The sequence below is a fragment of the Lepidochelys olivacea genome (assembly GCF_965140295.1).
Source record: "Lepidochelys olivacea isolate rLepOli2 genome assembly, chromosome: 26".
Taxonomy (NCBI): Eukaryota; Metazoa; Chordata; order Testudines; family Cheloniidae; genus Lepidochelys; species Lepidochelys olivacea.
Genome location: NC_140436.1, coordinates 15772510 through 15842225, shown reverse-complemented (window position 1 = coordinate 15842225; position 69716 = coordinate 15772510). Strand labels below are relative to the sequence as shown.

Below are 69716 nucleotides of genomic sequence, written 5' to 3'. Positions count from 1 at the left end.
ACTGCTCCTGACTGCCCCCTGGGACCCCTGGCCCCTTATCCAACCCCCTGGCCCCAGCCCCGGCCCCCTTAGCGTGCTGCTCAGAGCAGCATGTCTGGCAGCTGCGCCGCCCGGCTGGAGCTAGACACGCTGCCCCTCTGCTCGGCAGAAGCCCGCGCGGTGGCCTGGCTGCAGGGGGGGACAGCAGGGGAGGGGCTGGGGTCGAGCCTCCCTGCCTGGGAGCTCAAGGGCCGGGCTGGATGGTCCCGTGGGCCGTAGTTTGCCCACCTCTGGGCTAGATAGATAGATAGATAGAGGGGGTGGCTGGGGATAGATAGAGCGGGGGTGTCTGACACTGGATAGATTGCAGGGGGGGTCTGGGGATAGATGGATCTCCTCCTCCATTCGAAGGCTGAGTTGGGTCCCCGGTTTTTTGGTGCCAGGGTGCCCCCTGGTGGTGGATTCCACTGCTGAGTTCAGCTCCCAGGTTCCTTTCCGCTGTGCGTACTGTGCCATGGCGGGCGGGAGGGGGAGGGGGAGGGGGAGGGGGGGAAGGGGCGATTCTGCATGGGGTGTGGCGGGGGGTTTCAGTCTGCACGTGGCCGCGGCCGCCTGGCCCTTTTCTTTGCTCCACAGTTCCATTTCCCCCTTTCTGTTGGTTTTGCCCTTTCACCGCCCCTCCCGCCTGTGCCCCAGGCCGGACCTGGCCTTGACTCCTGCCAAGATCTATGAAGAGTGACTGCAGTGGGGTCGATGCAGTTACACTGAAGTGACCCCCCAGGGCGCTGGGAAGGGGGGCCCCAGGCCATTAGTCTGCTGGCTGCCCTGACCCCCTGGCTATGGCGGACTGCTAGGGTGACTCCAATCCCCACGTTCCACTGTAGGGTATTGCTCATAGGGCCCGCTCAGGATCGGAGCCCCTTGGACCAGTCACCTCCCAGCTGCAGAGTCCAATTCCAACCCAGGGCTCAAGGCATCTGCCCCCACACTTCACTCAGCAGCCAGGGGAAAGCTGGGGTCCTACACCCCCCCACCCCCCACCCCTTTGCTGCCCAGCTCCCTGGGCCTAGAATAGTCCCTGGCCTGATTGGCAGGTGCCCAGGATGGTGGAAGCTGCAAAGCTGGCCTGCCCCGGGAGCTGGGTCTGCCAGCCCCTTCCCCAACCCCCTCTGGGGTTGGGGCTGCCCCCTCCCCTCTGTCTCCCTTCAGTCACTCTGGACAGCTCTGCTAATCCAGCCACCTTCACATACGCCCTGGCTCAGCATGTACCGTGTGATCCCCAGAGCTGTGAGCTTGCTCGGAAGAGTGCCCTGCGAATACTAGCCGCTGAATTGTCTGCTGTGCCGGCAGGAGGCCAGCACAGGGCCTGAGGGAAGGTAGCTGGTACCATAGGGGGGAGGGGACGCCCCACGCCGCCCTCCCTGTGGTGCGGGACAGCTCAGCCCAGCCCCCAGCTCCTGCCCCCAATCCACCTCCCTTGGAATGACTCCTGCATCAGGGTCCCCTCTAGGGGTGGCAGAGAGCCCCCAGTGCCCAGGCATTTCCCGAGGGAAGCACACCAGCCCCACACCCCTCAGTGCAGGCAGAGATCCACCAGCAGAGTGACTCTGCAACCCCCTGTGGATGTTGCAACACAGATGAGCTCAGCTGGGCTCCGGCCCCCTGAGGTCAGGCTGACGTCTGTCTCTCCCCATCCTGCCGGCCTGCCCTTGAATGCCAGAGGTTGCCCTAACCAGGGGGCACAGAGCCACCCAGCAAGGATGCAGGACGCTGACTGTGTGCCAGGGCCCTGCCTCCCTACCAGACAAGTCACCAATAGGGGGAATGGTGGGCAAAGGAGTGGGGTGGCTGGGCCTCAGCTGCAGGACCTTCTCTTCGAGAAGGCTGCAGTTCAATGCAGCACTGCAAGCTTGCCCAGGAGCAGTGGCGCAGTGAGTCTATCATCACTGCAAGCTTGCCCAGGAGCAGTGGGTCTGTCGCAGCGCCAGGGCCACAATGCTGTGAGCTTCCTTCAAGCCCAGCTCTCTGATTCCGAAAGCTGTCAGCTTCTTGGCTCCCAGGAACAGAGCCCAGGAGTCCTGACTCCAGCCCCCCACTAGTCCACCTGTGTAGTAGCCATGTGACCACACAGGTGGTCTGCCTGCTCAGCAGGGCCCCATGGAGAACAGCCTTCACCCACCCCAGGTGCCAGCCAGTGGCTGTGCCCTCCTGGCTGTCCAGACAGCATGTGGGAACTCCTTGGGCCCCTCCCTCCAAGCAGGCTGCAGGCAGTGATGAGCTGCCAAAATCTTAACAACCGGCTCCCTCCTCACCTCACAAGGGGGTCGTGGCCCACCCCCGCCCCCCGGGGACTCCTGCCCCATCCAACCCCCCCGCGTTCCTTGGCGCCCCCCACCCCAGGACCCCTGCTCCATCCACCCCCCTCCCCTGTCCCCTGACTGCCCCCAGAACCAGGCAGGAGGGTCTCGTGGGCCACCGTAGTGGGTGCCCACCCTGCCCCTAAGAGCCAGGGGGACCTGCCGGGGGGCGAGGTGGGGAGTCCCGGTGGTGCTTACCTAGGGCAGCTCCCAGGAAGCATCCGGCAGGTCCCTCTGGCTCCTAGGGGCGGGGGAGCATAGCTGGGGGGGGAGCAGGGGGACCCCCACTGATCAATTCAAAAGTGGCACCTTAGGCGCCGACTCCCTGGGTGCTCCGGGGCTGGAGCCCCCACGGGGAAAATTTGGTGGGTGCAGAGCCCCCCCGGCAGCTCCCCGCCCCGCGCCTGGCCCCAGCTCACCTCCACCTCCTCCCCTGAATGCGCCGCCCCACCCGGCTTCTCCGCCCCCCCCCCGGCTTCCCGTGAATCAGCTGTTCGGCGGGAAGCCGGGAGGGCTGAGAAGCAGGTGGCAGCTTCCCGCTCAGGCCCAGGGAGGCGGAGGGGAGCTGGGGCGGGGGGGCTGTTCCCCTGCAACCCCCCCCGGGTTACCTGCTGCAGCACGGGCGGCCCTCCTCGCCGCCCCCGCTCACCTCCGCCACCCTGGGCCTGAGCCCGAAGCCGCCGCCTGCTTCTCAGCCCTCCCGGCTTCCCGCCGAACAGCTGATTCGCAGGAAGCTGGGGGGGCGGAGAAGCTGGGGGGGGCGGCGCGTTCAGGGGAGGAGGCGGAGGTGAGCTGGGGCCAGGCGCGGGGCGGGGAGCTGCCGGGGGGGCTCTGCACCCACTAAATTTTCCCCGTGGGGGCTCCAGCCCTGGCGCACCCACGGAGTCGGCGCCTAAGGTGCCACTTTTGGCCGGTTACATTTAGAAGCCCTCGCGGGACAACCGGTTCTAAAAGGGCTTCTACATTTAAGAACCGGCTCCAGCTCACCACTGGCTGCAGGGTGCCCAACACCTCCCCTGCGCCAGTCAGGGGCTAAGGCAGCAAGGGGGCGAGCATGAGCTGAGGACCCTCGACCCCTGGAAACGCCTGGTACAGCCACAGAGCACCCGCTTTGAGTGGGGGCAGGCAGGACCTCACCCCCAGCTCCTGGGGCGCAGGACATGAAGTGCCCAATCAGTCTGCTGGATTTAAAGGGGGCTCCGCTGCCCCGCCCAGGACCCCCAGGGCCTGCCATGAGCCAGGAGGGGCGCAGCCCTCCTCCGCTACCCTTCCTCACAGGCCTGAGTTCCAGGGCAGATCCAGGGCCTGGACAGGTACCCAGGGGCCCAGCGCTCTGCCAGGGAGGTTCAGGAAAACCTGGGGCAGTGGGCTGGGTGGGTGCGGGGAGACGTAGCCATCCATTGCGACTGCAGGGCCGCCTTTGGGGTGTGCCGAACAGGCTCCCGCCCAAGGGCGCGCCGGGCAGGGTTTGGATTCCCACCAGACCCGCTGCCCAGTGCCAGCTGGGCTGGCGGAGGCCACAGGCCAGCGGGCGAGCAGCAGCGAGGGGGAGGGGGGAGACCCGAGCTGCAGGGGGCAGGTGGAAGAACAGAGTCCAAGCCGGTGACTCCCTGGACCAGGGGTCACCCCCCGCGGCTCCACGGGCTCAGCCGCTGCGCTTCCCGTCCCCCGCACCCTTCGTCCCTGGAGTCGCTCCTGGGCACTCTGGACTGGGAGCCTCCTCCTGTCTGTTCTGCAGGGGGGGCTGGTGGCGCGGTCCCCCCGTACCCGATTTCTACCGAGCTGGGGTGACGGGACAGGGGGAATCTGTCAGGCTGCTGCCCCTCTGGGGCCTGAACAAGCCTAGCTCAGGCTCCTGACCCTGAGTGCTTTCTTAAAGAGACAGCGCACTCCTATACACGTGCACCACACTCTTCTCAACACAACACCCACCCACACACCCACCTTCACAGTCCCTCCAACACACACACCTGGGCTCCCTGCATCCAGGTCACTTCCCCACCTGGGCTGTGCTGAGGCATCAGGAGCTGCTATTCCCCTCCCCTCCCGTTACACTACCCAGGCAGGGAAGGTGACCTGGCTGCAGGAAGCCCTGACATCGCTCCTTGCTCTCCCCTCACAGCCCCCTAGGGCAGGGTGGCACGGTGCAGGGGTTAGGGGCACAGGGGGGATGTGCAGGGGGTAGGAGTGAAGGGGGTGGAGGGATTGGGGCACAGTGCAGGGGTTAGGGGCACAGGAGGGGGCAGGGATTGGGGGCAGGAGGAAGGTGCAGGGATTGGGGTGAAGGTGGCACAGTGTAGGGATTAGGGCACAGGAGGGGGGCAGTAGTTGGGAGTGAAGGGGGTGTAGGGATTAGGGGAGCTGGAGCAGGCAGGGGAGGTGCAGTGCAGGGCTTGGGGGTGGGGTGGGGTGGGAGGGTGCCACACCCTTGGGGGCCAGGGCACCAAAATGCAAGTTCACCCAGGGTGCCATTTTCCCTAAGGCCAGCCCTGGCGACCGGCCCACGGCCTGCCTTGGGCTCTGTCCTGCCTGGCAGGGAGCCCTGGCCCAGCCCGCCCCAGCTGCTGGCCAGACAAACAGCCGGCCGGCCCTCCCTGGCCTGACTGATAAAGCAGGAGAAAGGCCCGGTGCGGACAGTCCCTTGCTGCTCTGCCCTGATAAGGGCGTCATCACAGCCTGCTGCTGCCTCTTCTCTCCCCCGGGACAGGCTGCAGGGGGAAGCAGGGGCTCCAGGCCCCCCAACCTTATGCACCAAGCCCAGATCAGTGGGGGTGAGGCGGGGGGCAGATGGCGGCCTTGGGGGTGTGGGGGGGCTGTTTTTCTCAGACGCTCTGGAGTTCCCTGTCCTGACACAGGCTGAGCTGCGTGCGGCAGCTGCACGGTTCTGGGCGACACCCTCCAAAAGATTCTGGGTGGGAGAAACAGCCCAGGAATGCCTGTTAAACACCCAGAGGTCAGCTGGCGGGGGCCATGGGCAGCCACGTGGGGTGGGATGGGATCTGTCTCTCATTGGAGCAGCTGAATAATGGATCTGTCGTCCCCCAGGGTGGGGCACGGAGCCAGGGATCAGACAGGGCCTTTCCCTGCTCACTGCTGGAGACAAGCTTCCGGACAGCCCCACCCTGAGCCTATCTCCCCCAAAAGCTCTGCCCTTGGGATTTCTTATCACAGGGCGCGGTCAGTGTAGTGCTGGCGATCAGAAGACCCTGCCCGTGACCTCAGGGCAAGTCACGCCCTGGTGCCGTGCCTCAGTTTACCCAGCTGTCCAGTGTGGCTCCTCCTGACAGCCGTGGGAAGACAGGAGCAGGAGGTGGCGAGGGTAGTGTTCGTTGATGTTTGAAAAGCACTTTGGGATCCCGAGATGGAAGGAGCTAAAGAGAGTGAAGGATGATTATTGGCTATTATTAATAATCATTATATAAGTGTGCAGGGAAAAGATCCTAGGGTCCTCGGTCCCCTAATGTTGAGCATGAGAAAGAAAGAAAGTAGAAGCTAGATGGGGTGTATGGAGCTAGATTCCCCAGTCACCCCCATCCCTCCCTGCTCTAATCCTGTCGGTCATGCCTATCCCAAGCGCTCGGTTGCTGTGTGGTCCTAGCCAATGCGGCTGCTGGTTGTTATCATTGCCTCAGCTGTTTCCTGCTCCACCCACCATCACCTAGAGCACAGAGCTGTCCCAACCCAGCCTCGTCCATGGTTTGCCCCCTTCCAACCTCCCCCACCCCCAACAGGCTCCAGGGAGAAGGGCCAACCCCTCATCCCCATCTCAGCCGCTTCTGTGGGAAGCGTTCAATGCAAGCCCTCAGGATGCTGCTGTGGCTGTCGCATGGGCAAGCCAACACCCCTGATCTCATGCTTGAAAACAGCTGAGCCCTTTTATCTGAAGCTTTTCCAAAAAAATGCATCTGGAGGCTGACACCTGGCCTGAGAAATTTCAGCCCAAACCAGTTCAATTAGGGTAAAGTGACAAGCAACTGAAGACAAGGTCTTATCATAGGACATGTGAGGCAATGCTGACTCCAGGCAGTGCTACCAGTCCTGATGCTCTGGGCCTCAGTTTCCCCCTCTACACAATGGGGAGAATGATATTCAGCTCCTTGGTAAAGTGCGCTGAGATCTACAGATGAAACGTGCTAGGTAAGAGGTAGGAATTATAAGTTCTTATCCCACCCCATCACCATGGTATCTGGGCTCCTTGCAGTCATGCATTAAGCACCTGTCACGTGTGGTTTGTTCTCTCCCAGTAGGAGTGTGTGGGCAGCAGGTGTGTGTTTGATAGGATTGGTTTTAATGCCCACGCTGCTCTGTGTTAATATCAGAGGAGGCCTGATATAGAACCCAGGAGTCCTGACGGCCAGTCCCGCTGCTCTAACCCCCATGCCTCTCCCTGAGCAGACCCCTACAGCTCGTGGTCCCAGCATTGGTGATCCTGTGACAGCTGCTGCCTCCCAGTGATCATGAGCCCAGCCCGCAGGGACAGCCCATTTGTATTCAGCCCCTGCGGCATTTGCGGTGCTGCCGGCCAGGCTCTGAATGAGCTTCCTCTGGGGCCTCAGTTCCCGGGTGAACAGTCCAATGCCCCCCAACCTGCCCTGGCATGGCTCCCGTGAGCAGTGAAAGCACTGAGCTCCCTTCCCAGGGCCAGGCCCTGCGCCCACTGCCCAAGAGGCAGCTTATATAACAGAGCCCACACCAGCTGTTGGGGCCTTGCCATGCTTGGTGCCAGGCGGTGGGGGGGGGAGCCCCCCGCGCTCAACTGGGCCCTGGTGGCCCCCCACCTCCCAAGCCCTTCACCTTCCATAGCTGGCATTTCTGTGGGAGCAGCAGCCTGGCTTTCCCATGGCATCCCATGGGTGGGGAGCTGCAAGGCTGGTCTGGTCACTGCCTTCACCCCATGGTGCCCACGGCTCAGGGCCAGCTTGGACCCTGCACTGCTGCCAAGCTCTGTGGGGGGTGGAGGGGAGGGGGGGGTGAAGTCTTCTAGCCAAGTGTCAGGGCAAGGGCTGCTTCTTCCGGGATTTCATGCTGTGACCGAAACCTGCCGGCTGCCAGCATGTGAGAATAGACCACAAGCTGGAGAGGCAGGCCTCCTGGGTTCTGTTTTCATGGTGTGACCTTAGGGCAGTCCCTTCCCCCGCCTCCTGCCTCAGTTTCCCCCATAACACTGGTCAGTTCAGTCTGTGGGTTTGGGTTTCCTGGCTTCCTTGCTGATGTTCAGCTCTCACAGATGCTGCTTTCACCATCTCCGGCTGCATCCCACCCTGGCAGGCAATGCCCTGGCATTAGTGCTACCAGCCGGTGTCCCCTCCCGCCTGGGCTCCAGCGCTGCCATAAATCTGGGCATGAAGACCTCAGAGAGCTCCAGCGTGCCGAACGCTGCACCACAGGCTCCCGTGAGCTCCCCCCGTCAGCTCCCTGTGAGCAGGTCCTGCTGTCGCCAACCTCAAGAGAGCAAAAAACCTGAGTCAGACCCAAAAACATGAGACTGGCTCCAAAAACATGGGATATTTTTGTTTCTAAAGTACATCTTGTGTTTTATTCTTTCAACTGTTGCTCTCGCCTGGCCCATCCCCAGTGTGCATGGAGGGCAACCAGTGCTGTCCACTCTCCCAAACGGTGCGTCCTTGGGGGCCGGCCCAGCCTGAGACAGTAGGAACATCTGCATTTCTCTTGCCCCAGGGCAGTGGGGTCTAGCGGGGAGAGCACTGCTCAGGAGGCAGGAGAGCTGGGTTCTCTCCCCAGACCTGCTGCTAGGCTGATGTGTGAGCTTCAGTAAGTCGCTTCCTCTCTGTGGCTCTTTCCCCTCCCACCCTTCAACTGTCATGTCTCTGAGTTCTTTGGGACAGGAATTGTGTCTGGGCAGCACCCAGCAAAACGGGGCCCTGATCTGTCGGGGTCTGGGCAGCGCCCGGCACAGCGGGGGGCTGATCTCAGTCGGGGTCTGGGCAGCACCTCCATTCAGCCCTCTGTTCCAGTGTGGATAATGACACTACTTGCTAAAGAAATCACACTTGTGAGCTGTTGCTCTTATTAACAATTTATATTAGCCATTTGAATCCCACAAGGCCCTGAGGCATTTCATATTGCAGCATGAACCTTTCAATTCTCGCTAAAATGCAGCCACCTTTGGGGTGAAGCGTTGCCGTTGTCTACCAGCGTGTAGCAGTGCCACACCACAGCTTCTGGCAAGGGCTAGGACAGGAAGTGCAGGCAAATCCTCTCTCCCGCTGATATCAAAAGGTGAATGCACAGGCCAGAGAGCCCTTGTGTGTGGCCAGCACCCCTTAAATCATGGAAGCACCTGGAAAATTCTTCCAACCCCTGCGCTGGCTTCAGAAGTGATTTTTGCCCTTCCTAGTGCTGAAGTGGCTCCATTTGACCTCACCCAATGCCAATGTCAATAGATTTTGGTCCCGAAACCTGTTGACCTCATTGGTGCCAACAGATTAGCAGAACCCATGATCCTGCCCAGCTCTGCCAACTGGATCCCGGGGGGGTTACACAGTAGTAGTGCAGTGTTTCTTGCACCCAGGAGAATTGCCAGCCTGGGGAGGGAATGTTCCTAGCACCGGGGCAGGGATTTCCCACCCCTGAAGCCAACTGCAGAGCTCAGGGAAACAGGGCAGGGCAGCTGCCCCCATGTCTTGGAGCCTAATCTCAGGCTGCTCCACTTGCCCGTTTGGGATGAGGGCTGGGAATGGGGTGCTAGGGAACGCTCTGAGCTGAGGCAGGAGTGTTGCGTGTATACATCCTGCATGTGTGGACGTGCATCCCGTGTGTGTGTGTATGCATGCATGTGTGCACGTGTGTATCCCATCTCTGTGTGTGTGTGTGTCCTATTTATGTGTTCTGTGTGCCTATCTCATGTATGCCCACATGTATCCCATCTGTATGTGGGTGTGGATCCCGTGTGTATGCACACACATATCCCATCTGTGTGTGTGTATCCTGTGTGTACCCATGGGTTACCCATCTCTGTATGACCTGTGTGTGTGTCTGTGTGCACAGATGTACCCCATCTGTGTGCATGCCATGTGCGTGTATATCCTGTGTGAGTCTGTGTCCCCCCCCCGTGTGCGTGTCTCAGGTAGCCGAGGAGTGTGATCAGGGGGTGACACTCATCTGTTCTCTTTGCAGTGGCTGCTCCCACTCAGCAGGGGGCCCTGGGCCCTTTCCATTTGCATGCAAAGGTCACCTGGAACACCCAGTGAGTCACGGCCCCTGGCAGTGCAGCCTGGGGACGCCCTGTCCTGGCCCCTTGGGAACCAAGCACATGAGAACTGAGTGGGCCAGGCCATTGTGTGGCTGTGCCCCCTAGGCCTACACAGCCCTCCCCCCATCCCCTCACATGCATGGGAACCCCTCCCCCAGCATGCTCCCTGCTCTGGTCCCATGGTCCGTCCCCTCCCCTGACAGATTCACTCCCAGGGGAAGGGCTCAGACCCAGTGGGGTCATGACTGGTCCCCAGGACTCTCCGACCTGGCTGCAGGCTCTCACTCGGGGGGGTGATTCACAGGGCAGAAGATGGGGCTTTAGCTCCAGGGCCATACACAGCTGATCCCACCAGGGCTCCATCCTCCTCCGACCTCTGTGCAGTGACACCTGGGATCCACCCTGCAACTGAACCAGAGGGATCCGAACTGCCCTCTGAAAACTGGGGTGAGGATGGAGGGCACATCTGCTGTGTGTGTGGTGGTTGTGGGGTGCTCAGAGAGTTCCCCCCTCCCTGGAAATAAATACCACTCCTGTCGCATAGATGGGGAAACTGAGGCACGGGTACACACACCATGCAGTGAACCAGTGGAGTGGAGTGGAACCCCAAGAGCTAATTCTCTGGGGCACTCCTCATAGGTGCAGGGCTGCCTCCTGCACGGCAGGAATGGGGTACTGCACAGCTCTGCTTGAGAAGCAGCATCCCTACATGTCCCCCAGGTCCAGTGAGCTCCCAGGGGAGTGTCAGCCACCCCCAGCCTGCAGTACCCAGTCTCTTGCCTTTTACATAAATCTCTGGAGGCCCCTATTTCCTAGCACCACTGGGGCATGGCAGATGCTGTGGGTGGATCAGTCTGGGTGCCCATCCCCTTGGCGTGCGTGGAAGGTGCATGGCAGTGGCTGACAGCAGGGTGGTGCATCTGGCACACTGGGGATTGCAGTGCTGTAGTCTGGCAGAGCAGCACTGGGAGCTGGCGAGAGGGGAGTTGATCTAAATGAGCTGGTGGCATCTGACTGCAACAGCTGCCAGTGACCTTGCACTGACATTGGGCTGGAGCTTGGTGGGAGGTACCCATAGCCAAGCAGCAGGTGGAGGGACCATGGGCTCCTTCTTAGAGGCAGCATAGATCAGGGCTGCTACCCACCCACCCCCAGCCCCACTGTTCTAGGCTGGGTCCCATGCTTCACATTCTTGCAAGCCCTCCTCATAGCAACATGCTAGGTCCCAGCAGCCAGTGTGTGGGAAAGCCCAGAGCTGCTGTAGGCTGAAGAATCACCCACCTCTCCCCTCCCCGTCCCTAATACCAAAACTGGGCCTGGGGTAGCAGTTCAAACCACTCCCTTGTGACACAGGGCATGCTATCAGATCCTCAGAGACTGGAGCACCATGGTCTAGTGGTTAAAGCATAGGAATAGCAGCCACCACTGCTAGATTCTAGCCCTGGCTTTTCTACTGCCTCAGTTTCCTCATCTGTAATCCAGGAAGAATTCTTGTGCCTCCTTGCAAAGCCAAGTGAGTGATGGCAGACAGGCACTGGGGTCAGGGTGGCACCAACCCATCTCCTGAGGGGGCTGACCCTAGTGTGCATGACCCCCTTAGATGGGAGGCACCAGCATTTCCCAGCTGTAGGTGAGGCTAGCAGTCTTTTCCACCCCTCATTCCTCCTATTCTACAGAGCTCATCACAAACCAGAGCAGGCACCAGCTCCTTCCCCCACCCCCAGCATAGCTTTTCTAACAGTATGGTGCAGCCTGGCTCCAAAGCAAGTCTCTGGCTATACTTCCCGCTGCAGGGAGGAACAGTCCCACTCTAACTCTGGTGTATTTGCTATGAGCCCAACTGTTACAATGACAGCATCACCTAGGATTGCCCTGACCCTAGGTGCACTACATGAACATGCAGGTTGTGTTTTAATCCCAAACGGACAGGCAGACTGAGCACTGGATTAGAGGGTGCGCCAAAATCAGGGGTCGGCTTAAACTGAGCATGTGTCTGCTCTGAGAAGCTGCTTTAACAGTACATCAGCTGAGAAAACGAGAGGGTGGACACAGCAACACAGTAGCAAAGGGCAGTTTCTAGTGACTCTGGGGTTAGGCACCTACTGCTTTCCTGAGGCAAAGTGAGAGTGGAGTTTAGACTGCACTGGATTCTCCCCTTATCCCAACTTAAGAAGCAGGAAAGATGAGCTCATTTCTTTGTACATGCTCTTGCTCCTGGCTTACTAGATCAGGGAGGGTCTGGGTTAATCAGGTACCTCACTCAAATCCTGCCAGCTGCTGTAGCTTTGGAAGGGGGTCATATTCCTTCAGCTGTAGCTAGTCATGCTGAGATCATGGGATGGATCACACTGCTTGTGGAATTAGCATGTTAACACTGCTGGATGGAAAATCCCAAAGAAGATTTTTTTTTAAAAATGAAGCTTTTATTCAGTTAGAGGTAGCAATGGGGAGCAGAGTCTTGTAGTGTCAGGGTCACTGGAGACAGCTAGGTTCTTGGCCAGTAGGGGGAGGGAGCAGTGAATGATCTCAACATTTAAATCAACTGGGTTAAGATTTTAGCACATCCTAGATTCAAAACAAAAAAAAACTCCCCCCTGGAGCTCAGGTGCATTTGCACAAAATGAAACCACACAAGACCAGAGCATCATGGTACTGCAGGAGGCAAAGCTGGACATACTACAACCTGCTTCTAGCAAGAACCACTGCCATCTTTCACAGCTCTTGGGGCAGTGGTACCATGTGAGCTGCAGAAGGGTGTGTGTGTGGGGAAATGGTGTGTAATAGGTATTGCTCCACAAGGAGTTAGCAAATAGGTATGTTTAGTTTAAAAGTTTATTTAAAAAAAAATAAGTGGGGCCTCTGGGTATAGTGCCCATTACTGCTACCCTAGAGCAAACATGGCAGTGGAACAGTCACCCCTCCAAGCTCATCACAGACTTTACTGTGCCTGCCAGTTCTAAGATTTAGTGCCAAGGAAAAACAAAATTTAAAATAGGATGCTACTTCAGTGACAAACATAATTGAAGGTAAGCTTGATACAAAAGAAAATACAGAAATATGTACAGTAAGGTCCATTTCCTGTTCAGGCTGTGAATTAATGAGATCAGTCAGGGGCACTGGTTATTTTGCAGCTAATTTAGAGATGAGTCATTCAGCATGAAAGCAGTTACAGCATAAATGCAATATTCCCATCTCCTCCCCAGGCAAGTCACCCTAGCACTGTTCCAGTTGCTCAGAGCAGCAAGATATGATTGATTTCACCCAAGCTGGTCTCACACTCCCAGGATGGCATACTTGAACAGTGCCATGATAGCTGCACTGATGAGGCCAGAAATCGGGACGGTGACAAACCATGCCAGGAAGATGTTACGGAAGAGACGCCAGTCCACAGCCTTCCTGGAACGGAGCCAGCCCACTGAGACCACGGAGCCCACCTATGGAAGATACACCAAGGGACTGATTTAAGGACTAGGAGACCACTATGGTCTCATCTCCTGCACAGCAGGCCAGAGACCACCACCTAGTGCTTCCAGCATCAAGCCCCAACAGCTTCTGGTCAGCTAGAGTATCTTTTAGAAAGACACTGCAATTTTTAGAGACTGAGCAGCAGATACAGGGAAGCAGCTTGTGCACCCCACCCAAATCCCAGCTGCCTAGGGTGGCAGCTCATGCATGCAGTTCCACCCCTACCTGCCTGTGTGCACATGCACCAGGCCTGAAGTCTCTGCAATGGGGCCAGGACCCCTGTGCTGCACAGCTGCCACGCTGATTCCCAGTGAAGCCACAGGGATGAGTTCTCCAAAGCTGTGCAGTTCCTATGGCAGCTGGGTAATGGGGGCCCAGCCTCCTCCCACCCACCCTGCACCAAGGCACTCTAGGGTTAGGTAGGAACCCCAGGGAGTAAGATAGGACTACCTTCAGCTTCCAGATACTGATCTTATTCTGCCTTTGTCTGCTAGAAGCATGCCCCTAGCTCTCAAACTTCACCTCAACCTTCTCTAAATTGAGATTGAGCTTGCTCACTATAAGGCAAGTTTTCTAGACTTCAGGGTCACTTTTAGGTCTTTAGATACCCTTCCCAACCTGTCAGCATCCCAACATGTTGCCCCTCTGCAGGCAAACTCAGTTTCCAATATGGCAGGGTGGCCAACCTGTGGCTCCTTATCTAGGAACCGACTGGGGCTGGAGCTACAGGCACCAACTTTCCAGTGTGCCAGGGGGTGCTCACTGCTCCACCCCTGGCTCTGCCCCCATTTCATCCCTTCCCATGCCCTCCCCTGAGCCTGCTGTGCCCTCGCTCCTCCTCCCAGCCCCCAGAGCCTCCTTCACCCCATGAAACAGCTGATCTGGAGGTGTGGGGAGGGAGAAGGAGGCACTAGGAGCAGGGTGGGAGCTAATGGGGCTGCTGACTTATTACTGTGGCTCTTTGGGAATGTATAGTAGTAAATTCTGGCTCCTTCTCTCACTCAGGTTGGCCACCCCTGCAATATAAATATGGCCTTACTAAGGAGAGCAGCACTGAATAGGTTCAGATACAAGACAAGCCTGAATCCAATGAGAACTGCCCAAAGAAAACCTGAGTCATGTTGAAATGTGGGCCAAGTGCCTTGTTCATGTTTTGGAGGGCAATCTCCCTGCTGGAACTGTAGTGCACAGCCAGAACAGCATGGGGCCAGGCTGCAAGGGACCAGCAGAGAAGAATTTCACAATGAGATTACAGGCATCTTTGATGCACAAGTGCAAGTCTTACAGGAATGAAGCTTCCCATGACGTGAGTGGCCCAGGGAGCTTGGCAGCTTCATAATGGGTCTGTTTGAGTTTTTTGTTCTACCACAGTAGAGTTCCTAAGTACTTTTCCTCAATGCCCATTCTCTTTAGCTTCTCCCTCCACCACTTCTATGTTTACTCTATGTTCATTATCCACAAATGGATAGATCTGCATGCAAATTATAGACCTGTCAAACTCAAGACCAATGCTTGGTGTATTCTGGAAGCTATTCTACTAGAACTCAATCTCAGATCTGGTTAGTAGTGAAGAGGGAAAAAAGAATTAGTACTTTGAGACAACTGGATTCTCACACAGTACACCAGACCATCACTTCTGGTCCCATGCCCTACACCACTAACTCCACCTCTTGAGACATTTCTTGAAGAACTCGGAGGTCACCACAGGAGCCATTTAACATACTGGCAAGCATTTCACTTACTTTGCAGTGCGTTGTACTGATGGGAAGACCAACATTTGATGCAATCACCACAGTCAGTGCAGATGCCAGTTCAATGCTGAAGCCACTGTGTATACAGAAAGATAGTAACTATCACAGGCTGGTATGAGCCACACAATGTCAGCAAGGGATTCCTGCTCAGCAGACAGCCTGTGCAAATGGCAAGTACAGAACTTTGTCTTACAGCCCCTGTTCTATGCATGGTTCCAGGTCTCCCTCATTAACCAGTTTGTTAAGGCATTTGATTTTGTACTCTTCTGCTTTATATGGAGAGTGCATCTGGGGCCTCTTGACAGCTCCTAGCTGGAGGCCATAATCAAGGCTAGAGACCTTTAATCCAGGGCTTTGGAGCTGTGCTCCGGCTCCACTCCGGCTCCAGGCAAAAACCTGCAGCTCCACTGCTCTGGAGCTGCTCTAGGCTCCAGCTCTGGGCTCTGCTCTAATCAGAGCTTCATTTTTCCTTCCATTTCTAGTGGATACATACATCTCTGGGGGAAGTTTAGAAAAAAGCCAATCATCCATAACTCAATGGCACCACCCTTTACACAATGGAAACTGAGCAGATTTCACACTGCCACTCCCTGAGCTCAGTAGTTATTTGCATTCAAAGCAAATGCCTTGAGGAACTGATCTGTAAAGCCCTGATATGATCTAGGACCTGGATATCAGAGATCAGTCCCTTTTGGGACAGCCAACTGGAGATGGTGGCAGGGAATTCAGTGGATGATCTTTGCAGTCCATTTCCCCACCCCCCCCCTCCAGAGGGTGGAGCTATAAGGCACAGTGGAAGGTCCAGCTCTTCTGACTTGACAGAGAGAGCGGTGTGTGTTTAGTACAAGCACCTGATCCCATGCAGTGGCCATGGCCAACTGTTCAAATGTACATATTGGAACCATACTAATGGAAACAACAATGAGGGGTGATATTTGTGCAGTTGTGGTGCGTTACCTTCAGAAAGACATCTTGAATATCAAAGCTATTGTACCTTAGAGCACTAAGAAGTTTGGAATGTGAGCAAACAAGTTGGAAAGAATTCATGAACACTTCAGTAGGCCGCAGACTCTGCATTGTATAATTACATGCTCACCCAGCCTCTGAGTAATACTGTTATGTACACAATGGTGAGTGCAGAAACACCATAAGCATCCTCCTGTGTCCCCCATGAAGCATCTTACCTAGATGGTGTGATGGGTGTCAGATCCTTCCCCATGGTCTGAATGACTCTTCTCCCCCAGACCCACAGGCCAATGCAGATCCCAGCACCTCCATACAGCAGCAGCCAGATGGGAGTTGCCACTTTGGAAGCCACATCACCTGTCTGATAGACTAGGTACAGAGCCACCAGAGGGCCAATGGCATTGCTGGAAGGAAACAAAGATGCATTCCACTCAGACAATTAAGGAATCTTTCCATGCTGCTGGCTTGAGAAGTGATGAACCCTAATCTTGTTATAAACCATAACTTGCTACATTTTCTGGATGACCAGGTTAGTGCTGGCAAATACTTGCTCACAAGAGCCTGTTTTCATACCAGCATGCTAGGCATACATGCTCCAGAGAAGCAGGTGAATATATTGCATGAACATTTGTACTTAGAGTAACCAGCTAAAACCTGTCACATAGATTAAGTCTACTGACCTGACATCATTGCCACCATGAGCAAAGGAACCAAAGCAGGCGGTGAGAATCTGCAGGAACTGGAAGAGCAGGGACACTTCTGGTCTATCCTGATCATGCCACTCCTCCAGCGAGCCAGTGCTGCACTTCCTGTCACCACTGCCCATCTCCACCTTGCCTACATCCATATCCACATCAGCCGCCGGGTGGGTATCTGCCACAGCATTGCAGTAGCTAGTGTAGCTGTCCATACGGATCCTCTTCTTGGTGTCTGCTCCAGGCCAGGTCAGCTTCTCCATCTCCTCCCCCTTGGGCTCGCCCTCTTTGGGACGGAATGAATCCAGTGGCATGCCACAAATGGCCATAGTGTATGAGGTGTAGCTGTTGTTGCGTCTCAGGGGCTTGTCACCAGAGTCCCCCATGCAATCACCCACTTTGGCCAGGTGAAGCTTGTGCAGCAGCTCTTTGTACAGGCCCGAATCCTTGTGCACAGTGTGGTACTGGTAGTGGCCACTGTAACTGATCTGATTGCTGACAGCTTGGTTGAACTGAACAAGGTTGCCACTGGGTAACTGCACAGCTCCTGCAAACAGAAGTGGAGTTTAACCCACATCGACATGGCCAGGTGTGAGAAACATGCCTCAGACAGGAGCCCAACCAAAAGCACTACAGACCTCATGCTTGTGCCACTCTGCCCTGATCTATTTGCTGGTGGAATATGCCTCCACATGGCATGCTTAAGGGTCTCCCACTTCATCTGGACTTGCCAGGGCCATCTGGCAGGCAGGGCAGGCTGCTAACCCCAACTCACCACTATCAATGTTTGTTTCCTTCAGGTCAACACTAGGGAGCCTCTCCTGCTCTGGAGCTTCCTCCACATCTCCCAGATTGAAGGAGACTGTTCTCTCCTCCACAGCTGCCCTGTGGTGCATGGCAGATGCATCAGTGATAGGGCTCTTGTCACCCACACCATTGCCCAGTGGCAGTTTAGACTCATCTTGATCTTCCTTCTGGCTGTTCTTTTTCTCCATCAAGGGGCTCTCAGAAGGACTACACTTGATCTCTCCTGTGGAAAGAATTAATGACTTAGTTCCCTTTCCCAAAGGCTACCACCATTTAAAGCCCATTCAGCCCTTTAGCACCTGATACCAGCCTACTCTGCATCCACTGAGAACTGAGCAATGCTGGCATCTGTCAGAACCCAGATTTATGCATGCTGGATTTCAGTTTACAGCTCAAGTTAGTAACCAAGTAACTACTCATATGCTTATATGTGTTACACAACATGCTGTGCATGGGACATCCAGATCCCCAGACACAAAACTCGCTAGTCTGAACTGTGCTCTTTTGCAATTTCAAACCCCCTCTTGGCACCCAGCATAGGTGCTGTTAGAACTGGCAGAGTGACTAATGGCATAGCAGGGTTCTGCATTTGTTACAACCACTGACTGGTTCTTCAGTCTACACTGAAAATAGTGGTGGGCCACCAGGAACTAACTGACTGGACAGATGGTGCCAATTCTTTGCTTCCAGTTTAGTGTTAGGAAAAGCTGAAGCTACATTCCCAGTATTGCACAAGCAGCAGCACAGGGAAGTTACATGGTTGAGAGCTGGCCCATGATATGGCCAAGACATGTACCACATTACAATGGTGCAAGAAAGCTTATTTTGATTACAAGTGAAGATTTTTAAAATATAGTGACAGAGCCACTCTTCTTGGGAGCAGTGTTAAGCAGCAAATCCTCACCAGGGTATCATTAGTGAAGTGCTGCAATTTGCACCTTGTGATGCAAGAGCCACAGGGGTATACAGGTGACTCATCTGTGCCTTTCGCAGCGTCAAAGCATGTGACAATACAGAGACTGCGCTGGGCAGGAAGGTACCTTTTCACATGGTGATGAGCCATGACAACACTAGGGTTTCACTACAAGGAGTTTGGAAAAATGCACCAAACTTGACTTTAAAGTTTATACAACTTTAACATCTAGAGTAGAGGCAGGCAAAAAAATTCAGCAAACAAGAAAAAAGTAATGGGGAAAGTTAGTGTTGTAGCTGTGTTGGTCTAAGATATTAGAGACAAGGTGGGTGAGGTATTTTTTATTGGACCAACTTCTGTTGGTGAAAGGAAGGTTTCAAACTTACACAGAGCTTGTCTCAGCTCTGTGTAAGCTTGAAACCTGGTCTCTCACCAACAGAAGTTGGTCCAATAAAACAGTGCTTCTCAGCAACCCATCTGTGGACCAATGCTGGTCCCTGAAATCTCCCTGATAGTTTTAGGAAGGCAGCAAGCTGGTCACTGGTATCAAAAAGGTTGAGAAACACTGCAATAAGATTACCTCATCCACCTTCTCTCAAGTTGAAATGGCTCATTTTGGCCATTGCAAAACAAAGTGTTTCATGTCATAATTCTAAATGTTTTGACTTTCAAAATGGTGATTTGTTTTGAAATTTTGCTATGAAAACCGAAGTGAAATCACCTAAACAACCAAAAACCAAGACAATTTATCTGGGCCAAACAAAACCCCATAAAAAAGGTTCTGTTTGGCCCCCCAAACCAAAAGATTTATTGTTCACTCAGCTCTAATCTAGAGCCTTGATGGTGGGACTTTAGCTTTCCAACATGAAAGAAACACTACTAGTTAGGGTAGAACTGGGATTCTGGAGTGATCCTGCCCCTGAGTGCATGACCTAGGCCTAAATTCACTTTTGGCTGCCTAAGCAAGCACCTAAATACAAGTTGCATTTTCCAGAGGATCTGAACATAGCTCTCCAAGGAGTCTCAAAGGAGCTGTGGGTTCTCAGTTCTCTGAAAAAGCATGGCCTGTTATTTAAAGAGCCTAACCAGGCCCACAGGACTGTCCTGCCTGGCTCCATAGCTCCCGGCCAGAGAGGCTAGCCCCGGCCCCTCCCCCACAGTCACATGGGCAGCACAGCTTGTGCCTGCCTCCCAGGCTTTCCAATAAGCCTGTTCTGCTGCTCTGAGCAGCATGGTAAGGGGGTGGGAGGGGTCAGGGGACAAGGAATGGGGGGATTGGATGGGACAGGGGGTCCTGGGGGCCTGTCAGGGGAGGGTGGGGCTGGATAGGGATTGGGGTCCTGGGGGCGGTTAGGGGGTGGGGAGTCCCAGGCTGTTTGCAGAGGCACAGCCTTCCCTACCATTTTGCAACCCTGATGTGGCCCTCAGGCCACACACACAAAAAGAAAAAGTTTGCCCACCGCTTGCCTAACCAGATGCCAGGTCTGAAAATTGGCTAACATCTGCCTGTTTCCCCAGGCCATAAAATGGAAAAAACTTCTACCTTACAGGAGGGAGGGCAAAGCTAACAAATGCTTGAAATCTTCAGAGCAAGAACACTAGCGGTCAATTAAAAGCTTCCCAATCTGTACTATATTAAAGCAGAGACAGGATTTCAGAGCTCATTAGCTTACTACAAGCACTTGGTCAGAACTTTTTAGTATCTGACCTGATCAGCCAGACTTAATAGCATGAAACCTCTGTAGTTTAGTTCTGATGCAGTGCTATGTTGGGCTGCTCACACTACGGCAGTGTGTGTGTCACTGGGGATGTTTAGGAATAGGCTATGCTGAAACCAACAGCTGCAAACAGATTTGCCAAGTCACACTAGTGATAGGGAAAATTTGAATTACTGTCAAGAGTATCAGAGTAGCAGCCGTGTTAGTCTGTATTCGCAAAAAGAACAGGAGGACCTGTGGCACCTTAGAGACTAACCAATTTATTAGAGCATGAGCTTTCGTGAGCTACAGCTCACTTCATCGGATGCATATCGTGGAAACTGCAGCAGGCTCCACGATATGCCTGCTGCAGTTTCCACGATATGCATCTGAGGAAGTGAGCTGTAGCTCACGAAAGCTTATGCTCTAATAAATGGGTTAGTCTCTAAGGTGCCACAAGTACTCCTTTTCTTGTCAAGAGTATGAAGCTCCTTTAACAGTTGGAAGGATGAGCTATCTAGACAAATTTCAAAGGCAACCAGAAAGTATCTACCAAGCTGTTAGTCATGTACCACTTATGCAAACCTGACAATCGTACTTGTGAATAGCTATTTTCTCTTACCTACTGCTTAGGATGCCTCTCCCAAGTCTCACGAGTAATTTATAGGTGAAACAGTGCTCAACTCTATGAGCCCCACAGAACATTAGGAAAGTAAAGCTGCAGAATGCTATTTGAGTGCCTTTCAACAGGTATTCTTTGCTACAGGGCAGGGATTTTATGAGATCACCTACTTAAAACTAATCTGCATCAGCAAGGTCAGATTGCTCACTGGGGGTGAGATTTGTAAGACACTTCTTCCCCTCCCCGCAAGATGAACCAAAACAGGATATTTAAGTAACTCATTAAGGAGAGCATGCGATTTTATGTCATTCTAAAGCTTTACTTACGTTCTATTTTCTTCTTCATTCTTGGACACACAAAGAACCAGACGACGAGAGCACAGACAACAGCACTCCCCGCTGAAGTTAGAAGGATACCCCAAATAGGAAGTTTGTCAAAGCCAAGCACTAGGAAATAAAACAATGAATCTTGAAAACCCAAGGGCAAGAGCCCCTTCAATGTAGGACCACCTTCTTCACAGGAGATCTGTTCATAACTGGATCAAGGGGTGCTTGGCACACGACATTCACTGCTGCCTCCCAGGAGTCTGCAGTGCCCTGCACCAGCTTTGCTATGTTAGCACCAAATCTGAGTAGAATACTAACCACACAAAAATGAGTGCTTAACCCACATGGGAGCCCCCACCAGGTTACACTCTCCCCATCTAATCTTTCACATGTTCAGAGACTCTGACCTCTTCCCCTCCCCAGGGAAAACTGGATTACTGAGAGCATTGTACATTCTAGCAACTGACTAGACATTCTCCATCCTCCCCTCAGTTTAGTTGTCAACATAGTACACAGAGGCTTATGTCCTGACTTGCTGCAATGTCAAAGAAAAAAAAGCAAGCCTGCAGCTGCAGCAGACAGCGCTACTCCCCTGGCATGCCAGTCTGCTCAGAGCCAGGGGAGAAGAGCTGTACCCACTTGAGATCTCCAACAGATTTACAGTAACATGGCATTTTAGGTTTGTGATGGGATAGGACTTTTCCAGCCACATGGTGCAACAATGGCTTCTGCATCTCACTCCAGAACACTTATTTTTAAATTAGAACCAAATCTACATCTTTTGAAACAGGAGAGGCTTTAAGGTGTTAATGACCTAGTTACACAAGCATTTACAAATGAGTGGCTAGATTTTTATTCTTCCCATAACTAAGCTAAGGTATCAAATATTTGCTAAATGGCCATCAAAAATGCTTCTGCAGTTTCTGCTGCAGCCAAGAACACTCCCAGTACATAGAAGACAAAGGAACTGCATAGGTCAAGTGCACAATATCACACACCTATTTTGTATGGCTTAGTTAACATGCAACACTAATAGCAGCTTACAATAGTCTGGCAAACCCCCCCAACTAAAGTGGAACAAAGTTTAACTGAAACTTGTCCACAGATTGTAAATTCAACATGAATCTGGCTAGTAAAGTGCAAACTTGTAAACTGAATCACATGGTGCAATGTTTATGCTTTAACTGGTTACAATTCCTACCTCACAGGACAATGCCATATTCACAGGCATAAAGAACACTTTGGCTGAACTCTATTAGTCCTGCAACATGTATTAGAATTTCAGGACCATAAAGTGCATTTGAATGAACCAATGTATGAAGGGAAAGCTGGAGTCATTACTTCATAGTGACACACTAAATCTATTTCAGTATTTAGTAGTGAAATAGCCTGAACTGTCCAGTATGACTGAATACCTGCCACTGTCAGCCTCTACCTAGCTCTAGTTCCTTAATGACCTGTTTAAGACATCACAGAAGAAAGCCCCAGCTGAAGCTGCCATCACAGTCCAGGGTAGCAGGCCCTGAATAAGGTAGCTCAGTATCCAGAGTTTTGAAATTGACTGTTAAGTTAGCTGTGACTGATATTTTCTACAGCTTGCCTTGTAACTCTGCAGGTCTCCAGGCCCTTCTGTGCCAAACTACTTTGGATTATGATAGCAGCTGCCTGGTTCCATCCATCAGTTGCGTTCCCCTGCCCGCAACATAAAGAAACATTTTGATCTGGAGCTCCCAAAAGATTTCAACTCTGTAGCATGAGTTCCTCTTCGGAGTACTTGTGCTGGCTAGGACATGCCAGTTCTTCTTGGTCAGGAAGTATCAGGGCAGTTAATATATTCTTGGGGATGAAAAGCAAGCAAGCTCTCATGCTGGAAAGGCCAAACTGAGCAAATCCAATACAAGACTCCAGTGCTGACTAGCCTTACTGGAGAATAGAAAAAGCTTAAGGAGACTCTTCAGCAGCTGGGTTCCTGAGCTCTAGCATAAGTAGGAGAGAGGAAAGGGGAAGTCATGTTATCGGCCATTCCTGTGAAGATTAAGGAGAAAGCTCTGTAGTAATTTAGATTTGAGCAGGCCTCTTTGGTTGGGTAACTATCTAGGTTAGAACTCAGCACACGCTAGCCTGCAGCCTTCTGTAGCCAGCACAGGCCAGCAGCCTTCTAGGAGATTTCAGCCCTGTAAAGCAAAAAGGGGTAAATCATGCATTTAATGGAGGTTTTTGTAAAGAATTCTAAAAGTAGCACTGAAGTATTTTGACATGTACTTACAAGGTGCACCACTGTACATGATGGAAAAGAGGTTGATCCCAATTGTACAGGCATAGAAGACTGGCAAAGCTCGCAACCCATTGGGAACTGGATCTGCCTGTAAAACAGATTAGTTTTGATACTATACAAATCCAGATCCCAGATTCTAAACACAACAGCAAAGCAGACACTTAAAGTACACTTCTACATGGAAGAGTGTCTAAAAATGCTAACTTCTTACAAAGATCTGTTCTGTGCACTTCACAGACTTAAGTTTATTACTTCCCTCCTACTAGCCCAGCAGAGGCAGCTCCAGAAGAGGGGGATGGAGTCTCTTGTGCATCAAACAGAATTGTTTGCTAAATGCCAATTACAGACTAATCCATTACAGTTGTGAAAACTGTCAGTGGGGATGTATAGGAGTCAGCAAGGAGAGAATTGGGTCTGAAGAACCCTTAGAACTCATACATCATGAGTTATGAACCCTGCATATCCAGTGGGTTTTTAGGGTTGCCAGTTAGTGCTCTGCTTACAAGTAAAAAGACTTCTGATATTGAAGACAGAAATGTGCCTCCCCCAACTGTCCATGCCATTGCTGTTTCAAAGCAGAAATGCACACTCCCCAAAACAGCAATGTAGCCTTTTGAACAGCCCATCCCACAGAAAGAGTGGATTGAACCTGATGCTTGAGAACTCTTCACTTAAGAGTATTTTACTTTTAAGTTTTAGACAAAGTAGCCATGTCCCAAGACTTTTGTTTCCTCTCTGTAAGGCTCTGAATTTTGCCTTCTCAGGGATTCAATAGTCTACCCATCAGAACAAGACTAAGACTGACAGTTTTAACGAACAGCACTTTCTAAAAGTCTTTGCTTCAATTCACTAAAGCAATTTTCTTTTGGAAAAAAGCCCATTTCCCCAGGTGAGTCAGGCCAATTGTTAAAGTCATTTAACTGATTCAGAGGGATTATTCACAAATGCATTCCTATGTATTAAAAGCAACACCTCATCTAGGCAGTGGAATTGTTTGAGACTGCTGACCAGGAGCCAAATTCTAGTGTTCTGATGCTCAATGTTCAGTGAAATTTAATGTATTGAAAAGCATGTTTGCTCTGTCCTATTACAAAAGCATCTGAACAAGTGTTCAGTAGTGAGTACAACTTTGAAAGGCCAGTTATAAAATATTAATCTGACAGCTGTGCTAAGTTAACTGTCAGGTTGTAAAAACGAACATGGAAGGATAGGGGGAACCAACAAAATTACTGCATTTTTCAAAGCAGAAACCACAGGAGTTAGATTTGAGATCTGAAGTTACATTTTAAGCTACTCTAACATCCTCAAAATATACTTGGTAACCCCAGAGCTAATTTTATGTTTTATATTTGTAAACTGTTTACACACGAGTCCTGGACACTAGACTATATATAATTACAGCATCTGTTTGACCAGCAGTTTAGTCTGTACGCTACCAGCATGCTTAGTGTTAATTCATGTTTAGATTACGGATCTACTCAGCATGCTGAACAGCAGGAGTATAGAGAGTGGCTTGTGTTAAATCATTCAAACAAGTTTAGTTTCATTCTCCCATTTCCAACTGCTACTTTTGTTCCACTTACTAAAACAGTATTTGTAAAGAGTTCCAAACCAAGGAGCCTCACAACAGAAAGCATTTGTCTGGCTGAGTAGACACGAGCTCCAGATCCAGGAGAGCTTGCTTACGTCAAGAAAATTAGCAAAACTAAATTGCTGTAGTTATTCCATATAACTGCCCATGTGGACACATTCAAGTACATGGGGCGCTATGGCAGAGATCGATATCAGTCAGTTCTGCTGCTAAGGGCATGTCTTCACTGGCAGTGTTAAAGCACTGCTGCAAACTTTGCTGAGACTACACAAGCCACACTGTAATACTGGGAGAGAGCTCTCCCAGTGCTCTAGAAAACCACCTCCACAACAGCAATAGCTCCCAGTGCTGGTGCACTGTTTATACTGGCACTTTACAGATGTGAAACTTGCAGTGCTCAGGGGAGTGTTTTTTCACACCCGAGTGACAAAGTTGCAGTGCTGTAAAGTGCCAGTTTAGACAAGCCCTAAATTTCCCTGTGAAGACAACCTGCCAGTTCAGTCATGCATAGAAGCAGAGTTTCCATCACAAGGGCAGAGTTCTCCCAGGCATTTTAATGCTAGGCAGGTCATTCAAGTTATAACTAGCTCTAACTGCACTATAAGGTGGGTAGAAAGTTGGCTAGATTGTCAGGCTCAACGGGTAGTGATCAATGGCTCCATGTCTAGTTGGCAGCCGGTGTCAAGTGGAGTGCCCCAGGGGTCAGTCCTGGGGTCAGTTTTGTTCAGTATCTTCATAAATGATCTGGAGGATGGTGTGGATTGCACTCAGCAAATTTGCTGATACTAGACTGGGAGGAGTGGTAGATACGCTGGAGGGGAGAGATAGGATACAGAGAGACCTAGACAAATTGGAGGATTGGGCCAAAAGAAATCTGATGAGGTTCAACAAGGACAAGTGCAGAGGCCTGCACTTAGGACGGAAGAATCCCATGCACCGCTACAGACTAGGGACCGAATGGCTTGGCAGCAGTTCCGCAGAAAAGGACCTAGGAGTTACGGTGGACGAGAAGTTGGATTTGAGTCAGCAGTGTGCCCTTGTTGCCAAGAAGGCCAATGGCATTTTGGGATGTATAAGTAGGGGCATAGAAAGCAGATTGAGGGACATGATCATCCCCCTCTATTTGACATTGGTGAGGCCTCATCTGGAGTACTGTGTCCAGTTTTGGGCCCCACACGACAAGAAGGATGTGGATAAATTGGAGAGAGTCCAGCGAAGGGCAACAAAAATGATTAGAGGTCTGGAACACATGACTTATGAGGAGAGGCTGAGGGAACTGGGATTGTTTAGTCTGCGGAAGAGAATATGAGGGGGGATTTGATAGCTGCTTTCAACTACCTGAGAGGTGGTTCCAGAGAGGATGGTTCTAGACTATTCTCAGTGGTGGAAGAGGACAGGACAAGGAGTAATGGTCTCAAGTTGCAGTGGGGGAGGTTTAGGTTGGATATTAGGAAAAACTTTCACACTAGGAGGGTGGTGAAACACTGGAATGCGTTGCCTAGGGAGGTGGTGGAATCTCCTTCCTTAGAAGTTTTGAAGGTCAGGCTTGACAAAGCCCTGGCTGGGATGATTTAATGGGGATGGGTCCTGCTTTTGAGCAGGGGGTTGGACTAGATGACCTCCTGAGGTCCCTTCCAACCCTGATATTCTATGATTCTAACTGGCACTTCCACACACTTCTCTTTACCACCAATCCTAACAGCTACAACACTGCATAGCATAAGCTTTTTTTGGGGGGGGAGACAGGACTTGGATAGTCTAAGCGAGAGGTAGACACTATGGTATTAACATGAAATGATTGAGGATAAGGCATTTCAAAACTTATTTGGTCTACTCAGCTAGCCTTCCCTTGGAACTCAGGACATGGCTACACTGGAGACTTCAAAGCGGTGTCAAGGGAGTGCTTTGAAGTGTGAGTGTGGTCTCATGCCAGCACTGGGAGAGAGCTCCTGGTAATCCACCTTCATGAGGGGATTAGCTCTGAGCACAGCTCCCAGCACTCTGAGCTGTTTACACTAGCACTTTAAAGCGCTCTGACTTGCTGCACTCAGGGGGTGATTTCTCACACCCCTGAGCCAGCAAGTTAGAGCGCTATAAAATGTAAGTGTAGCCAAGCCTCTAGGTGCATAAGCCAGTGTCTACAGAATTTATGTTTTATTAAAGAGAAGTCTCTAGCCCTCTAGTTGCAGTGATGCTTTCCAGTTTGCAGCCAGAATTAACTCTGCTACTAGGTAATAAGCTGCAACACGAAGCCAAAATGACACTAGTCTTTTTTTGCAGCCCACAAGGCAGGGGTGGCCAACCTGTGGCTCCGGAGCCACATGCAGCTCTTCAGAAGTTAATATGCAGCTCCTTGTATAGGTGCCAACTCTGGAAAGTTGGTGTCTGTAGCTCCAGCCCCAATGTGCCAGGGGATGCTCATTGCTCAATTTCTGGCTCTGCCACAGGCCCGGCTCCAACTCCACCCCTTCCCCACCCCCTCTGAGCCTGCCATGCCCTCACTCCTCCCTCTTCCCCCCCAGCACACCACAAAACAGCTGATCAGGAGGTGTGGGGAGAGAAAAGGAGACTGATCTGCAGGGCTGTCCCCTGGCAGTGGGCAGGAGGCACTGGGAGCAGGGTGGAAGGGGAGCTGATGATGTATTACTGTGGCTCTGTGGCAATGTACATTGGTAAACTCTGGCTCCTTCTCAGGCTGGCCACCCCTGCCACAAGGCACTGGATAGCAGCACAAGTAGCCAGTGTCTTATCAGTTTCATGCTGCTGCAGCTGGGGAAGCTATGCCTTCTTCTGTTCCCCATCTGGCTGAACATGAGATAAGTGTGGAATATTAATCCCTGAACAAGCAGCTTTGGATGGGAGGGCAAGACGACTCCTGTCGTCAAGCCTCCAGAGTGTTGAGATAACTGCTAGCCAGAGTCAGATATGAAAGATGGAGCACTCAAACAAGGCCTGGAGACACTTGCCAGGTTACTATCCCAGCAACCTCTTCCATGCCCACTGCTGGGGACAGGGCTGCTCAGAACATTGCACTGGATCTCTACGCTCCCTTCCCTGCAAAAAAAGTTCATATCAGCCTGTGGCAAGTAGGGACCCAGTAATTATGAGGAAGGGCAGCCCAGCAGCTAGGATGCTAGTTCAGGAGATGCGGGGATCAAAACATTAAAGATCATGAATTACTCAGTAATAAGCATTTAAGACAGTCCTGACCGGAAGTGGTTACTCCTATTATCTGCTCATTTCAGTTGCAAAACAGTTTCTGCACAGCAAATGAGCATTGTGGAGCTCTGGCCCCCTTACCTTACGAAGAATGAACATACGGACGAGGAAGAACAGGATAGCAGACATGATGCCAGAAAGCAGGGGGGAGATGAACCAGGACAACACTAGGACAGAAGATAGAGGCAATAAATATCCTGGCTCCTACAAGGTGGCTCTGGGCAGTAAAACCCAGATATACTTTTCATACTAATCCAATGTTGGGGACAAGGCCATAGGTTTATAAATGCCACACTTTGGCATCTGAAAAAGCTAGTGGTTGTATTTTACTTACCAATTTTAAGCAGCTCTGACCACTGGACGCCTTTCTGTCCTTTGGCCACCAGCGAAAAGCCAATTGTTGCTCCAACAATACAATGGGTACCAGAAATGGGAAGTCTCAAGAATGAAGCTGCTAGCTGCCACACAGCTGACCCTAAAGCAACAAAGTTGTCTGAGTGATTAGTCACCACTGAAATACATGGCAGATTTGGGGACACAAGACACTCCAACAAAATAACTTATCCATGTGTATTTAATCACTTTGCTGCTGCAACTACAACATTACTCACCAAACATAGCGCTGATTGAGCCAGCCATGAGTAGCTCTTGTGTAGAGTTGTACATCTCCACATCAACCAACCCCTTCCGGATGGTCTCACTCACTTTAGCACCCAGCAGAACAGAGCCCACGGTTTCAAAGATAGATGCCAGGATACATGCTTGCCGGAGAGTCACCACACCTGACCCCACTGCGGTTCCGAACGAGTTTGCCACATCATTGGCACCCACAGAAAATGCCAAGACAAAGGCAATGATGAAGCCCAATATCAGCATCCAGAGGAAAGCTACCATGGGACCGGATGCCTTACTTCCTATTGTACTGGTTAGCAGATCCAGAGACGTTGTTGATTCAATTGTGGATTCCATGTTATTAATTTTAGTGGTTTAAAATCAACAGGAATTTGCAACTTTGATACGTAAACAAAATACGAGGTATGAAATAATAAATAATGTTACAAAATTAAATAAACTAAACTAAGATATGTTTGGAACCAGCGAGTTACTGCTATACGGTGTGTATGGGAATCTCTTTTCTAAAGTTCCTGTGGCTCTGGAGAATTAGAAGAGCTGAATAAAATTCCATGGTGCAGAAAATAGAGAACACAAGTTCTTCATCCTGAAATGAGAGAGGCAGAACTGAGTCCCCATGGTCCATGGATGCTGGCTAAGTGAGCACAAGGCTACAGCATAGTGAGACTTCCCCCAAAGAGTTAAAGCAAGGTCAAGCTTATAAGCTTACATCTGTTTAGCAGCTAGAAGCCACACTGGTTACCCATTAGGAAACTTAGGCTATGGCTACACTGGCACTTTACAGCACTGCAACTTTCTCACTCAGGGGTGTGAAAAAACACCCCCCTGAGCGCAGCAAGTTACAGCGCTAAAAGCGCCAGTGTAAACAGTACCCCTGCACTGGGAGCTGCGCTCTAAGCTAATCCCCTCATCAGGTGGAGTACCAGAAGCTCCCACGGGAGCACTTTGAAGTTTCAAGTGTAGCCATGCCCTAAGTGACTATCTGCTGCTCCATTAGTGCAATATTCCTGGCCTTCCGCTTATGTTCCACAATGCAGATGGGGGACACAAGATCCCTTGTGATTTCTACCCTCCCACCATCCAAGCTGAATGCCAGCTCCCCCTGCTGGTATGCCTAGAAGAGTACCACCACATTGACAATGCCATCAGGATTTGTAATGGAGCCATATGACCATCAGCTGCTCTCCAGCCTATTGAGAAGAGGATTTAGGCCAGTGATTTTAGAGAGCACTTCAGTGAAGTCTAGTTGTGCAACATGGTAAATAAGATGGCAAGAGAGCCACAGCACGTACCAGATCAATTATTTTAACTTGGGGAGAGATATGGGCTCTGGACATGCTGCCATGTGGAACAGGGCCCTAAAAGCAAGCAGGCTGTAGTAACAGGACCCTACCTTAAATCTATTAGGTCAAACTTAGCCACCATTCCCTACCAGCCTGAAAGGCACACTCCAGGCCAAGTGTTTCCTGAACAGGCTACAAACATTAGCTGCTCTTGCTGGGTTCCAGGAAGGAACTAAAGGACACTCCCCCAGCCTATGGGGAGGATCCACTGGGCCCGGGGACTTAAGTGATTATGAGGGACAACAGAACAAACAAGGACAGGCTGAGGGTCAAAAGTAGGGAACCTGAAGGGGACACCAAGCAGAGAACCCCAGACAACACCCACTGATCCTCAAAGGTGTCAAGGGAGACAGCAAACACTGCCCAGAGGAACTCTGCCTGGATATGTGAGCAGAGAGGGGACTGGAAATAGGCTCCACAGTCACAGAGAACCCACTCAGCCAACATCTTCTCTCTGGTGTTATATATTGCCACTTTGGGCATCACTAGGAGGCGACTGATGAGGAGGTCCCACAACTTTATGGAGCCACAGATAGGGTGTGCATATGTAAGAAGGTGGGAAAAGAAGTGCAGCCAAAAATGCAAAAGGCAGGCCAGGAGGAAAACATTATCTCCTGGAAGGTAGGCACATCAGGCACCAAGTCTACCAATTTCAGCTCTTTCCACAAAGCCTCAGCACAGAGCCCTTTCAACCCTTAAAACCCAGCCAAAACACGACCTCTACCCAAGCAGTTTTGGCCTCAAAAAGAGAGAAGTGCCAGACTCCATGAAGCCCTTAAGGGACTTCAGTACTGCTATTAAATGGCAGGTGTTCAGATACTATAATGTTGGGTGTAACAAAACCCCAAGATCGCTAGCTCTGCCTGCCAGCAAATTAAGTGGGCTGTTGCTATGCTCCAGATACAAGCTGCAGTGGAGCAGGAGTGGAAGTGGCTTCCCTTTGAAGCCCTGCAGCAAGACAATTAACACCACAGCTCACCCTGGCCAGCTAACATGTTAAAACTGCAACTTATCCCATCTACACAAGGATTTTAACATGTTAAAATGGGATAGCTAACAGCACCTCTACCTAGTGTGGACAATCACCAAGATAAGGGAAAGCCCCAGGCAGTCTGCAAATCCTGTACCTGAACAATGACTTGAGTAAGACACATTGGCAGCTCAGCTGAATTCCCCATAGTACCTTGTGTCCTAAGCGGCAGTCTTTTGTGCTTAGCCTGGCTATTGCTGCTGCAGAGATTACTCACTCTCTTGGTGTGTTTGCTGCCTGTCCCTACGGTGACAGCCCTGTCTCTGGCTGTCCCTGAAAAGGGCCATCAGAAGAGGGAGCAAACCCTCTCCCTACCCACCAAGAATCAGAGCAGGAAAGACACTGTTCATTAAGATGCTTGCCCTTCCCCAAGAGCATTTGGGGAGGAAGGATCCCACCACATATGTTGCCAGAAGGTCCTACACCTCAGTTATTTCCCCTTCTACCCTAGCTGTGTTGTAGCCATGCTTCACCACAACACTGAGAAGGGGCAGGAGATGAATATCCAGCCAATCTAACATCAGGTTTTCCAATACAACCAGCCCCAGATCTCCTCACACACCATTACCAGCTTTGCTGCAAAGTAGGAAGGGCTGCAGATACCTTGACCACGAGTTGGAATGGAAGCAGTAACAACTTTCGTCTGAGCAACAGGCCCACTTAAACTCCCTGAAACATTACCAGACTGGAGGAAGGAAAGGCAGAACAATGTGCCTGAAAAGACAAGCCTAAAAGCACGCTCTGGGGAACAACTTCCACTGCATGGAGGCAGAAGATTGGGTTTTCTATGTGGCTGCAGTACCTCAAGTGAACAAGTGGGGGACCAAGCGGGCACTCAGATTGGAAGACATAACCTCTCAAGAGGAACTGTGCCCACTATCAGCCCCCTGAGGGCATTACAAAGTCCACATTGAGGCATCTAAGTGAGCCTGATCACTTGAGGCACCAAATAGTCACCATGCACCTGGAAATCAGGCTCTGTGGACACTCAGCCCCTCACTGTTTTCGGCACCCATTAAGGCTAAGTCTTCACAGCAAAAAAGGGAGTGTTTTCACACGAAGTTAGCCATCTTTGGGTTTGTCTACACTTAAAATGCAGCAGCACTTCAGTGAAGACACTACCTACACTGAGATGCCGGTTACCTGGGCTGGACCCAGAACCCTAACTCCCCGAGGGGCAGCAGCTAGGTTGAGGGGCGAACCCACTGACCAGCGCTGTCTACACAGGGGCTTGACCTGACCGAACAGCTTTACTCAGGGCGGTGGCCTTGCACCAGTCCAGTGTCACAGAGTCGACCCGGCCCGGGTGTCAGGACCTCAAGGGAAGGAGACCCTTGTTTTTAGGTCAATTGGCTATGCCAAGGTACGCCCCGGAGGGGCACAGGGGGGCCTCAAACTACCGACAGACGATGAAGAGCTACCAGAGCCCTGTCTCAGCACCTCAGTGTAAAACCCGAGCAAACTCGCGGTCACCCTCCATTTTGCACCGCAGTCAGGCCGGGGAAGGAGCCCTGCCGAGCGAGCCCGCCCCCCGCCGAATTCAAACTTCGCCGTGAGCCCCAGGCACCCGGGGCGGGCAGCCACACGCGGCCCCGAGCCCGGAGCTCTCCCGCCAAGCGACGAGCCGAGCGGGCCCGGCTCCCAGGCGCCGCCACAGCGCCCGCTCGCCCAGAGCTCGTCTCCGCCCGGCCGCGTCCCGCCAGCCCCGCGGGCTGGGCAGAGCCCGGCACCCACCGCGCGCCCAGACCCCGCGCAGCCGCTTCCCGCGCGCCCGCCGGCCCTTCCCGCGCGCCCGCCGGCCCTTCCCGCGCGCCCGGAAACGGCTGCTCCCGCGCGCGCCGCGCCTCAGGCGGGCCCGGGGCCGCCGGGCGCACGTGGGGGAGGGGGCGCGGCGCGCAGAGCCCGCTCCTCCGCCCCCGCCAGCGCCACAGCCGAGCCGGCCCGGCCCTCACCGCGGTGTCGGTCCGCTCCCAGGCCGCCCCGACCAGCCCCCAGCGCACGCAACCGGACGCCGGCGCCGGCCACCACTTTATAGCCTGAGCCGGTCCACGTGACCCGCCGGACCCGCCCACCCGCTCGAGCACGCATGCGGCGCCTGACGCAGGCGGAGCGCGGCCCCCTTCCTCGCTGCCGCGCGGCCATTGGCCACCCCCGGGTCGCGGCCACGCCTCCCGCTGGTGGGCGTGGTCCCGTTCCAGTCGATCCCGGGCCGCGCGGGCTGTTCACTCCGGACCCTAACGAGGGGCGCAAGGCCCTGCTCTGCCCGGCCGATCGGGAACGGGGGGCGCTACCCACGCTGCCTCCCACGCGCAGGCTGAGCCTGCCCCACTGCAGCGTCTGCTCCCAGCCCCACCAGGGCACCCAACTCCTGGGTTTCCTTCCTCCCTCCCTCCCTGCCCGCCCCCCGGGAGCTGGGACAGGCCCCTCGGTTTATTGCTCTCACTCATTCCCCATGGGATGCTTGTTCTCCCGCCCTGCTAGGAGGGACTGAGGCTGATCCTGAGCTCCCATCTGGTCCCTGTGCTTGTTTGTTCTGGTTTTAGGGGGATCATGACTTGCATTCCCAGTCAACACCATCAGCTGACTCAAAGGACACCACGCCCTCTGCCAGCCAGAAACAGGAACAGGGCAGTCTGCGGCTTGGCACTGCCCTTTGTGCCATGAGCCCCATGGCTCTACCAATTTTGCTGCCCCAAGCAGTCACCACGGAATTGCTGCCGTGCCCGCAAGAGCAGCAGAGCTGCCGAATTACCGTTGCGGGACGTGGACGACCGCCCCATTCTGGATGCCGCCCCAAGCATCTGCTTGGAAAGCTCGTGCCTGGAGCCAGCCCTGGGCCCTGCCTGTGCACTGTGGGGTGCCCAAAACATGATGCACAGCCCCCCAGCCATGGGCGGCAGAGGGCCGGGCTATGAGCTTCCATGGGTGGCTCTAACACAGATCAGGCAGAGCCATGCACAGGATCATAGAGCAGGACAGGTCTCACTGTGATGCTCTTACAACAACACCAAAGCTCCCCTTGACAATGGGATGGGGCCCCCGTGCAGCCCACAACGCTAAGCACTCCAGACACCTGGTCCTGATCCAAACGCGGGTGCAGCAACATAGGTTGCCGGTGGTGCTGCATCTTGATTCAAGCAGTCTACAGAACAAGGTGGTGCTTTAGAGCAGGGTTTCTCCACCCGTGTGTCGGGACCCAAAATTGGGTCGCCAGAACGTTTCAAAGGGTCATGTGGCATCTCCTGCACTCCTGTTCCAAAGGGCAGGCTGGGCCTGCCCATCTCCTCCAGGCACTGCAACCTCTGGGGCCCCAGCGCCACGCACATTTGGCCCAGCTGTCATGATGATGGGAGCCCAGGTAGCCCAAATTTGAGTGAGTGGCCCTGCAACCCCACGAGCCAGGTCACAGCTCCACTCACACAAATTTGGTGCAGTCAGGGGGGTGGGGCTGAGCAGCGCTGCAACCCTAGAGGCTGCACAGCTTGGAGTGGAGAGCTAAACCCAGCCACCCTCACAGCACAGGAGCCGTCACTGTGAGGTGAGCGCCAGCAGGACCCGACCCTCGCCGAGGGGCAGGATCCAACCAAAACCGCCCCTGGGCCTCCACCCCTCAGCTATTTACTGGATTGTGACTGGCATAAACATTTACGGATGGGTCCTGAGCCCAAAAAGGTTGAGAACCACTGCTTTAGAGCGCAGGATGGAGTAGTGCATTCTGGGAATGACAGGCTCCAGGCAGCTCTTTGATGCAAAGAGATACAGGTGCTGACACGTTGGCCCAGTGTGCTTCTTGACCGGCGTGGCCCGCTAGTGGTTAATGAATAATTGATGAATTTCTGTCTGTGATTAGTTCACGACTTTCTAGCCGTTATTCCTTACTACATAGGCATCCTGTGCACAATCTGCTCCTGGTCAGGGCCCCCGCCCTTCTCTGTGACGACTGCTTTTCAGTCAGACCTTGTGCCTCTTTTTTGTATCCATTGTCCTATTCGGCCCTGATCCTGCATGTGCTTCATTTTCCCATGAGTGAGTAGTCCTCTAGGCATCTGCAGGATCAGGGCCTTAGATTGTAAGATCCTTGGGGCAGGGCCTCTCTTTTTGTGCCATGTTTGTACAGCACCCAGAACAATGGAATTCTCATCTACGATGGCCCCTCACTAGGAGCTAGTGCGAACCGATGATTTGCTGTATCATTTCTATGAGCGATCTTTGGGCTGCTGCTCATTGGTGAGCTGGTTCCCAAGGCCATTCTGCAGACGACGGCCAAGCTGTTTTTGTTGGACGGGTGCTTTGTTTCTCTTTCCTGATTGGTTGAGCATCACTCTTAGGAACCATTTACTGATGCAAAAGCTTGTGATTACACATTGGAAACTGGCTCGTTGCAAATATCCAGAAATAGTTAAAAATTCACAGTTTCCAAGACGTTTCTTGGCTAGAATCATCCCAAAAAGTGATCCCAAAGAGGGAATGAAGCATTTGGACAAACATTAGTGGGAAATAATAATAATGTCCTGCTCTTCTATAGCATCAGTATCTCACAGCACTTCACAATCTTTCATGTATATGTTCTCACACACCCCTGTGGGGCAGGACTCTTGTCCCCATTGTACAGATGGGGAACTGCAGCACAGATAGCTAAGTGACTCGCCTGTGGTCACACAGGAAGTCTGTGGCGGAGCATGGAATTGAATCCAAGTCATAGGCTAGTGCCCCAACCACTGGACCGTCCTTCCTGGATGTGCTTAATTTGCAAGCCGGTTTGCAATTCCTTTCAATCTGCTGCATCAGTCAGCGCACTGAATTCTCCTTCTACTCCTGAGCCTCCACGTTGTGACTAGTAAAAGAGAGGGCAGCTAAGGTTTCTGGCCCTGATCCTGTAACTGGATCCTGTCTATAGGGCTCACGACACCTGTAGAGAGGATCAGTTGATGCAAAAAAGGGCATATTCCTTAACACTGTGGCATCCCTTCTCCGTAGACAGAGCCGCCAGGCAGAATGAACTGGAGAACTCAGTGTGAGCAATGTTCTGCAATGGCTGCTTTACGCCTTGTCTCCTGCTGTCCCAGTGGTACCGCTGCCATCAGATTGATGTAACCCCTGTCACAATATCAGTTTGAATTGTACTGAAATACCATATAGACAGGTTTAAGAGGTGGCTGGCATTATACTCTGGGAGGTGAACCTCAAACTCCTTTGTATAACCCTCCACCTATTATAATAAGATCCTGCTGCTTGACTAATAAGTTACTTTCATTACTTTCATTTCATAAGTTTGGTTACTTTCATTGCTGCTTCGTCCTCTGGGTGACACAGAGACCATCTGTTAATGTCTGACAAGAACGTACATTGCAAGTGGTTAGCCTTTGTCCTGACCTCCCCAACCAAACACCCCCAAAACTGCCCCCCTGAAAAGCCGAATTTGTGGCAATCAGTGGCCCAGCTGCTGGGCTCTGCCGGTTATGTTGCAATATTAGCTGTTTTATAGCTTTGATAAGGCACAAAGATAAAGTCAAAAGCCTGCTCTGACCACCTCCCATGCTGAAAGATGGTTTGGATGGCAAATGAGCTCTTTGCAATCTCCATTTCCCAGAGCTCTGTGTTCTCCTCTGCACTGACAACCAGGGGGCCTTTTTCTGAATGGATCAAGTTCCTTGCTGAGGGGGAAAGTCTTTCCAGACCATGGGCTTGTTTATAGACGCCACTTTTGTGTCTAATTATCTTTAATATGTTTGTAAAGCTCAAGACAGGCTGACCTGCGGTGCCAGAACCTGCCCAGGGAGTGGATTTTCTCCCCACTTCCCGTTTATGCTGTCTCCAGGTTGGCTTATTTCAAGGGTGTTTTGTGGAAGAGGCCAATCTGTGTTAATTACAATATTTAGCGATCACCCCAGAGGGGTCAGGGCTTTGCAGGGCGCAGGTTGCAAATAACATGTAGCCAGATATTTATAATTAAACCATTCGTCAGTTTTAGCTTGGCTTGGCGCCAACACCCACTCTGCCTATATGACACACACAGGGCTGTGCCTCCTTTTCAGTAGTACCATCAGCCTTGTTTTAAAGAGGCAATCCCCGTTTTGTGTGGAGGATTTGGTGCTTCAGTCAGACCCAGCTCTGTGAATCATGGTGGACAGGAGAATTACAGCTTGTGTTTTCAAAGGGAGCAGTGTTTACAGAGCCTTTCCCAGCTCCTTTTCCATCTGGTGGGTTGAAATGAAGCTTGCCAGGGATTTGCCATACCCTGGGGGCAGAGGACAGGCCCTTTTCCCTCTGTCTCAGCAGCTCTGGTCCTGGTAAGTTTTAAAGCCACTCCTACCTGCAGGCTGTTGGGGGTCTTGCTCCCTCAAATCAGCCTCAGCTAAGAGGACTGAGGACAGCCCTGCCCCATCCACCACCACAGGACCCCGTGCAAGGGTCACAGAGAGCGCTGCCTGGTGATGTGGAGGAGGGGCTGCTCGGCACTGCCCACCCTCCCAGCAGCTCGGAGGAGCAGAGCAGGCCACGGAGCCTGGGCCAGCACAGCCCCAGCTGTGGGAGGCCGGGGGGTGTGACCGACCCCACTTCAGCCCCCCTTACAGAGCAGGGCCCAGAGCCAGGCCCTGACTCACGGAGTGTGGGCTGGAGCAGTGAGGTCAGATGGCTGCTCGGCCAGTGAGCGGGGGCGAGATCCTGGTTTCCCACCCTTGTGGCCTGCCAGACAGTGGCTTTGGCAGGCAAGGTCCTGTGGTCAATCTGGAGGCCGACATGACGCCCAGCTGCCGCCCCCCCCTTCCCTCTCCTGGCAAGTCACTGCCTTGGGAGCACCCATCTCTGACCATCCACATCTCCCCCCTACAGGCTCCATGCAACCTGGGAGGACCCCTGGTCCGGGCAGTGCCAACATCCACAGCAACAGCCTGTCCCAGCTCAGAGCACCCACTGATCTCAGCCCCCCGCCCCACTGAGGGGCAGCCAGGACTCGCTCACCTGGGGCAGGGGGTCCTGAGAGAAGCACATGTGGGGGGAGGGAAGGCTGTTTTGTGCATTAGGAATATTATTAACCCAACTTTGCATTGGGTTTCTTAAGACCCCTGTGTGTGAGAGAGCTCCTTTGGGGTGCGCCTGGATGAGATGCTGTCATAACCATACAGCTAAGGGAGCCTAGAATTCTTCCTTACTTGTAAGGGGTTAAGAAGCTCAAATAACCTGGTTGGCACCTGACCAAAGGAACCAATGGGGAAAGAAGATACTTTCAAAACTTGGGGGGAGGCTTGTTTTGTGTGTTCTCTTGGGAAGCATCAGGTCAGAAAACTCCTTCTCCTATAAACCATCCTAAACGTCTCTCATATTACAAAAATTGTAAGTAAAAGCCAGGCAAGGCGTGTTCGATTATCTTTTGTTCTGCTTGTGAATTTTTCCTTTGCTGGAGGGAGGTTTATACCTGTTTTTTGTAATTTTGAAACTAAGCCTAGAGGAAGTTCTGCTGTGTTTTTGAATCTTTTGTTACCCTGTAAAGTTATTTTCTATCCTGATTTTACAGAGGTGATTTTTACCTTTTTTTTTAAAAATAAAATCCTTCTTTTAAGAACCTGACTGATTTCTCTATTGTCCTAAGACCCAGGGGTTTGGGTCTGTGACCACTTTGTAACCAATTGGTTAGGATATTATTCTCAAGCCTTCCTAGGAAAGGGGGTGTAAGGGCTTGGGGGAATAGGAACTCCAAGTGGTCCTTTCCCTGATTCTTTGTTAAATCACTTGGTGGTGGCAGCGTACCCTCCAACGGCAAAGAATTTGTGCCTTGGGGAAATTTTAACCTAAGCTGGTAGAAATGAGCTTAGGGGGTCTTTCATGCGGGTCCCCACATCTGTACCCTAGAGTTCCCTTTGGAGTGCGCCTGAATGAGATGCCCAGGGGGCAGATGCTGAGCACAAATGCACCAGGAAGCATTTGTCCTCCGATTTCACCCTCCAGGGAGGGAGTCCCAGGCAGAGTGTGGGATTCTGCGAAAAGTTATTAGGCAGGACGTGGAGACAGCAACGCCCAGGCAGCTGGGTGGGATGCCCAGGCACTCCAGAGGTCCGCCCGATGAGGACGCTGGTAGGGAAGGGGGTGGGGGTGGGCACTGGCAGGGAGGGGGCACAGTGGGGCAGAGGAGCTGGGGGCATTGGAAGGGGGTGGGCACTGGCAGAGGAGGGGGGAGGGGAGCATAATGAGGCACTGGCAGATTTGAGGGGAGGACACTGGTAGGAAACTGAGGCACAGGGACACGGGTAGAGGGGGAGGCTGGGGGCACTGGCAGGAGGCAGCGTAGAGCAGAGCCCTGCACCATGCCCTGTACCCCTTAAACCCAGGCTGGCTCAGCCTGGCCCATGACTGCAGCCCATCGAGGAGGGGTGGGGGGACACTTCCCTAATCCCCCAGGATTCTTGTCCTCACCCATCTGCCCCCTTGCCCTCCACCCTGGGCTGGCTGGTGGGGGGAAGAGGGGCAGCTCCCAGATTGGGCTGGGAGGGAGCCCCACCTGGGTGAGGCCTAGGAGAACAGCTGGGGTGGTCGGGGACACCCGGGTCACTTGGGACAAGGGTGTGGGGCATGGATTGCTCAAGCATCTGCTGCTCCTTCCGCTCAGACCCAGGATCCTTGCCCCAGCCCCTTTCCTCTCCTTGCAACAGGGTGGGGAGGGGATTGATCATTTACTTACAGGAAGCACGGTTCACCAAACGGGAGGGGGGGGTGGCTGAGAGCCAGGGCTCTTGGGTTCCTTTCCTGACTTGGGGAGGGGAGTGGGTCCTTGTGAGCTAGAGCAGGGGGGCTGGGAGTCAGGACTCCTGGGTTCTGTCCCCAGCTCTGGGAGGGAAGTGAAGTCTGGGGTTGGAGTGGGGGGGCTGGGAGCCAGGACTCCTGGGTTCTGTCCCCAGTGTGGCCACTGGTGCACTGAATGGCTGTGGGGAGTTCCATCTTGGCTCTCTGTCCCGGTTTAACCCTCACCCTGTGGGCAGGCCCTTCCTGGTAAGGACATGGGAGCCCCACAGCCCTGGCTGGGCAGTCTGCCGGTCGTGGGGTGGGGACGCTGTGCACAGGCAGTCGATGCTGCAGGCGGTGAGTTTGGATGAGATCTAACACCGAGGTTTTAATCTGAGCTGCCCAGGCCACGGCATCTCCCCCAGGTCTGTCTCAGTCATGCTGTCACGCTGCCTGTTCTGGGCCAGAGAGCCCATCTCCCATGCCTCCATTTCACCTCCCTAAACACCCCCTGCAGGCTCCGTTCCATACAGGCCCCTCTTTCCCCGCCTGTGTGCCTGGTGAACAGCTGCTGTGCCTCACCCCAGAGGCAGCTGCATTTCTGGGCTGGCTGGGGCACTCTCCAGATGTGCAAAGTCAATGGCTCCCTGGCTCTGATGCGCTGGGGGGAGGGTGCCCCATGGGTGGGCCCAGCCCACTGGCTCCTGACTGTCAGTTGCTAGGCCCTGAGCAGAGCCGGGTAGTGCCATCACCATGTGCCCAAGTGATCCCGGCCACTTGGATTGTCCATGCAGTCCTGGCACCGCCTGGCCCCAGCAGGCGCTGGAGGGATAAATCTTTCAGAGTGACGGCTCAGATAACACCCTGCAAACGCCCAGCACTCATGACCAGCCTGGCCTTGGCGATGGGGCTGGGTGGGGAGATAATCAACCACCCAGCCCAGGGGACTGCCACCTTGCCCTCCCGGGCATTGCACTGCCAGCCCTGGCACAGATCTGTGATCATCTCCTTTGCCACCCTGCACCGCACAGGCCAGATCCCAGCCTGAAACAATTCCTGCCCGAACTCTGGGCACCGGCTAGGGTTGTCGAGACAGATTATTTCCCCCCGGGGGGCGTCTGGGTGGTAGCCCAGCCTAAAGGGAGGGGCCCTTTCTAATAGTTGGTTCCAGTTAAGGGTCATTAAGAGCCAATGCCAGAGCCTAGAGCAGGCCCCAAACCAGTTTGAACAGGGTGAGTCAGGCTGGGAGAACCAGACCAAGATGCCTTCCGAGGCTGTGGGCTGGCTCCCGTCTGTGCCGCTGTGCAGATAAATTGCTTGCACTCCAGGAGCAAGTGGATGTTAACCGGTTTCATAGCAATGGGATTTAGGTACAGCCGGTCAAAGGACTTGCTGGCTCGCTCCAGCCACAAATGCCTATATGGTATGGTGCAAAGTAATTTTAATATTCTCTCGCTTGGAAGCGGATTTGGGTTTTTTTTTTTAACCGGTTTCTTTGTGTTTCTTTCTCTGAAGTTCCCTGGAAATGAGGCCGTTTCCCAGGAGTTGACCCCTGAGAGCATGTGAGAGTGGAAAACCTTGCTTTCATGGAGCAGATTTAAAGTCAAACTGCATCCTTGTCACCACTTCATTTTTACCCTGGAAAAACAAAAGGAAGCATCAGGGCTGTTAAGGGTTTTGACATTCCTAGTAGAACATTTATTGACAATTCCTTGTTGGGATTTAAGCAGAAAACATCACCCTGTTTCAGAGACGGGGTGGGGGAGGCCAGATCTTTTATTGGGTCAGCAGCTGCTGCTGAGGAGAGACACCAGCCCTGGAGCTGCAGAGCTTGTCTTCAAGGCAGCTCGGTGTGGCTCTCAAACTTGTCTCTCTCCCCAGCAGAAGTTGGTCCAATAGTAGATATGACCTCACCCACCACGTCTCGCGAATATCCCGGACTCACACGGCTGTAACAGCACTGCACACAACGGCAGATATCCCGCTCCAGCGCATTCATTTCCTGCGCACCGAGGTGCAACAAAAACCTTCCTTTCACAGCCAAAGGGAGGCAAACTATTGATGCGCTGCATCAGGAAGAGCTCATAGGTATTTAACAAGAGCCTGGCTTCGCACTGCACCTTGTGATGTTTTTGGAGCCGTTGCTACATTTAGGTCTTGTCAGAAGCTTTTGATTTGGTTTTTTAAAATAAAATAACACAAACCCCAAATGCCCATCCCTGGTGCTGCTTGCCAGAGTGGAATGAGGAGTGTAAGGTGCTTTATACAAGTGGTGCTGTTGCAGGACAAGATGGGGAATAGCTGTATGGGTACAAAGCTCCTTTATGCCTGTGCCAGCCCTAAGTGTAGCTATGTCAATGATCATCACCCCCCCGATAACTTTTAAATGCAGGCAGGCCGGAGAGGCCCCCGCGCCCAGGCTGGTGAGGAGACTACACTATTGAATCAGAAATGGCATCTCCCCATCCCGTCTAGCTTAGCTTGGAGGTGCAGGGTTAGAAGAGACTGATCCATGCAGGCGGTTGGTTGAGTAGTTGGAAGCTTTTTGCTCTGGGCCAGCAGAGAGCAGGAGCAAGAGAGGCTGCCCCAGGCCACTTTGCCTGCTTAGCCACTCGCAACCCAAAAGTGGAGGCGAAATCTATCACCAGGACAGCTCAGTGGGCGGGAGTCTGACAGGAGGGAGACAGTGCTGATCTATTCCCAGCTGGCTTCCCTAAGGGGACTCCTCGCCCCCAGTGAATTCTCTTTGTTAGCACCCCCAGTTTGTGAGTGTAAAGCCTGTGAGATCAGCCCAGCTACATCACTTGGGGGGGGCGGGGTATGTGAAAAATCCACACCCACCCTGGGCGCTGTATTAACCCAACCTGACCCCGGTGCAGACGGCACTGGGTCACCAGAAGAACACTTCCCGCCACCCAGCACTGCGGTGAGGGTCTACACTGAAGCCACCGGGCTGCTGTCACATTCCAAGCCCTACAGGCTGTTCATTCAGGGCACCAAGGGGCATGTAGATCGTTCCCCAGGGCTCAGGCTGGCTGGTTACGTTTTCTGAAGTCTCCCCACCCTGTTTGAACCCGGCCTGGCGGCTGCTGCCACCACTTGGCAAAAGCATCACATGGGTACAGCTGGGTTGGGCCTGGATCACCCCCCACCCCTGATGTTTTTGTTTTGTGCTGAGTGTTTACACAACGACATCACCATAAAGCCCCAGCACAAGAGCGGAAGTTGCCTTCCAAAGGGTAAAACTGATCAATGCCAGTCCCTGAGCTGCGCACGGTGCAATACAAGTGACGCAGCGGGCAATCAAAACACAGGGGAGAGAAGCAGAGGGCAAGAAATGGGGCAGGAAGGACCTGGCACCCAGCCCACCAGCTGATTGCACCATTTCCATGGAGCTTGCCCAGGTGGCAGTGACCTTGGTTTTATTGCCACAGATGGGGCTCTGCAGGGCCCCCCCCAGCACAGTCCCATGTGTCACCCCAGGGGCTGGATGTGGGACTCCGGCATGAAGAGCCAGGCTGCTAGCCACCAGCTGGGCTCTGTACAGACACAGCCTCTTGGCATGACCCAGGCTAAGCCCAGCAGAGCTGACAGTTGGAGGCCTGATTGTCCAGACAGCCCGGGGGGCTGCGAGTGTGTGTGTAACCTTCTGCCCATCAGAGTTGGCAGCAACAAGGGTCGGGTTCAGAAAACTCTTTTTCTCTGCTACTTTGTTCCATTTGCTCAGTTAAAACCCTACGGGGGGAAGGAGGCTGGTGGTCACTGCCTCCCTGGTCCCAGGGTCCCAGTGGGACCTGCAGGGCACCGATGGTTGTTACCCACGGTCCTGCACCTGTGTCTGGCCTGAGAGTGGGAGAATCACATGATCCAACCTCAGGGCAGGTGGAGGCAGAGGGAGAACACCAGCTGCGGGTCCTCAGAGAGACTAGAACAGGACAGAGTGAACCCCATAACAATCACCATTGTTAACCTCGGGAAACTAAGGCACGGAAGGGGTTTGTCCAATGTCAGCGGCAAAATCAGGAATAGGAGCCATGAGTCCTGGCTCCCCACCCCTCTCCTGCTCCCATCCCACTCCCTTCCCAGAGCCAGGGGTAGAACCAGGAGTCCTGACTCCCAGCCCTGCCCCCTGGCTCTAACCACTTGACCCCACTCCCCTTCCAGAACTGGGGACAGATGCCTGGCACTGGCCTCTCCCTGGTCCAGCCCATCCAGGGTCCCAGAACGGGGCTTGTCAAAGACACACCTGAGCCAAGTGTGGGCCCAATCCTGTGATGGGCCCAATCCAGAACATCCTGCGACAGCCCGACAATCCCAGTCCAGCCACCAAGGCCAGGCTTGGCCCTGCCAAAGCTGCAGGGCTGGCTGCTCTGCCCCACGCTGGCCCAGAGCTGCAGCCCAGCCAGATCCTCTGGTTCCTTGCAGCCTCCTCCCCCCCCACTCCCTGCCATGCCATCTTGGCTGCACCCCCAACCCCAGGGGAGCATGGCTCAGCTCACTGCCCTTTCCTGCCCACTCTGAGCCTGAATCACTTCCCTGCTGGGAACCCTGCCCCTACTGCTTACTGTGATTCTCCCCCCAAGCCGCTTGCCCACCAATGGGCCCCATAGACACTGGGCTCCAAGGCCCCCACAGTCCCTGACGCAGCAGCAGGACCATGCTATGGAAGTGCTAGGAGCTGAGTGGATGGGTGAAGCCGGCTGGCCCTGCGCCTGGGGGAACCCATGGCTTCTGCCAGGGAGCCCCAGGCTCTGGGCTGCTCCCAGACCAGCATAGGCACAGCAAGCTCGCTGTGCTCCCAGCTCTGAGTAGCCACCCAGCAAAGCCATGGCACTTGGGCCTGGCTGCCACGTCTGGTCCTCCAGCCTGCGTGCCTTTCGGCCCCTGCGGGCGGGGATCTCCGAAGGGCTCAGTGCCCAGGATTAGGGCCACGTCCCGCAACGAACTGGGAGCAGTCAGGTGCCTGCGTGGGGGCTGGATTCCCTGAATCTGGCGCTAGCTTGGCCCTTCGGGTTTGGGGCATCAGACTTGCAGCAGCAGCTTCCCTGTGCTCCTTTGCAGGGGCAGAATCCAAATTCAAACTCAAGGCCAAGAGATGCGGGGGAGGAGGGCAGGGAGGGGAGACTTCGAACCATGTGTGACAATGAAAACAGCCCCCTCCCCACCAACTTCCCAGATGGGGCTGTGGGCACTTGCTCAAGGAAGCGGTCTGAGCTCCCTGGGGGACCCCTCCATAGCACCAGGACGGGGCTGGGATCTGGCCGTCTTGTCTGATGGCGGTGGGCAAACGGGCCCAAGCTGGGCACTGCCTGACAGCTGGCGCGCATCGCCCGACAGGTCAAATGCTGGCAAGGCGGGCGTGTTTGCTCCAGGTTAGTGCCCAAGCGGCTGTGCTGATCCCATAGGCGACATGTGAGTCATGTGGGCGCAGCACGATCACGCCTGCCCTAGGTGGGGTGGGGATGTGCCCAGGTACCAGGCAAAGAGCGACCTGTGCCAACGTCTGGGGGGGTTCAGGGTACTACCCTGGGCAACTCCCTTGAACTGGGGAGGCTGGAGTCACCCGCTGCGTCTGACTGCCCAGACACCCGCTGCTGGGCATGCTGGTCAACCCTGGCAGGTGCACGAATCTGCCCCTTAGAAACCCCAGGAGGAGCAGGCTGCTCAAAGAGCCTCCCCATCCCCCGCACACAAGGAGAGGTGTCACCCTCCCCGATCCACACCCCAAAGAGCCAGGCATCCACATCTGGGGAGGGGGAAGGGCTGAGTGGTGAGGACATAGTGAGGGCATTCTCCTGTGCTGTGACATCCCCTGGTCTGTGGGCACTGCCCAGGCCCCGACTGAGATCAGGGCCCCTTCGTGCCGGGCACTGCCCAGACCCCAACCAAGATCAGGACCCCTTCGTGCTGGGCACTGCCCAGACCCCGACCGAGATGAGGGCCCCGTTATGCCAGGCACTGCCCAGACCCAACTGAGATCAGGGTCCCGTCATGCCAGGTGCTGCCCAGAACCCACCCAAGATCAGAGCCCCATCATGCTGGGCTCTGCCCAGACCCAACTGAGATCAGAGCCCCCTCGTGCTGGGCGCTGCCCAGAGCAGAGGATGGATTGTCAGTGTGCCCACCGTGCTGGGAGCTGAACTCTTGGCGATGCAGCCACAGAGCCAGACAGCCTCTGCCCAGTGAACCCAGTCCAGTAAGCAGCAGGGGCAGGGCGGGTCCCCTCCCCAGGGCACAGAGCTGCCCAGGGCATGAAGGCGCCCTGCCTAGTGGGGTTACATGGCGGGAGGGGAAGGCCCAGGACCCAGGAACTCCGGGGGCATCAGCTAACCCTGCCTGCCCTAGCGAGGGGAGGGGAGGGCATGTTTCACCGCCAGGGGTGCATGTGGGGGTCCCAGCATGACTAATCCAGATATCAGGAAGGGCAGCTGTTCAGCCCCCCACCCAACCCCCCGCCCCTGCTGCAATTTCAAACCCGCTGGAGGAGCTTTTCTTTAACACAGAGATCAGCTCCTCCACGCAACGCTGAATTCATTAACACCCCCCTGACGCCAGCCCCGGACCTCGTCACAGAGCTCCCAACTAGGCCATAGCCCTGGCACCGAGCCAGCCAGGAGCGGGTGGAGGAGCTGGCAAGCCAGCTCCTTCCAGGGTGGGCAGCGGCCTGTGTGCTTAGCACCCTATCGCCCTCGCTGTGACAGAGCACCCTGGGGTGCCGCTCACTCATTCCCAGAATACCAGACATTCCAGCACTGCAGTCCCCGTCCCCCCCCCCCCCCCCCAGTGCAGGCCCTCACCTACGGGGTCTGCGAGGGCACACCAGCAGCAGGGTGGGGGAGCAGTGCGCCCTTCCAGATGGTGTCCCCGGGCTGATACCAGGCAAAGACACATCTGGTTTTCTCTCAGTGCCGGATGGGGGACAAATCACCCAAACAGGGCACTGGTCGGCTCAGACTGGAAGAGTGGCCCTAACTGCCTTAATGAATAAGAAGCACCAGACCTGGAAGGTTATAAGTTACATTATATCTGTGTGGGTGCTTCCCAGACCCCAACCGAGATCAGGGCCCCGTCATGCCAGGCTCTGCCCAGACTCCAACCGAGACCAGGTCCCGTCGTGCTGGGCGCTGCCCAACTCCAACGAAGATCAGGGTCTGCTGAGACAATGGCAGCCAGTTCAGTGAGGAGAGTCCCTGTCCCAGGCAGCCCCCAGTGTATGGACCCGAGGAGCCCAGAGGTGGGAGCGATGCCGAGGGCTAGATGTTGATCTTGGGGCGAATGAGCCTCACAAGAGATGTGGGCTTCTGAGGGACTTGGGGCCCGCCAGGGTACAGAGGGAGAAGAGACTAGTTGAGAGGGGCAGGCTTGAGGGCTGGGTGTTCCTTGGCTCTGGCACAGGGGGACTTGGGGCTGATGGCAAGGCCCAGAGCTGCCTCTGCCCATGGCCTGGGGGTTGGCACCTTGCTCCCCCTGACTGGCACAAGGCTGGGGGCACAGCTCTGCCTCCTAGGACTGGGACCCTGGCACTGTCCTCGCAGGCCACCAGGCCTCTCAGCTGAGGGAAGAGGAAGCAGAGCTAGACTGGGGAGCCCTCCTTCCCCCCAAGTAGGGACAGTCCCACCAACCAAACAGCTTAGGGTGCCAGGGCCCCGGTGCCTCCCCCACACAGATGATCTCCAATGTCCTGGCCATGGCTCTGCCTCCTCCTGCCCTAAGCCGGGCAAGGGGTCAAGGACTGAGCTCCAAGCTGCTTCCTGACGCCAGCGGAGGGGCAAGGTCCATCGCTCCCCCTCCCTCCCTCCTCCCGGGACCAAAGAGGGGCAGCCAGGGCACGTGGCCATGAAATGCTGCATGTGAACAGCCAACATGACAAGGGTGAGGGCCAAAGGGGGCATGGGGTGCAGGGGGCTACTGCAGGGGCAGTGCTAGGGCAGAGAACACGCTGAGGGTAGCAGTAGGCCAGTGGGTACTACTGGGGCCATGACTCTCCCTGCTCCCCTCCCTTGGGCCATCACTCACCGGACTAGAATACCGGGGGGCTGCAGGTCGGGATTGAGGGGCACCAGCGGCGCTGCATTCGGGGAGCCCAGATGCACCTCCCGGCACTTCCCAGGGTGCCCAGACAAAGAGGCAGGGACGTGTGCCCAGCCAAGCACAGAGGCCCAGGCGCTTTCCTGCGTGGCAGCCCCCAGCTGGCACCTGGCCCCACACTGCGGGAACCAGCCCTAGCCTGGCCCAGTCCTGGCACCTGCCACAGGATCGTGCTGCCCACAGAGCAGGCCCGAGCCAGGGCTGCACCCTGCCCCAGGGCACCTACCTTCTCCCACACTGCACACACCCGCCTGCCATCCGAGCACTGCCCCGGGAACTGGGAGTCCTGGCTTTGGATGGGGAAAAGGGCTCCAGTGATTAGTTGGGAAGCAGGACTCCTAGGTTCTTTTCCTGGCTCCGCCCTAGGCAAGTCAGTTTGCCACTCCTTGCCTCAGTTTCCCCAGCAGCGAGGTCACATCCCCACTCCCTACCTCAGGTTCCCCAGCAGTGAGAATGATCCTGAGCAAATTACAGTCTATGGGGCACAGTTGGGGTTGGTGTCAGAGGGGCAGGGAGGAGCCCTGCTGTGTCCTGAGACTGCTCCCTGCTGCCAGGTGTCAGCACTAACTCAGGGGCAGAACAGCCCCTACAGCCCCACCCAGCTGACTGCAGCACCCTCTGTTCAGGTCTCCCAGCCGCACACTGGCCAGGCCCAAGCTGGCTTGGCATGAGGGCACAGGCCTGGGAACAACCCAGCCCTGCCCTGCCCTGCGAGTTAGTTTCCCACAGCTCATCCTTTGCCCTCTGCCCCACTTCGGGCAACCATGGGAACAGCGCAGTAAATAGCTCAGCCAGGGTGGATGTTTCTGCCTCACTCCGGTTTGACTCACGTGCTCGGAGCTGGCATGAGCCCCGCACGAGGTCAGGGCGTGCACCTGCCACCCGGGATGCAGCTACAGAGCCCCGGCCTCATGCCAGGGATGGGAGTGGGGACAGGGCTGTGAATTGGCACCATTGCGGTTTGTGGTGCCCGCTCAGCGGTGGGACGCCCCTGCTGGGACCATCACACGAGAGCTGGCATGTGAACACCTTCCCCCCACCGCCCAAGGCTGAGCATAGTACAGCCTGCCTCCCTGTGGCTGGGGTCCAACTGCCAGCTCCACCCCAGAGAACCCAGGGTATTTCCTTCTCCCTTGCTGAGCTGCTGACCCCTTGAGGATGGGCAGGTGGATGGCGTGGTACAGCCCCGAGAGCCTCCTGCAGAACACCCCTCTGGGCCAGAGCCCCGTGTGTCTGCACCCCTTGGTGCGGGCACCAGGAAACGCTGCAGCAGCATCTGTGGAGAGGCCTATTGCCAGCCTGCCAGAGCTGGGGCAGTGGGCAATCCATGTGCCCATTGCCCATGCACGCTGGCAGCCACGTCTCTTCAGTGCTGATGTCCTGCCCAGTGCCTCATTCCCTGGGTCCAGCGGCACTCCACACCAAGATCTCCATGGCACTGCCCCAGCCCTGCCCCTTTTCAGCCCACTGAGATCTGAGCAGGGCCCATTCCTCCCCCCGCTGGGCGTTGATCAGCAGCGGGTTCCCCTCCTGCTGCCTTACTCACCTCCCTGAGCCCCATGGCACCCTTTGGGTGGGACAGACCTTGCCCACACCCTCTGCCCCCGCTATGCTCCTGACAGACCCCTCATTCCTGGTGGTTTCCCTCCCTTACCCCTCCCCACAGTACAGCACAGCAGGCTGGCCCCCAGTGCCCCAGCCAGGGACTCCAGTGCTTCGGGCAAGGCTCTGCTATCACCAGAAGGGGTTCCCACCCCCACCCCTTTTACAGAGCAGGCACCAATGCAGGGTGTGGTGAAGTGGAGATTTTCCCTTATGTTGTATGTGAGTCTTACCGTTTTGCATGAATGCTGCGTGTGCCTCAGTTTCCCATTGTATTGCACCAATGTTTAGGTGGTGGGCATAGTCACTGACTTCTAATGGTGCCAGTGGGTGACTGACGCCCCTACCACCTCTGCCCCGCCCCCATTCCAACCCCTTCCCCAAATCCCCGCCCTGGCCCTGGCCCTGCCTCCTCCCCCGAGCTTGCTACAGCTGTTTGGCCGTGGCAAGGGCTGGGAGGAGCAGGGTGGGGCGCTCAGAGAAGGAGGTGGAGGAGGTGAGGTGAGGTGAGGTGGGGCAAGGAGCTTGGCTGCACCCACCAATTTTTCCCCGTGGGTGCTCCAGCCCCAGAGCACCCATGGAGTCGGCGCCTATGGTGGTGGAATAAGCGTGTGACTTTTGCAGAGGCTGCTCCAACTGCCTGCATGGATGCTATGGCCACCGCTTCGTCACCTGAGACCCAGGATGGGGATGCGAGCAGGAGACTCTTGGCCTGGGAAGCAAGACAAAGGCCAAAGGAGGAGCAACAGGCCAGGCAGCCCCCCCCCCCCCCCCCAAGATGGACTTGGGTGAAAATCACAGATTTCTGTGCTAACAAGTTCTGTTCTATGCTGTGCGTGTGCAAGGCCCTCTGGCTTCCCCAGGACCCCGCCTGGATGAACTCACTGCGGGAAGCGTCAGGTGTGGAAGGGGATGCTGAATCCTCCGAGGTCAGACCCAGGAAGGTGGAAGCTGTGTAAACTTCTTGACCTGGAGACAGTCTCCTCAGAGAGAGGAGGCTCCCCAAGAGTCCTGACTGGCTTTGTAGGCAGTAGTTCCAGAGCATCACCCCAGTGATTCAGTGACACAGTGCCCAATCCCGCCACGCTGGCTTTCCCAGGTTTATGTCTGCGTGTAGGTCCCACAGGGATGGGGGGAGGTCTTTGTGGGGGAAGGCAGCAGGAGGGAGGCCTCATGGACTTGGCCATGTCCCACACAGGGTGGGGATGCAAAGCTGCTGGCTCCCAGGCATGGGTGGCGAATGAACCGCCGGCTGGGGGAGGCTAGCCTCCAACCCAGTCCCTTCCGCCTGAGGCTCCACACCTTCTGCTACCTGCTGGAGCCCAGAGGGCCCCCCCCCCACCATGGCCACCAGCCCAGTTCCGTAGCTAGCCCCGCAGTCCCAAAGGAGTGCCAGGAGGGAGGGCGGTACGCGGCCCCAGCCCTGGAGTGCTGGGAAGGCAGTAGGCCCCAGCCTCCCAGCTGGAGCACTGGGGGGCTGGAGCTGGAGGACTGGAGCCACATGCAGGGAGCAGTCACAGCATGGGGCAGGGCCACAGAATCATAGAATATCAGGGTTGGAAGGGACCTCAGGAGGTCATCTAGTCCAACCCCCTGCTCAAAAGCAGGACCAATCCCCAACTAAAGCATCCCAGCCAGGGCTTTGTCAAGCCTGACCTTAAAAACCTCTAAGGAAGGAGATTCCACCACCTCCCTAGGGAACCCATTCCAGTGCTTCACCACCCTCCTAGTGAAATAGTGTTTCCTAATATCCAACCTAGACCTCACCCATTGCAACTTGAGACCATTACTCCTCGTTCTGTCATCTGCTACCACTGAGAACAGTCTAGATCTATCCTCTTTGGAACCCCCTTTCAGGTAGTTGAAAGCAGCTATCAAATCCCTCCTCATTCTTCTCTTCTGCAGATTAACAATCCCAGTTCCCTCAGCCTCTCCTCATAAGTCATGTGTTCCAGTCCCCTGATCATTTTTGTTGCCCTCCGCTGGACTCTTTCCAATTTTTCCACATCCTTCTTGTAGTGTGGGGCCCAAAACTGGACACAATACTCCAGATGAGGCCTCACCAATGTCGAATAGAGGGGAACGATCATGTCCCTCAATCTGCTGGCAATGCCCCTACTTATACAGCCCAAAATGCCATTGGCTTTCTTGGCAACAAGGGCACACTGTTGACTCATATCCAGCTTCTCGTCCACCGTAACCCCCAGTCCTTTTCTGCAGAACTGCTGCCTAGCCACTCGGTCCCTACTCTGTAGCAGCGCATGGGATTCTTCCGTCCTAAGTGCAGGACTCTGCACTTGTCCTGTTGAACCTCAGCAGATTTCTTTTGGCCCAATCCTCTAATTTGTCAAGGCCATGTCTGGCTGTTTGGGGAGGCACAGCCTCCCTAAACCTAGGCGACCTGCTACCCATGCTCCCAGGCCCACACTCTGACGGCCCCGGGACCAAGCTGGGAGGAATTGGGCTACGGTGACTCCAGAGATGGACACAGGGGCCAGAGTGGTTTTATTCCCCATTGCTGGGCCGGGCCACTGCTACGTCCAGAGCCTCAGTAACACCCACACCAGAGCACCCCATGGCCACCACCCACGGGTCCACAGCCTCCTCGGGCCCATGTGGAGCGTGGGTGCCCTGCCCCACAACGGGCCAGTGAGAGACAGGACAGCAGGTGACCTGAGTCAGGCACAGGCTAGCCCAGGGGAGAGGTGGGGTGCCCGGCTGCCGGGGGGCAGGCCTCGCCCAGGGGTCCAGCGGTGCTATAGGTACTTGTAGATGACCCTCTCGGGCAGGGTCTGCACTTCCAGCCGGACGGGGCACTTGTAGAGGAAGGAGAGCAGCGTTTCGGTGTAGCCCACCAGGAAGTAGAACTTGTAGGGCGGCATGCGCTGCAGGAAGACGGCGCAGACGACCAGCGTGTTGGCGCGGCGCTTCAGCACAATCTCGTTGGCCAGGCAGCCGTGGAAGGTGCCGTAGATGAACTTGCGGATGAAGACGTCCTCCACGGTGCGCTCGGCCGCCCCACCCTCCCCGTCCAGATTACCTGCAGGGCAGACAGGGCAGCGGGGGGGTGAGGGGACAGCACCAGGTGCCCCATGCCCACAGGGCACCTTTAAGAGATGGTACGAGCAGCACCAGCCAGAGCAGGGGGCTGCATGGGTGTCCGGCCAGGCACTGCATCAGGATCTGGCCACAGAACACACATCTGCCGGGGGACAGGGACTCCTGCTCCCTCCCCTATGCCTGGAGAAGAGCTCGGGGAGAACAGCCCATGCCCAGGTTGAAGACCCCTCACCCCCTTTTGTTACGTCAGAGGGGCCACACAAAAGGGGATGCTGTGGGGAGCGGGGCAGGAGCACTGGTTGTGGGGAGAGCTCCCAGCTATTTCAGCCCTGGCCTCTCCCAGCAGGGGGCGTTCTGGGCGGTGGGGCAGGAATGCTGGCTGTTGGGGAGCTCCTGGCTTTTCCAGCCCTGGCCTTGTTGTAGTAGGAGTTTATGTTTGCATTTTGTATAATTTAAAATAAAAAATAATAATGTAGCATGTATTACATTTATTGATGTATGATTTGACTATATTTTGCTGGCTATTCTTTTTGAAAGCAGAAAGGAATGGCCTAATGGGCCATTGGTAAAGATGCATCAGCCAGAATTTGTATCGGAACTGCTTTTAAGGCAGTAACAGACCTTTTAGCATTACCATTTTGTTGCAGGTTTAGTATTTTAAAATAAGTAAAAAAATGCAATGACTTGGGTTTTTTTGCATTGCAATTTGATGTTTTTGTTTAAATGCTTTGTGTAAATTAATTCTGTGTTGTGTGTAAATGAGGAACATGTGTGTTAAGAAATAAGTGTAAAGGCCATCGCTGAACCAGATGTTTTAGGGAAAAACCAAGATGTCAGGGCACCAGGAAGCTGCAACACGCCTATGTCAGAGAAGGGCAGATTGACGACTTTAAAAATAAGACTGGCACCTATCAATGGGGACAAGATAGCTGTGATTAAAACCAGAATGGGGTAACCTTTTAAAAGACTTAATAAAAAATAAAAATAAAAAAAAATGTAAGAAAACAAGCACTCGTCAAAAAAACAACTGATTACAGCATGATGGGAAAATCACTATGGAAACAGGGGGCCTGGCCATGAAACTTTGGGTTCATCCTGCCAAGACTCTGTGTGTGTGTGTGTGTGTTTAAATGCATATGCTAATTGTTGCATTTTTAATAAACAGGGTGTATTGCTCTTTCCCCTGAAAAAGATCCTGTGTGCTTCTTATAAGCATAACTGCCTCTCCCAGCGGGGAGCAGGGCAGGAGCACTGGCTGGAGGGGAGCTCCTGGCTACTCCAGTCTCAGCCTCTCCCAGCAGAAGGCATGGTGGGGAGCAGGGCAGGCACTGAGAGACGGGGAAGCCCAGGTACCCCAGGGCAGCAGCTGACGGGTCACTCACTGGTGTGCAGGGAGAGCCAGCCCTTGCGATGGGCGATGTAGTGGGGTGGGTGGGCCTGTTCGTACGTCACCGGCTTGTCTCCTTTCCCAACTCGCACTCGGGCCGCCCGGTTCTGTAAGAGAACAGCCTTGGGAGGGGGGTGAAAAACAACAGTGGGGGCTCCTGGGCAGGGCCAGGAGCAGGGGATGCATCTTCCCCTGCTCCATAGGTGTTAACGGCACGGAGGGACCAGGGCAGCAGGTATTTCAAAGCGTTTGGCAGTACCCAGGGCCCAGAGCACTGACGCCCTGGTGCTAGCAGGCTGATCCCACTTCCCACATGCCCCCTTCCTCGGGTCTGGCACCGTCATGCCTGGCACCGCCAAGCCCTGGCTACACGTGGCAGCAGAACGGCATGCAGCCCGTGTATGAGGCAGCCTGCGGGAAGCTTTAGCCTGAGTGTTCATTTCTCTGCTAAGGACACCCCAAGGTCCTGCCCAGTCTGACAACTCAGACTCAGTCACACTCTCAGCGGGCACCTCAGGGGCGCTGAAGGTGCAGACACAGTGAAGAACAGGCACTGCGAGGTGCAGGCTACAGAAAAAAGCCCAGGAGCCACTCTTCGATATCGACTCGCCTAGCCTCCAGGCCCCTGCCATCCCTGGACCGGGCAGAATAACCTCATGTCCTGGGGGAAACTGAGGCATGGGCAAGAACGGACCAGCCCCAGGTCATCCAGTGAGTCAGTGACAAACCTGCATGTAGAACCCAGGAGTCCTGACTCCTTGCCCTAACCACACCTGCCATGCAGGGCTGTTCGGGGGACACGGAGCTGGGATGGGCTCCACAGGAGAGAGCAAAGGCTCCTGGCACAGGTTGCTGGGGTACACAGGGGATTTCCAAGGCCTCACCCAGAACTCTGTGCCTCTGCTCCCGCTGGGGAGAGGCTTTGCTGGGTGAGTGAGGCCTTGTCTCACAGGCCCCTCTCCAGCTTTGGTTTTGCAGGTTCAGAGGGAGGGACGGCTGTTACTTACCTTACAACTCCTGGGATTCATAGAATCATAGAATATCAGGGCTGGAAGGGACCTCAGGAGGTCATCTAGTCCAACCCCCTGCTCAAAGCAGGACCAATCCCCAACTAAATCATCCCAGACAGGGCTCTGTCAAGCCTGACCTTAAAAATATCTAAGGAAGGAGATTCCACCACCTCTCTAGGTATTCTTTGAGGGGCTGTCCATGGGATCCCATCGCTGGCACCTGTGTCTCACAAGTGTATGCCACTGCTGGGATCCACACGGACAGACCCTTGCAGCAGCAGCCGAAGGGCTAACGGGCAGGATTCCCCACTGCAGCCTGCCACGCACTTACCTTGTGACACACAGCTGTGGTCTGAATAGCCCGGCTGCAGGGAAGGAGTGACGAGAAAGCGCCCCGTGTCCAGAGAGCGGCCTAGCAAAGCAAAGCACAGGGCATCAGGGAGCAGGGGCGGTGGCGAGCGCACAGACCCCTGGTTGCAAGCTAGGGATTGAACGAGGGCGCCGCAGCACCAGAGACACAAAGCCCTGGCAACTGAGCTGCAGGAGTCACATTCGTGGGAGCCGGAAGCCAGCTGCTAGAACAGGGGTGGGCAAATTACGGCCCGGGGGCCGCATACAACCCTTCAGACGTTTTAATCTGGCCCTCAAACTCCCGCTGGCGAGCAGGGTCCAGGGCTTGCCCTGCTTCAGCGCTCCAGCTGGGGAGTGGGGTTGGGGGCTTGTCTCGCTCTGCGCATGCTGTGGCTCCTCGCGGCTCCTGGAAGCAGCAGCATGTCCCCCCTTCGGCTCCTACATGTAGGGGCAGCCAGGGGAATCCGCACGCTGCCTCCGCCCCAAGTGCTGCCTTCGCAGCTCCCATTGGCCAGGAACCACGGCCAAAGGAAGCTGCAGGGGGAGTGCCTGCGGATGGGGCAGAGCACAGACCCACCTGGCTGTGCCTCTGCATAGGAACCGGAAGGGGGACATGCCACTGCTTCCGGGAGCTGCTTGAGGTAAGCGCCACCCAGAGCCTGCACACCTGATCCCCTCCCATGCCCCAACCCACTCCCCCAGCCCTGATCCCCCTCCCGCCCTCCAAACCCCTCAGTCCCAGCCCGGAGTACCCTCCTGCACCCCAAACCCCTCATCCTCAGCCCCACCCCAGACCCCGCATTCTTAGCCGGAGCTGCACTCCCTGGCACCCCAACCCCCTGCCCCAGCCCAGAGTCCCCCCCCGCACCCTGAACTCCTCATTTCTAGCCCCACCCCAGAGCCCACACCCCCAGCCAGAGCACTCACCCCCTCCCACACTCCAACCCCCAATTTCGTGAGTATTCATGGCCCGCCATACAATTTCCATACCCAGATGTAGCCCTCGGGGCAAAAAGTTTGCCCACCCCTGTGCTAGAACCACTGGAGGGAGAGGCACCCAGAGTCAGTCTATTACGGTAACGCCCCCCCGGCTGGCTCCAAAGCCGCGGCCACCGCTGGGTCCTGCACATTCCTCCCGCAAGCCGGGCTCCAGGGACGCCCGGCGGGCCATTTCAGTGCCGGGGCCCTGGGGTTTTGATGAAATGGTCCCAAGGGGAGTTGCCAGGGTCCGCGGGGCCGACAGGGGTACTTGGATTGCCAGCTCTCTGGGGAAAGGGGCATTGAGAGCAGCGGGCAGGGGAAGGGAGCGACTCTGGGGGGCAGCTGCACCCCCCGCCCCGTTGGGTCACACACTCCGTCCCCTCTGTGCCCGCACAGCCCTTAGCACAGCGTACCGCGCCGAGCACATCCCCACCCGCTGGGCGCCGCCCGGCTGAATCCGCCCCTCGCGGAGCGTCTGCCTGGCCCGGCGACCCCCGGCCCCGCGCTAGGCCCCGCCCCAGGGATGCTCCGGCCGCGGCGCCACCTCACCGTCAGGCGCTTCCCGCCCAGCGGCGCCGCCATCTTGGAAGGTGCGAGAGGGGGGAAGGGTGGAGCCGAACCGACCCCACGGCACCGGGAAGGGGGCGGGGCCGTGGGCGGGGCCGAGCGGGAGCGGGTAACCCCGCCCCCAAGGCCTCCTGCCGCCCCGGGGGGCGGGGCTCAGGCCGGGGGGCGGGGCCGGGTGATCGCCCGGGGCGGGGCTCCTCAGCCGCAGGCCCGGGGGCGCTGGAGCACCCCGGGGCTCCCCTGCGAGCTGATCACCCCCGGGCGCTGCCAAGTGTTCACACGTGCAGATGGGTGTTGTGTGTCACAGAGGGGCCCCCTGGCCGCCCGGACCCCGCCCAGATCGGGGCCCCTGCGCCCGGCGCCGCCCGGACCCCGGCCAAGATCGGGGCCCCCTGCGCCCGGCACCGCCCGGACCCCGGCCAAGATAGGGGGCCCCTGCGCCCCTCAGACTCCGGCCCAGATCGGGGCCCCTGCGCCCGGCGCCCCTCAGACTCCGGCCCAGATCGGGGCCCCTGCGCCCGGCGCCCCTCAGACTCCGGCCCAGATCGAGGCCCCCTGCGCCCGGCGCCGCCCGGACCCCGGCCAAGATAGGGGCCCCTGTGCCCGGCACCGCCCGGACCCCGGCCAAGATAGGGGGCCCCTGCGCCCCTCAGACTCCGGCCCAGATCGGGGCCCCTGCGCCCGGCGCCCCTCAGACTCCGGCCCAGATCGGGGCCCCCTGAGTCCGGCGCCGCCCGGACCCCGGCCAAGATAGGGGCCCCTGCGCCCCTCAGACTCCGGCCCAGATCGGGGCCCCTGCGCCCGGCGCCGCCCGGACCCGGGCCAAGATAGGGGGCCCCTGCGCCCCTCAGACTCCGGCCCAGATCGGGGCCCCTGCGCCTGGCGCCGCCCGGACCCCGGCCAAGATAGGGGCCCCTGCGCCCCTCAGACTCCGGCCCAGATCGGGGCCCCTGCGCCTGGCGCCGCCCGGACCCCGGCCAAGATAGGGGCCCCCTGCGCCCGGCGCCCCTCAGACTCCGGCCCAGATCGGGGCCCCCTGCGCCTGGCGCCGCCCAGACCCCGTCCGAGATCGGGGGCCCCCTGAGCCCGGCGCCCCTCAGACTCCGGCCCAGATCGGGGCCCCTGTGCCCAGCGCCGCCCGGACCCCGTCCGAGATCGGGGCCCCTGTGCCCGGCGCCCCTCAGACTCCGGCCCAGATCGGGGCCCCTGCGCCCGGCGCCGCCCGGACCCCGGCCAAGATAGGGGGCCCCTGCGCCCGGCGCCCCTCAGACTCCGGCCCAGATCGGGGCCCCTGTGCCCAGCGCCGCCCGGACCCCGTCCGAGATCGGGGCCCCTGCGCCCGGCGCCGCCCGGACCCCGGCCCAGATCGGGGCCCCTGTGCCCGGCGCCGCCCGGACCCCGGCCCAGATCGGGGCCCCTGTGCCCGGCGCCGCCCGGACCCCGGCCAAGATAGGGGGCTCCTGCGCCCGGCGCCCCTCAGACTCCGGCCCAGATCGGGGCCCCCTGCGCCCGGCGCCGCCCGGACCCCGGCCAAGATAGGGGGCTCCTGCGCCCGGCGCCCCTCAGACTCCGGCCCAGATCGGGGCCCCCTGCGCCCGGCGCCGCCCGGACCCCGGCCAAGATAGGGGGCCCCTGCGCCCGGCGCCCCTCAGACTCCGGCCCAGATCGGGGCCCCCTGCGCCTGGCGCCGCCCAGACCCCGTCCGAGATCGGGGGCCCCCTGAGCCCGGCGCCCCTCAGACTCCGGCCCAGATCGGGGCCCCTGCGCCCGGCGCCGCCCGGACCCGGGCCAAGATAGGGGGCCCCGGCGCCCCTCAGACTCCGGCCCAGATCGGGGCCCCCTGAGTCCGGCGCCGCCCGGACCCCGTCCGAGATCGGGGCCACTGTGCCCGGCGCCGCCTGGACCCCGGCCAAGATAGGGGGCCCCTGCGCCCGGCGCCCCTCAGACTCCGGCCCAGATCGGGGCCCCTGCGCCCGGCGCCGCCCGGACCCCGGCCAAGATAGGGGGCCCCTGCGCCCGGCGCCCCTCAGACTCCGGCCCAGATCGGGGCCCCCTGAGTCCGGCGCCGCCCGGACCCCGTCCGAGATCGGGGCCCCTGAGCCCGGCGCCCCTCAGACTCCGGCCCAGATCGGGGCCCCTGCGCCCGGCGCCGCCCGGACCCCGGCCCAGATCGAGGCCCCCTGCGCCCGGCACCGCCCGGACCCCGGCCCAGATCGAAGCCCCCTGCGCCCGGCGCCGCCTGGACCCCGGCGCCGCCCGGACCCCGGCCAAGATAGGGGGCCCCCTGAGTCTGGCGCCACCCAGACCCCGGCTGAGATCGGGGGCCCCCTGCGCCCGGCGCCGCCCAGACCCCCTTCCGAGATTGGGGGCCCCCTGGACCCCAGCCAAGATAGGGGCCCCCTGCGCCCGGCGCCGCCCAGACTCCGGCCCAGATCGGGGCCCCCTGCGCCCGGCGCCGCCCGGACCCCGTCCGAGATCGGGGCACCCTGCGCCCGGCGCCCCTCAGACTCCGGCCCAGATTGGGGCCCCCTGTGCCCGGTGCCGCCCGGACCCCCTTCCGAGATTGGGGGCCCCCTGGACTCCGGCCCAGATCGAGGCCCCCTGCGCCCGGCGCCGCCCGGACCCCGGCCAAGATAGGGGGCCCCTGCGCCCGGCACCCCTCAGACTCCGGCCCAGATCGGGGCCCCCTGCGCCCGGCACCGCCCGGACCCCGGCCCAGATCGAGGCCCCCTGCGCCCGGCGCCGCCCGGACCCCGGCCCAGATCGGGGCCCCTGTGCCCAGCGCCGCCCGGACCCCGGCCCAGATCGGGGCCCCCTTTGCCCGGCACCGCCCGGACCCCGGCCCAGATCGAGGCCCCCTGCGCCCGGCGCCGCCCGGACCCCGGCCCAGATCGGGGCCCCTGTGCCCGGCGCCGCCCGGACCCCGGCCAAGATAGGGGGCCCCCTGAGTCTGGCGCCACCCAGACCCCGGCTGAGATCGGGGGCCCCCTGCGCCCGGCGCCGCCCAGACCCCCTTCCGAGATTGGGGGCCCCCTGGACCCCGGCCAAGATAGGGGCCCCCTGCGCCCGGCGCCGCCCAGACTCCGGCCCAGATCGGGGCCCCCTGTGCCCGGTGCCGCCCGGACCCCCTTCCGAGATTGGGGGCCCCCTGGACCCCGGCCAAGATAGGGGCCCCCTGCGCCCGGCGCCCCTCAGACTCCGGCCCAGATCGGGGCCCCCTGCGCCCGGCGCCCCTCAGACTCCGGCCCAGATCGGGGCCCCCTGCGCCCGGCGCCGCCCAGACTCCGGCCCAGATCGGGGCCCCCTGAGTCTGGCGCCACCCAGACCCCGGCTGAGATCGGGGGCCCCCTGCGCCCGGCGCCGCCCAGACCCCCTTCCGAGATTGGGGGCCCCCTGGACCCTGTCCGAGATTGGGGGCCCCTGCGCCCGGCGCCGCCCAGACCCCGGCTGAGATCGGGGGCCCCCTGCGCCCGGCGCCGCCCAGACCCCGGCTGAGATCGGGGGCCCCCTGCGCCTGGTGCCGCCCAGACCCCCTTCCGAGATCGGGGGCCCCCTGAGCCCGGCGCCGCCCGGACCCCCTTCCGAGATCGGGGGCCCCCTGTGCCCGGCGCCGCCCAGACCCTGGCCAAGATCAGGGGCCCGTCGTCCCGGGCGCTGCCCAGACCCCCAGCCAAGATCAGGGGCCCGACGGCCCGGGCACTGCCCAGACCTCCAGCCAAGATCGGGGGCCCCCTGAGCCCGGCGCCGCCCAGACCCCTGTCCGAGATCGGGGGCCCGTCGTCCCGGGCGCCGCCCAGACCCCCGACCAACAGCTGAACCAGTCGAGGCAACAGAGACTGGCCCCCTAGATCTCGGGCAGATTAGCCCCGGGAGAGGAAATTTTGGACGGGACCAGGCTGAAGACCCAAGGTATGACAACATTGGGAAGGAGTTGACCGAAATAGATGGGGTCCCCCGTGGAAGGGAAAACCCAGGGACCAGGACCCTACTTCATAATGAAGAAGAATCTCTTGTACCAGCTTGCACCAGTACAGTGGCAGAAGGTACAGCAGATCCTAGTACCTCAAAAACACCAGAATGCTGTATTAAGTCTGGCCCATAGTCGTCTTTTTGGGGGGCATTTGGGGGTAGAGAAGACCCTGGCACGGGTCCTGCGACGATTCTTCTGGCCCGGAGTACATGAAGAAGTCCGGAGGTACTGTGCGTCCTGCCCGGAGTGTCAGCTGCACAGTCCCTGTCCCCACTTGAGGGCACCTTTAGTACCCCTTCCCATCATAGAGGTCCCCTTCGAGCGAACAGCCACGGATCTAGTGGGGCCCCTGGAGAAGACAGCCCGGAGCCACCAATATATACTTGTCATTCTGGATTATGCTACTCGCTACCCAGAAGCCGTCCCCCTCCGGAACACGGCCTCTAAAATGATAGCTAAAAGGTTGGTGGGGATCTTTGCCCAAGTGGGGCTACCAAAGGAGATATTAACAGACCAAGGTACCCCATTTATGTCGAAGTTAATGAAGGACCTCTGTACAATGCTCCATATACATACCCTGAGAACTTCAGTCTATCATCCGCAGACGGATGGCCTGGTAGAAAGGTTTAACCAAACCCTCAAGGCAATGATAGGGAAAGTGGTAAGTCGAGACGGGAAGGATTGGGACACCCTACTACCTTACCTTATGTTTGCAATCTGGGAGGTACGTCAGGCCTCAACTGGGTTTTCCCCCTTTGAATTATTATACAGACACCACCCCCGTGGCATACTAGATATTGCAATGAGGGGAGAAATATAACTGACCCTGTGTTGCAGATGCGAGAACGGATAGCCTGGGTCACCCCTATTGTACAGGAACATTTGGAAAAGGTGCAGGAGGCCCAGCGAACCCATTACAATCGCCAGGCAAAAGTCTGACCGTTCCAACCAGGGGATCGGGTGATGGTGTTGGTACCCACGGCAGAAAGCAAGCTTTTGGCCCAATGGCAAGGGCCCTATGAGGTGGTTGAACCCGTGGGGGAAGAAGTAACCTACAAGGTGCGGCAGCTAGGACACCGGAAACAAGAACAAATTTATCACATTAACCTCTTAAAGCCTTGGCACCAACGAGAGGCGTGTGTAGTGGCCCAAGAAACCCCAATCCAGGGAAATAATATGCAGGAGCAGATCAGGATATCCACTGATCTGACACCAAACCAGAAGAAGGAGGTAACTGATATGCTGATATGATCAACTGATACCAGGACGTGTTTTCAACCAAATCAGGCCGGACCACCGAAGCATATCACCACATTATCACAGATCCTGGGGCAAAGGTAACTTTAAGGCCCTATCGGGTCCCAGCAGCAAAAAGGGAGGAGATCAAGGCAGAGGTAAAAAGGATGTTGGAGCTGGGAGTCATCGAAGAGTCCCACAGTCAGTGGTCAAGCCCGATTGTGTTGGTGCCCAAACCTGATGGCACCACTAGGTTTTGTAATGACTTTTGCCGGCTGAATGAGAGATCCAAATTCGATGCATACCCCATACCCCATACCGATGAGTTAGTTGACCGCCTGGGCAATGCCTGATTTTTGACCACCCTTGATTTAACAAAGGGATACTGGCAGATTCCCCTTGCCAAAGATTCGAAAGAAAAGACAGCATTCTCTACCCCAGAGGGTCTGTTTCAATATACTGTTCTTCCTTTTGGACTGCATGGGGCACCTGCCACCTTCCAGCGTCTTATGGACAAGCTCCTACGGCCCCATACCAGTTATGCAGCGGCATACCTGGATGATGTGATTATTCACACCCCCGACTGGGAAACCCACTTAGGAAAGGTGGAAGTGGTTCTGGACATGCTAAGACAGGCTGGCCTCACAGCCAACCCAGCCAAGTGTGCAAAGGGATAGCTGAGGCTAAATACCTTGGCTACATTGTAGGAAGGGGCATGGTCAAGCCCCAACTAAACAAACTAGAGGCTATCCAAAATTGGCCCCGGCCGAATCAGAAAAAGCAAGTCCGGGCATTCCTGGGTGTGGTGGGGTCCTACCGATGATTTATTCCCCATTTTGCTACCAGAGTGAGTCCCCTGACAGACCTGATAAAAGCCTGGGTTCCAGACATGGTGAAGTGGACAGATGCCGCAGAGAAAGCATTCATGGATCTACAGACAGCCCTCTGCAGTAACCCCATGCTTATAGCCCCAGACTTCAACAAAGAATTCATTTTACAAACAGATGCATCTGAATCAGGATTGGGAGCTGACCTATCGCAGATGGTCAGAGATGAAGAACACCCAATCCTCCACCTCAGCAGGAAACTCCTCCCGAAAGAGCAGAAGTATGCCGTTGTTGAAAGAGAGTGACTAGCTGTGAAATGGGCCATGGAAACACTATGTTATGACCTTCTGAGACGACAGTTTACCCTTGTGACCGACCATGCACCCCTCCAGTGGATGCAGCGAAATAAAGAGAAGAACGCAAGGGTGACCAGATGATTCCTGTCCCTACAACCTTTCCAATTCACCATACAACACCGAGCTGGAAGCCACCATGGCAATGCAGATGGCTTGTCACGAATACACTGCCTGACGTCCCAAGTTGCTCAACCCCATACTGTTGAGCGGGGGGGGGCGATATGTGACAGGGTCGGGCCAGATGGCTATAGGAGAGTAATTTTTTTGAAGCAAAAGATATTCTTATTTGCATAACACATTACAAAGTAAAAACAGCAGCATATGCAATGTGTAACACAGCAACCAATCACAATTGTTTGGGGAGGGAAGTGTTCAAGCCTGCCCGGACCCAGGGCGGGGGACTTCCTCAACTCTTGTGGTCTTCCACCCCCTCGAGTTACCTGGCGCCACGCCCGAGTGTCACCAACAATTCCCTCCTCTGAAAGCACCCAACAAGAGGGGCAGGCTGTGGGGTGGACAATCCGGGGGGGGGGTCACGTGCACCCACGTGTGAAAGGACCCCTCTAGGGTGGTGGTGTCCGCAGCAACAATGGCTGGGGCTGGGGTCCCTTACTCTCTTCCCCAATCAAAGGGTCAGACAAAGGGACCCGGACGGGGACACCGAGCAGAGAACCTCTGACAGCGCCCACTGCTCCTCAAAAGCATCAAGGGAGTCGGTGGATACCGCCCAGAGGAACTCCGCCCGGATATGTGAACGTATCGTAAAACAGCCCCACAGTCACAGGAAACTCCATCGGCCAACCTCCTCTCTCTGGTTTTATAGATGGCCGTTTTAGCCAGGGCCAGGAGGAGGTTAACTAGGAGATCCTGTGACTTTGTGAGGCCATGGATGGGGAGTGCATAAATAAAAAGGTGAGGGGAAAAATGCAACCAAAAACGTAATAGGAGATTTGTGAGGAGCTGGAACAGGGGCTGCAGCCTGGCGCACTCAAGATATACATGTGCCAGGGTTTCCCTCACACCACAAAAGGGACAAGTATCTGGGATGGGGGTGAACTGCGCCAGATACGTGCCCGTGCTCACAGCTCCATGAAGGAGACGCCAACTGATGTCCCCAATGGGCCTCGGAACCAAGGTGGAATATAGGCTGGCCCACCGGGGCTGCTCACCCTCCAAAGGTGGCAGAAGGTCTCGCCACTTTGTGTCGGGGCGGGCCACTAGGGTCAGGGCGTGAAGGGTGTGGAGCGCGAGCGTGTATAGATGTTTCCTTGGCACGTTTGGAAACGTACTGGCTGCAGTTCATGCAGCCGACTCGCAGTGAAGGGGTGGGGAGGGGCGATTGGATCTGCGGGGCAGGGGTCCAATTAAAAAGTGCAGCCTGCCGGCCTGGGGTAAAGGGTGGGCAGGGCATGCCCTCGAGCAGGACCCGGTCAAGGTAAGCTTGAACAGCGGGTAGCAAAGCGGCCTTCACCTCCTGAAGTACGCGCCGGGGGGTACGAGGTCTGGAGAGCCCCATGCACCGGGCGAGCGTCAGGGGATCCAACCAGTCTCCCTGGTCGTAGTCCAGGAGGTCTCCAACTCTCGTGACTTCTGCCAGGATCAAGCTCTGGCGCACCAAGCGGGACTCTACCACCTGCACACGGAGCTGGGGGTTCTGTAGCAGGGGCTCCTCCTCGGTGGCCGCCACGGACTTGGTCATTAAAAACAGTTTCCAAGTCCGGAGGAGGTCCTGGTAGAAGACCAGCAGCCTGGAGAGGTCACGCGGAAGACCTCCCGGGCAGAGATAAAAGAGCTGCCGGTCGTATCGGAGCCCTCGGATGCGGCGCAGAATGGCGTGCGCCACTGTGCTCCACGCCGAACTGCCTGCACCATAGAGGAGCCTCTGTAGGGCCTGGGGGCAGAAGACACGGACCTGACTGTGTAGACACTTCAGGCCCTGTCCTCCTTCCTTCAGGGGTAGATGAAGGATCCCTACAGGGGCCCAGTGCGTTCCTGACCAAAAGAACCCCAGAATCCCAGATTAGGGGACTGGAACACATGACTTATGAGGAGAGGCTGAGGGCACTGGGGATGTTTAGTCTTCAGAAGAGAAGAATGAGGGGGGATTTGATAGCTGCTTTCAACTACCTGAAAGGGGGTTCCAAAGAGGATGGATCTAGACTGTTCTCAGTGGTAGCAGATGACAGAACGAGGAGTAATGGTCTCAAGTTGCAGTGAGGGAGGTTTAGGTTGGATATTAGGAAAAACTTTTTCACTAGGAGGGTGGTGAAACACTGGAATGGGTTGCCTAGGGAGGTGGTGGAATCTCCTTCCCTAGAAGTTTTTAAGGTCAGGCTTGACAAAGCCCTGGCTGGGATGATTTAGTTGGGGATCGGTCCTGCTTTGAGCAGGGGGTTGGACTAGATGACCTCCTGAGGTCCCTTCCAACCCTGATATTGTATGATTCTATGAATCGATGTCTGGTATTTGGTCAGGAAACCCGGGGCCGGGACCAGGGTGTTGAGCTGATACCAGAGCATGGACAGGATTAGTTGATTGAGCACCAGCGCTCTCCCTCGGAGGGAGAGACATCGGAGTAGTCCCGTCCATTTCCGGAGCCACTCTATCACCCCGCCCTCTAAATTTTCCCAGTTCTCCAGCGGATAGGGATGTGTGGCAGAAAGGTAAACGCCGAGGTAGAGCAGCGGACCTGCGCTCCACCGGATGGTCTGAAGCGTGGGTGGGAGGGAGCTCGCCTGCCACCAGTCTCCTACTGCCAAACCAGAGCTCTTGACCCAGTTAACTCGGGCGGAGGAGGCTGCCGAATAGATGGCCTGGCAAGCCTCCACCCGCGCCAAGTTGCTGGGGTCCTGGATCACAAGGAGCACGTCATCAGCGTACGCCAACAGGACCAGCCGCAGTTCCGGCTCCTGCAGCACCAACCCTGTCAACCTTCTGCGGAGGAGACAGAGGAAGGGTTCGATCGCCAGAGCGTACAGCTGGCCTGAGAGGGGGCACCCCTACCGTACTCCTCGCCTGAAGCTCACCGGTTCGGTCAGGGTCCAGTTGAGCCTAACCAGACACTTTGCGCAAGCGTACAGCACCCGGAGAAAACCCTCAAACTGGGGTCCGAAGCCAAACTCCCGCAGAGTGCTCAGGAGGTACCCATGGTCCACCCTATTGAACGCCTTCTCCTGATCTAGGGACAGGAGGGCGAATGACAGACCGTCTCTATGCCCGAGTTCCAAAAGGTCCCGAACCAGAAATAGGTTATCAAAGATGCTGCAGTCTGGGATGGTGTAGGTCTGGTCTGGGTGGATCGCGTCCGCCAGCACGGACCCTAGCTGCAGCAAGATTGCTTTCGCTATGATTTTGTAGTCTGTGCTGAGGAGCAAGATAGGACGCCAATTTTGTAAATCGCGGAGGTCCCCCTTCTTCGGCAATAAGGCGAGCACAGCTCGGCTGCACAAGAGAGGGAGGACCCTGCTCTGCAGAGACTCGGCCCAGACGGTGACTAGGTCTGGGCCGAGGACGTCCCAAAACACGCGGTAGAACTCCACGGTCAGCCCGTCCATGCCTGGAGACTTATTAGTGGGCATACGACGGAGGGCTTCCGAGAACTCGGCCAGGGTGAGAGGCAACTCTAGCCGGTCTCGGTCACTCGTGCTGACAGTAGGGAGCTCCTCCCAAAGCACTCTGCAAGCGCTAGGGTCGGTCGGATCTGGGGACAAAAGACTTGCGTACAAGGCTCGGGCCCTCCTGCACATCTCCGCCAGTTCCGTGAGGGGGGTGCTGTCTTCTGCCATGAGGCAGGTGACATGTTTCTTGGCCCCCCCCTTGTTTTCTCCAGGGCGTAGAAGAAGTGGGAGCCTCCATCTCCCGAAGGAGGCGGATGTGGGATCAAACAAAGGTGCCCCGGGCCCAGTGGTCCTCGAGGGCCCGGAGCACCTCCCGCTTCTCCCGGCACGCTCTGCAGAGGAGCGGGTCTTTGGGTTTGGTGGCCAGACGCCTCTCCTAAGTCCTCCCGTTCCAACTGCTCGATCGCCGCATTTCTCCGTCGGCTGGTGCCCCGGGTGTAGTCGCAGCAGAAAAGCCGGGCGCGCACCTTCCCCGGGTCCCAGCATCGCCGCGCCGAGGGAAAGGCACGCCGCTGCCCCCCCAGGCCAGCCAGAATTCCCAGAAGGACGTCACGAGGCCCTCATCCTCCAACAGGCTGTTGATAAAATGCCAATAGGCCGTCCCCGGCCTCTTTGCACAGAGGGAGGCCGTCCTGGTGGCTAGGTGATGGTCAGAAAATGGGGCCAGCTGAATGCTGGAGGAGTGGGCTCGTGAGAGATGGAAGCATGATAGATAAATGCGGTCCAACTGGGAGTGGCTCGACCGATGGGCTTCCACCCGGACAAAGGTGAACGTGGAAGTGTCATCCGGGTGGTGGTCACACCAGACGTCCACTAGAGAGTGATGTTCAATTATCTCCCAGAGGGTGTCCGCGGCAGCCGGGCACTGCTTGGTCCCTGAGCGGTCTCGCTCCTCGAGGGTGGTATTAAAATCCCCTTCCAGGACCAGGCACTCATGAGAATCTATGGTGCCGAGGAAGGCGGACGCCCGCTGATAGAATTGCAGCCGCTCCGGGCCCGATGTCGAGGTATAGACGTTAACGAGGTTAACCACGAGCCCCTCTATCCGGACCCGGAGTTGCAGCAGGCAACCCTGCATAGCCTTGGCGACCCCTAGCACCTCGGGCCGTAGGCCGGGAGAGAACAGGGTCGCCACTCCAGCCTGCCGAATCGTGGAATGGCTAAAGTAGACCCTGTCCCCCCACTCCAGCCACCAACTATCTTCGGCGGTCGGATCCGTATGAGTCTCCTGCAGGAAAATCACAGAGTACCCTCTCTCCCGCAGGAAGGAGAACACCTGGGACCTGCGGAGAGCCATCCTACAACCCCGGGTGTTCAACGTTGCGATGGTGAGAGATGTCCTGGGGAGGGCTGCGGGGGATCCTCACTGGCAGGGACGCTCGCATCCCCCAGCGGGCCGCGCGACAGTCCCTGACCCATCCCGTAGGTGAGTAATTGGTCACGGAAGACACGGACCCGCCAGTAGGCCGCAGCATCCTGCTTCCCCATCCCTTTACCTTCCCCCATGAGGGCCCTTGTGGCCCGGAGGATTTGAAAAAAATTCCCCCATCGCTGGAGAGCAAGCTGTACCTTGTTGCAGGAGCCACAGACATCCTCTAAAAACTTCTGCAGCTCTCCTCGCAGCTCATGGGCGGGTGGGGTTATGGTTTCCCAGTTGTTCACCGGCAGGGCGCTTGGTGCAGCCCCGTGGCCCACTAAAACGGGCAAGCAGGGTGCGGAGCCCTGACGGGGTGCCTGATGGGCTGGAGCTTCTAAGCCCGTCTGAAGCTCTGGGGCGATAGTGGGTGGTGGAGGGAAAATAGCAGCCCCTAATGGGTCGGGGCAGGAGAACGCAAAGGCCACTCCCTGGGGGTCATCACTTGGAAAAGGGAAGGAGACAGCCCCGGAGGCGGCGATAACATCGCAGGAGGTAGACTGGATAGGGGTAGAGACAGGGGCAGGGGCAGGGGCAGAGGCGAGGTTCTGGGTTTCGGGAGGCAAGCAGCTGGATGGTGGCGCCTCCCATTCAGGCTCGAGGGTTAAGGGGGTAGGGAAGGAGCTCTCAGTGATACCGGGCGGGCGCTCTGTGGTGGATTTAGTGGCTACAGCATCAGGAGGTGGATTATCTTCTGTTGGGCCCCCGCCTGGGAAGGAAATCGATTGTTCCACGCCCCTGGCGGCTCGTGTCCCGGCCGCGTGGCACCAGCTGTAACCTGAGTAGGCTCGGTGGTCGTCAGCAGGGTGCCATCAGCGGCCGGGTCGATGGAGGAGTCCAGGGGCTCCTCGGGGGTGGGAGCAGAAACAGCAGTTGGGGGAGGGAGCATGGGGAAAAGAGGGGTGGAGTGAGGTTGCCCAAATCGAGGTTTGCTGGCAAAAGGTCGTCCTCCCCCTGGGCGACCGGGGTCAGATCTAGGGCCTCAATCTCCTCGAACATGGAGGAGAGGACACTTTCCGTTGCCCCGGGCTTCTCCCCACTGGCACCCGCCATGACGGTTGCCTCGGGGTTCACGGGGCTTCGGGTAGTGTCAGGACAGAAGGGGCTTCCTCGAGGGTCTTGGAGGGGAGGGTCTCCCATGGAGGGGAGACACTACCTTCCGGTGCTACCATGTCTTTCCCGGCTGACACCGGTGGATGGGACGCACTCGTGGGCAAAGCAAAAGGTTCGGCATCGGTGCCCCCCTTCCTGGTCTTCTGGGGGGCCTCCGCCTCGGGTAGATGAGGCGGAGCTGAAGCCTTCCGCTTGCCTCGCTTCCCCTGGACTAGGGCCCAGCCCTCCATGGCATCATCTGGGGGCTGGTTAGCAGGGGTCGTATCAGGGGGTAAAGGCGATGGCTCAGGGACTTGGGGGGGGGGAATGGTGGGGCAGCATAAGGGAGGGAGGATTCTCCCTGGGGCAGGCTCTCTCCCATGCCTGGTGGTATCTCTGCCACGCCCTCCTCCATAGGCCCCGCCAGATTGTCAGCAGCAAGAGCGAGGCTCTCCCACTCTTCTGGGCATTGTAGGGGAGGTGCCCCTTGGGCCTGAGCGGGAGTAGTGGTGGTCCGAAGAGGAGCGGGGGCGGGTTTGGGTACCAGGTGGCCAGGGG

General features: G+C 56.4%; 2 protein-coding genes across 2 annotated transcripts; both read right to left on the bottom strand.

Moving 5' to 3' along the window:
- Positions 1 to 12363: 12363 nt before the first annotated feature.
- Positions 12364 to 32933, bottom strand: SLC20A1 (solute carrier family 20 member 1). The gene is made up of 11 exons (XM_084614973.1): positions 32835 to 32933; positions 28488 to 29095; positions 28211 to 28351; positions 27958 to 28043; positions 23058 to 23154; positions 20792 to 20911; positions 17202 to 17456; positions 16412 to 16973; positions 15950 to 16135; positions 14757 to 14841; positions 12364 to 12983 (listed from the first exon to the last, which is right to left on the bottom strand). Exons 2-11 carry the CDS (start codon positions 28843 to 28845, stop codon positions 12822 to 12824), a joined length of 2052 nt encoding a protein of 683 aa, XP_084471099.1. The 5' UTR covers positions 28846 to 29095; positions 32835 to 32933; the 3' UTR covers positions 12364 to 12821.
- Positions 32934 to 51778: 18845 nt separating this feature from the next.
- Positions 51779 to 56732, bottom strand: LOC311513325 (small ribosomal subunit protein uS3mA-like). The gene is made up of 4 exons (XM_084615057.1): positions 56629 to 56732; positions 55079 to 55159; positions 53733 to 53844; positions 51779 to 52330 (listed from the first exon to the last, which is right to left on the bottom strand). The coding sequence occupies exons 1-4, from the start codon at positions 56659 to 56661 to the stop codon at positions 52047 to 52049; spliced, it is 510 nt and encodes a 169-aa protein (XP_084471183.1). The 5' UTR covers positions 56662 to 56732; the 3' UTR covers positions 51779 to 52046.
- Positions 56733 to 69716: the final 12984 nt, after the last annotated feature.

Bases quoted from the DNA above. Each gene is read 5' to 3' on its own strand.
- SLC20A1 (XM_084614973.1), bottom strand. From the start codon at position 28,845: ATGGAATCCACAATTGAATCAACAACGTCTCTGGATCTGCTAACCAGT. The intron at 28,352-28,487 runs GTGAGTAATGTT...TTGTTGCTTTAG, and splicing joins CTCAATCAGCGCTATGTTTG to GGTCAGCTGTGTGGCAGCTA. The intron at 16,136-16,411 runs GTCAGTAGACTT...GTTTCCTTCCAG, and splicing joins CATGGTGGCAATGATGTCAG to CAATGCCATTGGCCCTCTGG.
- LOC311513325 (XM_084615057.1), bottom strand. From the start codon at position 56,661: ATGGCGGCGCCGCTGGGCGGGAAGCGCCTGACG. The intron at 55,160-56,628 runs GTGAGGTGGCGC...TTGCTTTGCTAG, and splicing joins TGGGCGGGAAGCGCCTGACG to GCCGCTCTCTGGACACGGGG. The intron at 53,845-55,078 runs GTAAGTGCGTGG...GTTCTCTTACAG, and splicing joins CCACAGCTGTGTGTCACAAG to AACCGGGCGGCCCGAGTGCG.